The sequence below is a fragment of the Mytilus edulis genome, chromosome 12 (assembly GCF_963676685.1).
Source record: "Mytilus edulis chromosome 12, xbMytEdul2.2, whole genome shotgun sequence".
In the NCBI taxonomy this organism is placed as follows: Eukaryota; Metazoa; Mollusca; class Bivalvia; order Mytilida; family Mytilidae; genus Mytilus; species Mytilus edulis.
In genome coordinates, this window is record NC_092355.1 from 43216709 (window position 1) to 43288797 (window position 72089).

General features: G+C 31.7%; 2 protein-coding genes and 1 long non-coding RNA gene across 3 annotated transcripts; 1 reads left to right on the top strand and 2 right to left on the bottom strand.

The window, feature by feature from the left end:
- Positions 1-4032: 4032 nt before the first annotated feature.
- Positions 4033-15491, top strand: LOC139497092 (uncharacterized). The gene is made up of 8 exons (XM_071285146.1): positions 4033-4088; positions 5164-5312; positions 7504-7621; positions 8920-9033; positions 9874-9987; positions 10565-10848; positions 11194-11491; positions 14775-15491. The coding sequence occupies exons 1-8, from the start codon at positions 4046-4048 to the stop codon at positions 15371-15373; spliced, it is 1719 nt and encodes a 572-aa protein (XP_071141247.1). The 5' UTR covers positions 4033-4045; the 3' UTR covers positions 15374-15491.
- Positions 15492-21654: 6163 nt separating this feature from the next.
- On the bottom strand, positions 21655-25241 carry LOC139498526 (uncharacterized). The gene is made up of 3 exons (XR_011657956.1): positions 25217-25241; positions 22775-22906; positions 21655-22256 (listed from the first exon to the last, which is right to left on the bottom strand). It is a non-coding gene; the product is annotated as an uncharacterized lncRNA (long non-coding RNA).
- Positions 25242-43932: 18691 nt separating this feature from the next.
- On the bottom strand, positions 43933-46889 carry LOC139498527 (low-density lipoprotein receptor-related protein 5-like). The gene is made up of 5 exons (XM_071286948.1): positions 46803-46889; positions 46005-46073; positions 45053-45163; positions 44653-44781; positions 43933-44127 (listed from the first exon to the last, which is right to left on the bottom strand). Exons 2-5 carry the CDS (start codon positions 46048-46050, stop codon positions 43943-43945), a joined length of 471 nt encoding a protein of 156 aa, XP_071143049.1. The 5' UTR covers positions 46051-46073; positions 46803-46889; the 3' UTR covers positions 43933-43942.
- Positions 46890-72089: the final 25200 nt, after the last annotated feature.

Sequence of the window (72089 nt, forward strand, 5' to 3'; positions counted from 1 at the left end):
CCCACAAAAGAGAATATTATTTCAGCTCCCACACTCCACACAGTACACGATGCTTGTTCCACTTACTATATATTCATGATATTGGCAGGACATATATTTTTTTTTAAAAATACATGACTCAATGGAAATTTATGAACGTTTTTTTGGGATTTTTCCTAAGCAAATGACAAATGAAAGAGCTCAAACACATCGAACGAATGAATAACAACTGTCATATTCCTACTTTGCAGCAGACATTTTCTTTTGTAGTAAATGGTGAATTATATCTGGTTTATAGCTAGCTGAACCTCTTTCTGACAGGAAACAGATCGTCTAACCCAAGTGCTATTTCCCTTCACAAAACATGTGCATTAGCATTAACTTAAATCTAACATCTTTTTTCAGACTTTTCCCCCATTTTAATTGAATATTTCTGATTTTGTTTATTTGTTGAAGTTCTTAAAATTGAGAATGGAAATGGGGAATGTGTCAAAGAGACAACCCGACCATGCATGGAACAGAAAACAGCAGAAGGTCACCAACAGGTCTTCAATGCAGCGAGAAACTCCCGCGCCCGGAACCGTTCTTCAGCTGGCCCCTAAACAAATATATATATACTAATTCAGTGATAATGAACGCCATACTAAACTCCAAATTGTACACAAGAAACTAAAATTAAAAATAGTACAAGACTAACAAAGGCCAGAGGCTCCTGACTTGGGACAGGCGTAAAACTGCGGCGGGGTTAAACATGTTTATGAGATCTCAACCCTCCCCCTATACCTCAGCCAATGTAGAAAAGTAAACGCATACATTTTTAACAATACGCACATTAAAATTCAGTTCAAGAGACGTCCAAGTCTGATGTCAAAAGATGTAACCAACGAAAATAAAGAAAATGACAATAATACATAAATAACAACAGACTACTGGCAGTTAACTGACATGCCAGCTCCAGACTTCAATTAAACTGATAGAAAGATCATGCATCATATGAATATCAGGCACAATCCTTCCCGTTAGGGGTTTAGTATCATACCATCATAACATATATGAGAAGAACATAACCCGTGTCATGCCAACAACTGGTTTTTAAATAAATGTGTTTATTTCCGATGCAAAGACCCTATAAGTGAATCAATATTAACGCCAAAATATGCAACCTTACGGACGACATCACGAGTTGGTTGACCGTTATGGAATAACTGTTTCACAAATGATATCGGATATGTTCCTTACGTCGTAACTACAATCCCCTTCCCTTTCATGAATGTGACCTACCGAATTAGATTATTTACCGGATTTGTTATCACATAAGCAACACGACGGGTGCCGCATGTGGAGCAGGATCTGCTCACCCTTCCGGAGCACCTGAGATCACCCCTAGTTTTTTGGTGGGGTTCGTGTTGTTTATTCTTTAGTTTCTATGCTGTGTCGTATGTTCTGTTGTTTGTTTGTCTTTTTCAATTTTAGCTATGGCGTTGTCAGTTTATTTTAGATTTATGAGTTTGACTGTCCCTTTGGTATCTTTCGTCCCTCTTTTAATGACCTGACAACAGTATCGTAACTATATCCCTTCTTAATAAGTCTATTTAAAAGTTTTGTTAGCTTCTGAGGTGAAAACTGACATTTTTTTTGCTTTAAAAAGAATATTTCCATAAAAAATTGGATGTGAAATACCTGAAGGTATAAGAAGTCTGCATGTTGAGCTATAATTACGAATGATGTCCTTATACCGATGATAAAATTTAGAAAAATCGAAAACCCTGTTGTAATAATTTTTCATTAATACATCAATTTCTCTTTTGATTTTATTAGAACATTGTATATATGTAAAATTTAAATTATAAAATAAAAATTGATACAATCAAAAACCTGATAATAAATTGTATAAATAAGGCCTTCGAAAATAGTGGAATTAATTACTTTTGAAGTATCAAGAACTCATGTGAATTACTTGATAAATTGCATCCTTATTAGCTAAAAAATAAAATCTCACCTCACTTCTAATTGACAACCAAATAGCTAGCAGTGAGCCGACGCAATAGAAATAAAAACAAAACGTTGGCCTAAGGTGATATACTATAACACAATTTCATTCCTTTGTAGTCAGGTAAAATGGACATACCTACGGAAATAACTAAAGAAAAATTATCAATTTTTATTTTATAATTTAAATTTTACATATATGCAATGTTCTGATAAAATCAAAAGATTTAAAAACAAACATTAATGGGAACTGTGTACATGGGACACAAATGATGCCCCCACTTGCACACAACCTTATAAAAGGACATTACCGAAGAACTGTAATAGTGATGCGACAAAAATTCAAAGTTGATCATTAACTTGTTTTGTCGTAATAAGCAATGTATATAAGTAGTATAACATTTGGTTGAGACTGACTAAAGTTAGAGACCGATAAAGGTACGGAAGGACATTAGTAACATCAATGCCCCTTCCGCTACGACGGTTCATAAAAATTCTGCCCTGTCCTATAATGATATCAAGTTAAAAAAAATATCAACTGTAAGAACAATCATCGTCGTGATCATGATAACATACTTTGCACAAACAAAGTTCTGTACATTCTAGTTGCAGATATGATAAAATTAATCTAACATAAATAAATTCTTTTTTTTATATCTGTATATGAAAAAAGTAATCCGAAAATGCCACTGATATGAGGGAATACATGATTGACAAATTTATTTGCTATCTTAGTGTACACCTTTATTATTAAAGAATTCGTTATGTTTAGCTACAAAAGTAAATAAAAACGAAATATACAAGTAATCCAAAGCTTTAGATAGGCAAACAAAAGAAATTCCTTTTATATATATAAATCCATCTACATTTGTTATCTTGAACTTGAATGATTTTAGCTTCCAGAGTGTTTTTACGGTAATGTATTGTTAAATATAATTTGATAGTGTTTTTTAAATATTTTATTTCATTATTCATATTTTCTACAGATTTTTTTTATCTTGGCGCCTCGTTCGAAAAGTATATAGTTTACAGGTTTATTATGTATCCCTTAAGGGAATTTCCACCGACTAAGACTTTCAATACATATTGTCTTACATGTACAGCTAACTGGCTTTGTGCTGAGGCAATGTTCAGCATTCTATTCAAGAACATAGTACACAAATATAAGCAATTAAGGAATCGTACGGACTTCAGCAATGCACCAACTCTATGAAAGGCATGGCGATGAGGAGAATTTAATGATCAACATTTAAAACAAGAAACCATACGATCCGATCTAAAATACAAAATTAAAACGGTATCCAATGCCAACTGATCGAATACATGTACATGGCTTAGGACACATACATGAAAAACATGTAAAATACTGTAACTCATCCACTTAATGGAACTCTATCAACAACCCACAGATTAAAACAATAGAATGGTAGATCCTGTTTTTACTTTGAAACATTCTGAAGAAACAAGTCCAAATTTCCTTCACAATTTTTTTAATGTTTCATTGAGATTTGTGACCTCCAAATCATAAATGTCTACTTTAAGACTTGCTTTAGGTTGCACTTTGTAAATACAGCTGTATCTCAAACCACGCCTCTTTTGGGGAGATCTAGAATATTCATAGAAAATTAATTTTGTTTACATACTGGTTCCCAGTTATGCTCTCTGTGTTCCATCTCATAGAGACATAACTTGGGAATGTTACCAGTAAATATACATGTGCATATTGAGTACATTGAAATCTGTGGTAACCCTTCATTCGAGGTAGGGGTAGTTAAGTAAACTTGTGTTAGTTTAAACTCTGAAATGTACAGGACATATACACATTGAAAATATGCCGCATAGTCTTATATTTTGACCTTTGAAAAAAAACTGTAGAACATATGAACTTTCAATTCTAGAATAAAAATTTTCTAAAAACGTCTTAGTAAAAGTGATACAGTTTTAACCGTAAAAGGAGTTTCTATGGGAAATTGCATTGTCAATATTTACAGAAATGCAACCTTTAGATATTTTCTCCGTCTGTTTTTTAACAGTGCATTAATTTTCAGTTACTGTTTTTTTTTCAGATACAGCAAAAATGATATTTTATGAAGTTTTGACATACGTTATACTGCTTTTAGGTAATAACTCAAAATAAGTCGTATTCAAAAATATTTTTTATTGAAATTTTAACGTTTATTTGAATCGATAAAGAGCATTCCGTATTCACAAACATTAACAGCAACAAAACTTCAAACCACACCTTAAACAAATTCATAACAAAATAGTCTTAATAAGTGAAACATGTTCATTAGAAATGACTGTTTCATAGGCTTTACCAACCATTCAATTTGTATCCACTGAAACAAGATATATACACAAACCTATTATGTAATTGTCACATAGTCAATCATACCACACTCCTCATTTTTCGTAAGGTGAATTAAATTTTGTGGTCGAATAAGTTAACAAAAATATGAACAACTGGAGTTTACTTTCCGAAAAAAAGTCATCAAGATATATCGTATTTGAAGTATATGTACATTTATCGGACCACAGATGAATTGTCACGTTGTGATTGGTTAAATGCCGTCACGTGGTGACCCCCTATGAGACCGTATGGGGTTAGTAAGTTTCATATGGGGTTCATGACGCGTTAATGGCGACGTCATCTATTAATGTTGTTGTGTTTCATTGTTTATTTTTCAACAAAACGCCGCAGAAAAAGTCCAGCGTCCGATAAATTCGTTATACGGTTAACTACTGACCCCCTACGGATCCATAGAGGGTGAATAAAATTTATAGGGGACTCGGCCTCCGGCCTCACCCCCTATGGATTTTACTAACCCTCTATGGATCCGTATGGGGTCAGTAGCGAACCATATAACTTATAGTATACATGTATATGTATTTGTTGATAACACAAAAATATACAAACACAACAATACAAAAAAAGTACGAAAATGAAATAATATTCAGAAAAAAAGCGTACGCGCTTTTAATATTCGTATAAAAGTTATCTTCACAATTTTGAAACATATCTTATTTTAGGTCATTAATAATTTATTTACCATTATAAGTTTTCCTTTAAAAAAAAAGCAACAAAAAATTGATTTCATTCAATATACCCGAGCTTAACAATACATTATTTTTCAAATAGAAAATGTATCTGGTAGCTATTAAAATGAATTTTATTTTTATATTTTGAATTAACAGTGAAGGAAGATGTTGTCTCGTCTAAAGTTTCATGGAATTTACCTGCCAACGTCGCCAAATCATTCCTGACAAGCCGGCATAAAAGAAGTGATTTTAGATGTGGTAACAACAATAACGAGTTTTGTGTTGAAAATATACCAATCTGCATGGTATGAATAGTATAGTAATATATATTAATTTTCTTGGGCTAAATTTGAATAAAAATTTACCAAAGCCTTGCACATGTTTGTACGCTATTTCCTATGTTTTATGAATCATTCTATACATTTCTATGAATATGATTGGTTCAAACAAACGCGTGGAGACCATATTTATTTCACACTGAGTTAGTTTGCTGGGTTTATTTCGATATATGGTTAGTAGTGGTTTTACGTTCCTTTGTAACAACAACGCGATATTGAGTCAAAATCTGAAAGGTTTCAATAGACAAACAAGTTGATGATGAACGATTGAAATAAATTCATAATAACATTTAAAGCCAACAAGTTGTTAATGTTGACATTTGTTTTTGTATAAACCAATGGACGTAGGTTCTAAGTATTAAAGACTTCATCATTTTTATAGGCCACTAGTGCAAATCCAACATATTTCGATAGTCGGAAAGATAAATTCGTTATACAGTGTACTAATGACCTAATACTATATATATATGTATACCTTCCAAATACCGTTTCGATCCCTAACATCACTGAAGAGACATTTATTGTCGAAATCCGGATCTGGTGTACAAAAAAATATTAACACCTTATGTTTTTGGCATAACATCGTGGCCACAAGTTACTTGTTTTCTGTTTAGTATTAAATTTATATTAAGATCCATTTTGTTACATCTTGTGATCAATTTTATTTGGCAATCGTCAATGGCAGTCAGCAGGGTTAAAGAACATCAGTTGTTCGACCTGTTAGTCAAATGCGTTTTGTTTAAATATACTTCTTACTTTTTTGGTCTTTTTTGAAAATGTTGTTTGTGCTGTATTTAGACCCTTCTACAACGAAATTTGTTTTACATGCACACGTATAAAAATTGCGGTTTTTATCCAACGCAATCATAGGTTTGAAAGTAGTTTTCAATTTAGACTCGCATATATATATATATATATATATGGTCAAACAAGTCCATATGGGGATTCAAACTTTGTTCTCACGCCATATGGAATGTACTGACACCATATTTATCGTACTAGGTCATTAGCACACTGTGTAACTGATAATCCACACCATACGCATACCATTATATACAGTATCTAAAATACACTTCATGTTCATTAAGTACTGTCGTGTTCTCGTGCCGATTTCAATCAGCAACTAGTCAATGGCCAAATAAAAAACCCAAAATATACATTTTATGTATATTTTTGATAATATGTCTTTTTGATTGAGTTAAGCCATTTCAATTGATATATAGTGTGTCGATCTATCTTGTAATTAACGTAAGACTGGTCTTTCAGGTTTAGGTGATGGTAACGGTGTCTGTCAGGAACATTTTTTTCAGTGTTTGTTGTTTGTTGACGGTTTCAGTAGTGTTTCTCGTATCTCTTTTTATATAGATTTGACCGTTTGTTTTCCAATTTGAATTGTTGTTGCTTTACTCCAGCCTACTCGATGGCCTTTATCGCTTGCTGTGCGGTGGGAGCCAAGGCTCCGTGTTGAAAACCGTAATTGGATTTGTAATTGTTTACTTTTAACACATAATGACTTGGATCGAGAGTTGACCCATTGGCACTATACCACATCTTCATATTTCTACATATAGACGTCCCTATGAACACTGCCCGCTAACTTGTTAATAAATGATGTATGTTGTAGTAGCAAACATTCAATCGATGTATGTAGAGATTCAGTTTCTCTCTTGAAATTAGATAGGAAATGGATCTGCGAGAAAAAATCTTCAATCTAGCAAATGCTATTTATTCATGTTATTATTGTGTATATTCTAACCAATTCTATTCGATTTGAAAGTGTCACATGTTCAACTATATTTTCAAAGGAAGACTAAACCAGCAGATAATAAAGTGGTATTGTATCTTTAACGAATTGTTTTCATTTTGTGAATGTTCATTTTGAAAACAAAACAATAGAAGCAGAATATATTCAAATGTTCTTTGTTATATTAGCCTTAGCTTTCAAACAATATAACAAGTTTGTATGCTAGGATGAATCTGAAAAACAACAAACGAGCGGAAATCAGTTTTTAGATTGTATGGTCCATCCCATTATAATTCAAATAGAAAACCCATGATACCGTAGATCATAAAATAACCTCATCGTCATTTTAAGCCTTATGTTATTCATTTTGCTAAAAAGTATTGAACAATAAGCAAATTTTCTTTACTGCTACAGTATCCAAGCGAATATCTAAGAGAGACCCACTGTACGAGTACGTCCTGCATACCAACACAAACATGCTATCTGACTTCTCCACGGGCATGTCCTGATTATTGGAATACAGGTTGCTCAGGTATGAAGTATGTCTATGCTTTAATTAGTTTTGCCTTTTAGATTTTATCATTTTCTTTCATTCATCATTCTTAATTTACTTTAATCTTATATTATATATTTTTGGATGGGATCCGAAAAATACCAATTAAACTAAAAATAAACATTACATTGCCTTGCCTCGAAACGAAAAACAAAGTAAAGACAAGCACCACACGACAATATTGAAATAGGATATCGATGGGTAATAATGTATAATTCTGATTTGTTCATAACTTCTGGAGACACCGGACATTTGAAATTATGAAAATGTCTTCTGTTTATCTTTTTTGAAGATAAATCCAGAAAAGCGCTTCGAACGCAAGAAATTATTAAACGTGTTGTTTTCAATTTTTTACATCACTAGGTCGATACCTCTGCTGGTGGTCTATCAGTCCTCAAGGGTATCATCAACTTAGTAGTCAGCATTTCAATACTGGCATGATTTAACAAACTTTACTAAATTGTCCGTTTATAAATTTTGAAATTATTAAAAAAACTAAGGTTTCAACACCCTCAGGCAAAGTTGGCTTTAGATGAATGTGGCTGTTTATTTTAGGTATTTTTGACATATAGCTCTTCAACGGTTTCGGTACTTATACAAATTCGGATTTCAAATGTTTGGCTTTGAGCGTTCCTGATAAAGGTAAATCTAGAAAAGCGCTCCGGACGTAACAAATTATTAAACGTGTTGTTTTCGTTTTTGTGTTATCACCGTTGGCGATATTGTTCTTTTTTGGTTGCTGTCTGATAAAATATAATTGAAAATTTAGAAATAAGTCCTTTGAAAAATCATAGAAACAATTAAATGCACCTTGAAATGTTGAACAAAAAGTGCCATTTATTAGGAACAATTGTTCTTTTTACATGATAGATTATTAAAAGAACTTTACAGAGAAATGCTTACAGTGACCTTTGTATTTATGATTTGCTATATAGAATAGATGTCTTTAAATAGGGAGACACAGCTGAATCATATAAGAAACTATTTACGATATCATAGATATAGGAAGATGTGGTGTGAGTGCCAATGAGACAACTCTCCATACAAATAACAATTTAAAAAGTAAACCATTATAGGTTAAAGTACGGCCTTCAACACGGAGCCTTAGCTCACACCGAACAACAAGCTATAAAGGGCCCCAAAATTACTAGTGTAAAACCATTCAAACGGGAAAACCAACGGTCTAATCTATATAAACAAAACGAGAAACGAGAAACACGTATATATTAGCATATTATTATTTTATTATAAGAAAAACTAAATGAAAAGCATTGTAGATGACCAGTGTCTATCCCATCCATGTTACAACGGTGGATCGTGTCATGACTTGATCGGAAGTCACAGGTGTAATTGTACTCCCGGATGGGATGAAACAACAGACTGCAGAACAGGTTAGTTCAAATCAATTATTTAAGAGACAAAATCCGGAATACAGCTGCAAAAATTACAAGATTTGAAAAAAAGTACATTTTTTTGGATGACTGTTTAACATTCAATGACAAATCAAGTGCATATTCAGGACGATAACATGTTAGTGTAAAATGAATATGAAACCTGCTTGGTACTAGACCGACACAAGGAGACGGTTTTTAAAGAGTTCACAAAGTGACAGTCTGTGAGAAGAATTTGTATCTGACCTAAGCAAATTATTCTGACTCTGAGCCGACTGGCTCTTACTTCTACATTCCGAGTGCTTATCGGAGAAGCAGCAATACAGTCTTTCACATTAGCTCCGGCACTATAGGTTTTAACTTTCAAGTAAGATACACGAATGAAGACTCTCCTATCAATGTAGAATTTTGATATACTTAAAATGATATTTTTAACGGAGAATAATATTGTTATATTTTTTGATTTCTAATTATTAATGTTTTCTTGCAGGTTTGCTCCAGGCCCTTATAAAATTTGCCCCAAAGTACACTTGGAACCTTGAATAAACCTGGTCAGAAAATGCGTTTCCTTACATTAAAAAATATATAAATATTTGTAAATTATACGTAAAAATATCAAATAATAAGCTTTTGAATACAGTTGCGAAAACTTTCAGTTTTCCAGCCAACAATCAGTGGTTCCCTCAGGCTATTCAGGATCCCTAAGCTACTAAGACTAACGGTTTAAGAAAAGATGATATTGTATATGGAACTACCATAAGGACCTATCCGTATTTTTGTAATGCTTCTGTTGTATCCATCTGTATGTTCTCTATAAAATACTTCCTTTTTTGCACTCAGATAAAAATGAATGTTTGGCTACACCATGTCAAAACGGAGGAAATTGTAACGATGAATGGGCTGACTTTTCTTGTGACTGTTCTAAACGGTTTAATGGAACAACATGCGAAAAGGGTAAGCATACACATTCAAGGAAATTTTAGTTTAGGTGTAGTTATAAAATTTTGTATGTATAAGATAAAATAAATAGGCATCAAATCATTTCGAGATGGGACTATCAATTAGCAAGAAGACCCTACACAGTTCATAATAAACATATGAACGGAGTGCTCCAATATACAATATACATTTTAGAAATGATACTAACACCTCAAATAGGCAAAATACAAAAGCCTGATAACACGGCTATGCTCATGATTAAATGCACATGCATATCAACGAAATTCTATCACATAAACTCTTACAAGATTTACAAAATTGGGAAAGAGAAGTACACAAGGGGACTACAAAAATTAAAGTGTGGATTAATTATGATTTGCTACGAGATTAATATGCGTTGGTAATACTATTTGGGACTTACTGTCCGCTATCAATGGTATAAAAGCATAGAACACGACGTAATTCAAGTAAAAAAATCACCTTGTACGTATAGTATAGTTGATGGAAGAAACGTTCATAAACGCATTGCTTATAAAGAAAAACTGTGTGTTAATGCAACAATAAACAAGATCATGGTTTAATACTTTTGCAGACTGTAGACCAGGGCATGCAGATATAACATTTATTGTGGACACCTCAAGTAGCCAGGAAAATGATATAAATCGTACAGTAGAATTTATATCTAAATTTGTAAATAAACTTCCGATGGGCAAAAACGAGTATCAGTTTTCTGTCATCACATATGGTTTCAAGGCACATCTTTTATTCGATTTTAACGACTTTTCATCGAAGACGGACATTAAATTGGCTCTAAAACAAATTCATGGAAATCATTCGCCAACGTACACTAAACTGGCTTTGTCAAAAGCTGTTGAGGTATTTGTATATTTTTAAGATCATGTATACTATCTAGTATTGCGTACCCAGTTTTTTAAGCTGTCTAGTACTCTTTATGAGTTTCAAAATATTACAACAATTTTTAATTAAACAGCGGCAATATTTTCATGCTAACATGGAAGTACAGCCTACTAGGCTAGTGATACACTCGGAGCAAAAATAAAGTCTACCGACAAATTTATTGACCCATTAGTAACAACAGAACAATCAATTCGACTTTTGCAGCAGCAGAAGTTCAGGACAAAGCTTTAACATTGTTAAAAGGACATAAGCGCTGATAGAAAATCGGTTCAATGCTAATAACTTTATACCTATAATTTACAGATAGCACAGAGCACGACAAGTGGATCTAGACTAAGCAAAGCATCACACCACATTATACTGCTTTACGATGGGCTGTCATCAGACCGATATGGTACTGAAGAGTATGTAAATTCTTTAAATCGACTTCCGGTATATAGACGAACAATCAGATCAATTATTACTGTTGCAGTTGGAAGCTCTATAGATTATTCAGAGATGATAAATATATCAAATAAACCAGAGTATACGTTTGGTTTGCTTCATTTTGATGACGTATACAACAAAATCCTAAGAGACACCTCACACAGAGATTGCACAGGTATTTTAGTTCAGTAGAACCCGTTTCGATTACGGGAACTTCGATTTTATGACATTTTAGCAAAAACACGAAATTCTCAGTGTCAATACATTCAATTTGTGGTTTTTAATCTAGCAGTAGTTTTATAAATGAATTCAAATTAGTTTGTATCATGACAACACTGTTAGTTTTTTCTTTCACTTACATAAATACTTTTACACACATTCTTTTTGCCTGATCAAATAAGTCAATAGAATCCTAGACGAATGAAAAATGTTCAATCGAATATTTAGATTTATGAATAAAACCGTTCAATCTTCCCTTCAATAATAATAAAAAAAGAAAGAAATATCTCATACACGGAATATCCTCGTCTCCGTTCCGTTTTGATAGTTATTTTACATATAAAAGTCATAATAAAGGCACATGTTCGTGCATGGTAAGCTGTAACTGTGTGATGTCATGTTGAGTCAACCAAGTCATAACAAAGTAACTGCATGTATAAACAGCTACTGCATGTATATAAGCTACTGCATGCACATGGAATAAACAAATGTAAGTTTTTATCATTTTCTTCTTATTCAACTTATTGTTCTATGTATAATTCTTGTTCTTCTTGTTCTTCTTTTCTTTAACCCTGATACATATACAACTAAACGATATATTTCTGTAGTCGGAAATCATAAAATTTATTTGTACGAGGTTAAAAAAACTGGACAAAAGGCGATGCTCTTATACCTTTTTCCTGTTTCGTTGCGAGTACAAATATATTTACAATTTATGACAAAAATAAGCACTCATCGAAACAACATCTGATAAACAAATTTAATAATACTTTTAGATATTTGGATGATATTTTGGCTCTCAATAATGACGACTTCAGTATGTATATTAAAGAAATTTATCCTGTTGAACTTACTTTAAATAAAGCTAATACTAACAATGACCACTGCCCTTTCCTCGATCTTGATATCTATATCACTAACGGAAAGCTGAATACTAAAATTTATGATAAAAGAGATGATTTTTCATTTCCTATCGTTAATTATCCATTTTTAGATGGTGACGTTCCCTTGTCACCATCTTACGGTGTTTATATATCTCAACTTGTACGATTCGCTCGTGTATGTAACAATGTTTTAGATTTTAACGAGAGAAATTTATGTATTACTGAAAAATTATTACACCAGGGTTTTCGATATCACAAACTAGTCAAAACATTTACTAAATTTTATCATCGGTAGAAGGACATCATTCGTAAATATAGCTCAACATGCAGACTTCTTATACGTTCATGTATTTCACATCCAATTTTTTATGGAAATATTCTTTATAAAGCACAAAGGTGTCAGTATTCACCTCAAAAACTAACAAAACCTTTGAATAGACTTATTAAGAAGGGATATAGCTACGATACTGTTGTCAGGTCAATAAAGATTGAATATTTTAGCGTTAATATTGATTCACTTATAGGGTCTTTGCATCGGAACTAAACACATTTATTCAAAAACCAGTTGTTGGCATGACACGGGTTATGTTCTTCTCATATATGTTATTGACTTATTAAGAAGGGATATAATTACGATACTGTTGTCAAGTCATTCAAGATTGCATATTTTGGCGTTAATATTGAGTCACTGATAAGGTCTTTGCATCGGAACTAAACACATTTATTCTAAAAACAGTTGTTGGCATGGCACGGGTTATGTTCTTCTCATATATGTTATGATGGTATGATACTAAACCCCTAACGGGAAGGATTGTGCCTGATGTTCATATGATGAAATCATAATCTTTCAGTCAGTTTAATTGAAGTCTGGGTCTGGCATGTCAGTTAACTGCTAGTAGTCTGTTGTTATTTATGTATTATTGTCATTTTGTTTATTTTCTTTGGTTACATCTTCTGACATCAGACTCGGACTTCTCTTGAACTGAATTTTAATGTGCGGATTGCTATGTGTTTACTTTTCTACATTGGCTAGAGGTATAGGGGGAGGGTTGAGATCTCACAAACATGTTTAACCCCGCCGCATTTTTGCGCCTGTCCCAAGTCAGGATCCTCTGGCCTTTGTCAGTCTTGTATTATTTTAATTTTAGTTTCTTGTGTACAATTTGGAAATTAGTATGGCGTTCATTATCACTGGACTAGTATTTATTTGTTTAGGGGCCAGCTGAAGGACGCCTCCGGGTGCGGGAATTTCTCGCTACATTGAAGACCTGTTGGTGACCCTCTGCTGTTGTTTTTTATTTGGTCGGGTTGTTGTCTCTTTGACACATTCCCCATTTCCATTCTCAATTTTATTTTTTATGATGGTATGATACTAAACCCCTAACGGGAAGGATTGTGCCTGATGTTCATATGATGAAATCATAATCTTTCAGTCAGTTTAATTGAAGTCTGGAGCTGGCATGTCAGTTAACTGCTAGTAGTCTATTGTTATTTATGTAGTATTGTCATTTTGTTTATTTTCTTTGGTTACATCTTCTGACATCAGACTCGGACTTCTCTTGAATTGAATGTTAATGTGCGTATTGTTATGCGTTTACTTTTCTACATTGGCTAGAGGTATAGGGGGAGGGTTGAGATCTCACAAACATGTTTAACCCCGCCGCAATTTTGCGCCTGTCCCAAGTCAGGAGCCTCTGGCCTTTGTTAGTCTTGTATTATTTTAATTTTAGTTTCTTGTGTACAATTTGGAAATTAGTATGGCGTTCATTATCACTGAACTAGTATATATTTGTTTAGGGGCCAGTTGAAGGACGCCTCCTTTTGCGCTACATTGAACACCTGTTGGTGACCTTCTGCTGTTGTTTTTTTCTATGGTCGGGTTGTTGTCTCTTTGACACATTCCCAATTTCCATTCTCAATTTTATATTTCACATTTTCCGATCATATACACAATTATTGCTATATCCTGCACTTTACACCTGGCATTTTTCGGTTTAGTTCTTAAGATCCAAATAGCGAACCACGAAGAGGACCCCAAAATGAACTGTCACCTAAAAAGGAAAATTCACTTTTTCGGTTGCACAATATGGAAGCAGAGTAACTGGGACTTTATTTGCACAAGAACAAATGAATCAACACGATATATGTGCATACAGAAATTTTATAAATATTATTTATGTCTCACACATTTGTGTAGAAATAACATGAAAAGGTAGTTGTTTTATATATGAAATTAGAGTATACAAAGATAACTTCCATAGAACTATTCATAGTTATCTCTTTTCTTTCTATTTCATCTTATCTTGTTGTGTCATTCCTTGATAGTTTATAGTAAAGTAAGGTATTATCTTTTAGATTGTACTCTACACACCGACACAGATATAATTATCCTGCAAGACATAAATACTAACCAAAATTCTGCTGGATACAGATCAAGGCAAGAAGCAATAAGACGTGTTATAGAAAAAGTAGTTCGTTATAATGCTGATGCACATATCGGTTTGTATTCATACACAAATAACGTATCCCAGGTGTTTTCTTTGTTTTGGTCGAACAATACGGATAAAATGGTGGCCGCAGCTCTTCAAGTAGACAGAAAAAGGAATTTGACTTCCAATTTAAGCTTTGCCTTGAACCAACTCCGACAGAAAGGATTTATATCTATAAATGGAGGTAGAGGTTCAAATAGGAAGATTATAGTTATCGTTTCCGATGGAAAGTGGTTGGATTTTGCTAATATAAAAAGAGAAGTTACTCTGCTGCAACAATCCCATATCGAGGTCGTCGGTGTTGTGGCCGGTCAGGATTGCTCGTATGATAATTTTGTAAGCGTTTTGTTTGATCCTAGTCATGTGTACTATGTGGCTGAAAATGATTTTACCAGCTTGGAATCGTTTGCTGGAATGACGTCCTATTATAAATGTGATAACGACATTTTTATCAAACGTCAGTGATAATTTCCAATTTATATCTATGTCATGTGAATAAATGTAATTTGCGAAATGCTTAAATATTTTTGCGTTGTCCATTGCCTGAAATAAACATAAAATCTGATGTACAGTAGATGTCGTTTGTTTATGTAATTCATACGTGTTTCTCGTTTCTCTTTTTTTATATAGATTAGACCGATGGTTTTCCCGTTTGAATGGTTTTACGAACCATCACGAATTAGTTGATCCATACGATGTGCCTTTGACCAAACTAGCTAAGGACATTTTTACCACATGGTAGATTGTGATTTGTCATCACGTCGTCTTATCTTTTAATTACTGAACGTGACTTATTCCCGATTGTGACTGTTTTGCTGAGTGTGAATTCACATTACTATAAGACGTGTTACGGTACTTGTCTATCTTAAATTCATATGTTTAGTTTGATGTTGTATTTGTGGTTCTCGTCGGATTTTGTCAAATCTGTTGACGTCTTTTCTATTATATTCATGTGTAATGGTAAAGAAAATTAATCACCGCCTTCATTTATTAGGTTTGATTTTGGTCAACGTAATCTACGATAATTTACGTTTGAAGTTGGATTCAAAACAAACTGGACATATATATATATATATATATTGTAGTTAATTGCTATTAATAAGTATTGCAATGTGCATTGTGTTTAAATGTAAAATCACTATTTAGTTCTATTATAATCTTAAATCAATCCTGATTCTATCTTACTTTTGAGATATAGTTTTTCCATTGTGACGTCAAATTTGTGATGTTTCAGAAATTCATGTGACGTCATTTTTGTACCTTTTCACCATTCGTATGTGACGTCATTTTTATGATTTTTTGCGTTGAGGCCTGGACTCAGTCGGGTGTGTCTATTTTTCTGTGTTGGTCTTTGCATTATGTATTCGGGTTTTGTTTTCTGTAATTAGTTAATACTTCAGTTTCATTATGTATACCTTTTATATTCATTTGATAAAATTTACTGTTTGCAAAGCATAAATTGTTCTAAATAATAAGGATGTTCTTATCCCAAGCATAAAAACATAGCCGTATTTGACACAACCTTTTTCAACTTTTGATCTTCAGTGCTGTACAACTTTGTACTTTTTTTCACTTTCGATCTTTTATATCTGGGCGTCACTGGTGCGTCTTGTGTGGACGAGGCGCGTTTTTGGCGTATTGAGTTTTAAACCTGATGCCTTTTGTTATCTATTAATCATGTGTTTCTTTGTATAATACGTTCTCCTATTTGTTTGTATTGTAGTCCTGTAATATTATGTTGTCATTTCAATGTTATATTTAATATTGCCATTAAAGTGCGAGGTTTGGCATGCCACAAAACCAGGTTCAACCCACCATTTTTATCTTTCAAAATGTCCTGTACCAAGTCGGGAAAATGGACATTGTTATATTATAGTTCGTTTACGTGTGTGTAACATTTTAACGTTGTGTTTCCGTTGTGTCGTTTGTTTTCATTGACTAAACAAAACGATCAATAATAACTGATTATTAATCCCTGACTTAGTTTCCATGATATGTTTTTTTTTAAAGAGACTGTGTTTATAACTACTTCAAAAGACAGCACTATGCAAAAAAGAGATGAAAAATACCAAAGGGATATTCATCATTTGAAAACAAACTGGCAGTGTTATTGTTAAAAATGAAAAACGATGAAAGGAAAATCAACAGTACAGAAAAAATCAGCATAGAAAACTAAAGACTGAGCATCACTAACTTAACATCACTAAACCTAAGGATGATTTCGGGTGCTCCAGAAGAGTAAACTAACCTTTAAATATTTCATCGTACCGATTATTCTGATTTCTTTGTTACAACGACGTTTGCTTGGTTAAGCGTCATTCAAATGAGGGCTAAAATCATAGATAAGCTCCGAGGTAATTGTACCTAAATGTCAAAGCTTGTAACCGGTGGCGGGGAGGCTTTTTACTTGTTTCCCAAAAAGGAATATTTGCCAATCTAAAACAGAAATAAACGGAAATATCAGTTACGTCGAATTAAGAAATCTGTCAGAGAGGACTGTCTGGAATAGTTGCTACATAAAGATGATGATGGAAATGTGTGTTTTTGTTTTACTTCATTAAGAAGAGCAATGTATGTTTAAATTTTGTTACCCTAGATTTATGAAATGTACGCAATATTTCTGTATGACTATGCATACTAATGGTTTAAGTCAACAAAACCTTTAAACTACGAAATATACTCCAAGGCCATATTATAATGTAGGGTTATGCGTAATGTGCATTTACTATTGGCAAATTGAACAAATATAAAATGTTGCAACGAGAAAACTAGACAAAGCACAATCATGTCTTAATTTCTTTCTTTAAATTTTCCTAAAAAAGATATTTAGGCCCAGGATAAATCATAATAAGTTCTTCTAGTGTTCTGAATTCTTCATTTGTTTAAATAAAACTTTAATGTTTAAAAATGTACAATAAAAGAAATACACACACAATGTGAAATTCTATTTGCTTAACTAACGCAATCGAAACTTGTTCGCAAACTTTATTTTGCATTCTTTTTGTTATTAAAGAACGAATTTATATACATGAGTAACTTTTCAAGTATTGTATCTTTAAAATTTATATTGTATGGGCAATCTTTTAAACAAAGGAAGTCTTCAAAAGGTGCCATTCTAAGACCACAAGTCGCAAAGACAGACAATAGTTTTGTCAACCAAAGGACAAGACGAGGCAATATATACCGTCTCTTAATAATCTGTTAGAAAAAAGTTGCAAATGGTTATATAGACATTTTCATGTATTATTTTGTCTGCTTATTTTCGACTTGAGATGTTTAATTGTCTCAATGGTAATTCTTGTCTATTACTTTTATATGCGATTTAAAAATTGTTTTCCATTACTGTATAGAATGCACATTCGTGCTGTATAACTATTATGTGCGATTTAAAACATTTAAAGATAGCCAGGTGTACTTTGATTATATTATTGTTAATAAGCTATTAAAAATGTTTTTCTAGTTGTAAAGAAATGAATATCCATGGGAAATATGTGTAACGGAGAAAGACCTGAGTTTTATTGACACGTTTGCTTTATCAGTGACAAGATAAAGAAATCGATACAAATTGGTCGATAATGCAAATGATAAACATAATATGCATTATATTTGGTTTATCTATTTATTTGTCAAAAATTCCGCACCATATATTAACTTCAAAGTTTAGAAATGTCATCATTGATATGTTACGGCGTATAGTACACAAACATTTAAATGTATACATCTGCACCATAATTACTCTAAACATCAGCACATTTGTTGTTTTCCCTAATACAGCATTCATGCTATTGTTATATATTTAATCATTGCAATCATAGTGTCCAGCGTTCTAGACAACTCGGTCACCTAGACAGAACTTATGATACCGATTTTGGTGTCCTAGCAATACCTTTTTTCGTCAGTAGAGTGTAGAGCACAGTACATCATACTTTAGGCATAAAAATGGAATTAATTGTAGAATAGCTTAGTTATCTGTCTTAAAGGACTCTTCAAGGATCGAAAGATACATTATATAGGGATCTGTTGTTCAGTGGTTGTTGTTTGTTGGTGTGGTTCATTGGAGTTTGTCGTTTTTTCATGTTTTGTGTTGATTTTCCTGTTTGAATTGAGTAACGCTTGTCATTTTGTTACCCTCTATAGCCTGCTGTTCGGTGTTGGCCAATGCTCTGCGTTGAAGGCCGCACTATAATTGTTTTTTTAAACATTTGATTTGACTTTGATTGACTGAGGATTATTGGCACTTCTACCATATCTTCTTATTGAATTTAATTTAAACGTATTTCCTTATAGTGGATTGGAAAACAAGTTCAACGTTCAACGTTCATCGTTCTGAATACTCGGATCGTGTGCGAATGGTCGGTCCATATGAGTATATACGCAAACGGTCGTGACCATACGCGTATGTTCCAAATATGCATATGGTCAGGAACAACTATACCTTAGTCTTTTTCAAAAACGTGTAGGTAATAAAAGTGCTTTTAATAAATTTCTTAGTTGAAAAAATAAAAAAAAAAAAAAACCCATACAGATTAATGTGGATATATTTTATGAACAAGTTTGAACTTTCACTGTCTTTACAAAATGATTGAAGCCAATACTGCATAGTCAGCTATGCAAGACCCCGAAATGAAAAGCTGCAACTGTTTTCACCTGTCCTAAGTCAGGAATCTGATGTTCAGTAGTTGTCATTTCTTGATATGGTTCATAAGTGTTTTTTCGTTTCTCGTTTTTATATAGACAAGACCGTTGGTTTTCCGGTCTGAATGGTTTAACACTAGTATTTTATGAACCCTTTATAGCTTACTAGTCGGTGTGAGCCAAGGCTCCGTGTTCAAAACCATACCTTAACCTATAATGGGCTAATTTTTTAAATTGTTATTTTGATGGAGAGTTGTCTCATGAGCACTCATACCACATCTTCCTATATCTTATTACAACCATTAAATCGATGCCACAGCTGGTGGAAGTTTCTTGCTCGAATGTAATACCTTCTTGGTAGTCCTTAATATTGTCACATTTTTAAATTAATTGTTTACAAAACTTTTAACTGTTCGAAACACAAAAGAATTTTCTACCGAGGAAAAGAAAAATTAAGCTGTATTTTACACATTCATTCGGAATCTCGGGTCTTTAATGCTCTTCAACTTTACACTTGATGTTACCTTTTAATTGTTAATATGATAGGTTTTTAAAAAGACAAATCGAGCGTCTAGCATACATAATTAAAAGCTTGGTATCTTTGTTAAGATTTGAAAAAAAATCCAACTTCAATAGGGATTTTCCTGGTCTATACCGAGAACCTAAAAAAAATCCACAAACTACCACAAAAAGGCTCTATATATTTTGATACGATAAGCAAAATGTCTACCATCATATTTCATTGAATCCATTGATGCTGTCACGTAATCATGGTAATAACACAAAATACCAAGCGACAGTAAAGGACAACTTTAAGATCGGTTTTGATTCATGACTGTTTACATTCTTCAAACCCAAGTAGTTACACTGACGCATTGTTCATATGGTGTTTTTTCCTAATAGTCAGCACTTCGGGATTGACTTGAATATCAATTATATGGTCATTTTTTTATAAATCAACTGTTTGCAAAAGTATGAATTATTCGAAATACTAAAGATTGTTTTATCTCAGTCATTGATGACATTAGCCGTACTTGGTACAACTTTTTGGAATTTTGGGTCAACAATGCTCTTCACTTTATTTGGCTTTCTTACTATTTTGATCTGAGTGTCAATGATGCGTCTTATGTAGACGAAACCCGCCTCTGGCGTATAAAATGTTAAGCCTGGAACCTTTGATAACGATTTTATTGTTTAGTTTAGTGTCTGTCAATGACATAACTGTAAATCACAGCCAGAAGAACATGTAGTTTTTTTTCTGATGCGTAAGAATCAATCATTTCACACCAAACAGATTATGCAACAGACATAAAAAGGCCACAAAGTATTTATGACTAAAGGGTCAATTTTGTCCCCTATCGTTAACGTTTTCTTTTTTTAAGGTGAAGTCTTGCGGCCAAATCTTACAACGGTCTCCTCATTAGGTTGATACCTATATTTTGACAATGAACGAGATTATGTTTTTCTCTATTTGATAATTATTGTTTTCCAATAACAACTTAGGATTTTCGATGTTTAATGATAAATATGTCAATCTAGATACATGGTGTTGTATTAGTTGATATTGGCTTTGAATAATCTTTCAGTTACTGATAGTATCGTGAGGTCTGCACTTTGTGTATTTTGTTTTTATTGTTGGCTAAAAAAAGTTTTGCTTTCCATTGATCAGATACATCACTCTATTTTCAACCGATCTTTTTGTAGTTTGGTCATATGATGTGCTGTTATACCACTACCCACGATTAAGGAAGGGCCAGAGAACCATGTTTTATCCTTCTTTCTTTTGTATGTTCCTGTCCCACGTCATAAGCCTGTAAAGCAGTGGATGTTGCCAATATCATTTTTTTTTTATTGTTTTGTACATGATTCAGGCCTTCGTTTTTTCGTTCAAATTATTTTATCTTTTTGATCTTTGATCAATTTACAGCTTGATATGCGATATTGGTTTGTGTTGAGCTATCGTTGCTAACTTCAACGACATTTGGTATCTATCTCATTTGCAATCATATCATGTATTTCTAATTTTACATATATGCACTTAATATGAGTCGCTTAGTGTTCAGTTCGATTTAATGAGGTTTTGATCAATCATATTTGAAGAAAAAAACCAATTCATTTGCAAGAAAGATTTTATTCAGAAAAGACAGAAGTTAGAATGAATAATGATTTTTTTTAATTACAATAATATCAAAATACTTATGTACCGCTCTAAATAGTATATATGAATCTACATTCAATAAATGTTTGTTTCTAAATCAAAGATACAATTTGGAAAATATCTTACATTAAGCGTGGAAAATGCGAGCATATATTATCAATAATTTTTTTCTGCAGCTTTTGAAAGATATCATTAGAGAAATTTTAGCTTAAACTTTAACATTAATACAACATGTAGTGATCAAACAACATTATGAGAAGGTTAATACAGCATTAAAGAATATTAAAAATGATTATTTCAAAATATTATAATTATCAAAGTCCGTTGACAAGTCCAATTTGTAAGCAAAGTTTTCCGTTCTTTATCATGTTTATTTGCCATCTTTTCCTCTGCTAAGAAGTCTGAGCTTTTCCATTTTATTAGCTATTTTCTGTGCCTCGTTTTCCTTTTTGTGCACGTTTGTTCCTGCAGCTTCTACTTTCCCTCTTTTATTGATATCCCTGGATACTACTTTTTCAGCACTAGAACGGGTTAAACCGCGTTTACTGTATGGCACTGTGTGTAAAATAGATACAATATAAGGTCAACGTCAGACAATAGTAATTTTATTTGATGATGATAACAAAGTCAGGAGAGGGCGAGTATTGCCCAATGCTACATTCGCTAACTGACAAATTGTTATGGTTATAATATGTCTGATATTCATTCGATATTTGTTTTATTTTGAATTAAAAATGGCTTCAATGATAAGCATAAAAAAGATGAATTCATGTTCAATCAATAAATCACCAAATGATCACGATGATCATGTGACATTAATTTGGCAGTTTAAAAAGTATTACTTTTTTTTACTATATTTAGAAAATAACAACAACAGGAAGTGAACTCATCTCTAGCTTAGCAGGATATGAATTAAACAAATATATTTGTTTTGTCTCAGAGTTGAAATAGAAACGATAAATTATTCAGTATGATGAATTCAGTCTTAATGTGTAGTTTCCGAATCGTAGATGGTTATTGCAAGTAAAAATAACAGACAAAATTCTTGCCCTTGGATAAATAAGTTTACTTACAATCAGACCAGCAAATGTTACTGCAGCCACGTTCATCCGTGTTATCGCCACAGTCATCTTCTCCATCGCACACTGCCCACCATGCAACACACTACTCACCATTTCCGCATGAGAAGCGATCACTGTCACAACCTACATATCAAAATTGACAGTTTTCGATTTTATTGAAATTCCATACATTTTTAATGGATACATGAATGCCAGATATGAACAGGTAATGATCTAGATTACGTTTCGTTTGTTTTCAGCAGCAATTTAAACGAATGATGTTGAAACATGTGTTGTAACATATACTACAATGTAGATAACATTAACATTTTTTACGGTGGACTTTAATTAATATATTTTTTATGGTTACAGGTATTTATTCTATCATATTCGAAGTTTTAATAAAACAATGCCATTACATCATTTAAACAAATTTATTTATAGTGGATTGGGAAACAAGTTATTGCAACTTATATTAATCCCTTTCCACTTTGCGGGTGCGAGTGCTGCCTTGTAGCGGCATTAATCTATTTTTTTTTGAATTCTACAAGGTGTCTTTTACGTGCAAGAGATGTGGCCCTCTCTTACAACGGGTCAGCCATTTATCGTTCCCTTCCAACGGACTACCATCGTTACTCAAGACCATACCAGCAAATTGTGTGAAAGAAGAGACGAAAATCCATTCCATTAAATTTTCTCACCGGAGCGGGGATTATACAAGGAACCTTTGTGTAAGCAGTCCGATAAGCTAACCCTTACACCTGCTCACACGGCACCTTAAATTTATAAATTAAGATAGTTATTACCTGGACAACCCATATCGTCTTCCCCTCTATCAGAATAGTTGTCGTTTGTTGATGTTGTTCATAAGTGTTTCTCGTTTCTCGTTTTTTATATAGATTAGACCGTTGGTTTTCCCGTTCGAATAGTTTTACACAAGTATTTTTTGGGCCCTTTATAGCTTGCTCTTCGGTGTGAACCAAGGCTCTGTGTTGAAGACCGTACTTTGACCTATAATGTTTTACTTTTATAAATTGTGACTTAGATGGAGAGTTGTCTCATTGGCATTCATACGACCTCTTCTTATATCTGTTTATCCAGAAGTTCAATAAATAAAGGCAACAACAGTATACCGATGTTCAATAGTCAGAAATGGATTAAGCGAAAAAACATTCGGTCACCAACTAAAACCAAGCGAACAAACCAAACAACACATATACACAATCTGCAAACAATGAATTATCCAATCAAACGCTTCAAAACAACAAGACATAAACAAGAGCAAAATTTGTATTCCATTACATATCATTGGCGAAAGGAAAGAACATTAGTTTGTGATCGTCTCTAAAGACAGGCAATGTATATCTTTACAACATATAGATGTTACAGAACAAATTGGGAATCATTAGAACTCAACATTCTTTTAATCTGAATTCCAATATCTAATAGTTTTGAACAATGATTTAAACCAATGCAAGATAAGATAAAACATATTATATTTCTTAAAATTATTTTTTGTATGATAAAAAATGCATCTACAGTTCCATTTTAATATTTTCTTATATGTTTTTTTATGTTTTTGATAAGCCAATCGGTTGAGGTCATATACAAGAATGAAACAAACATTATTAACATAAACACATTTTAAAATTAGTATTCTTCTAAATCCTTATACATGTTATAGTTACTCAAAATGTTCAAAAATTGAAGCGTTTCTCAAATAAAAGTATTATCATTTAATCAAATGTGCTGAGAAACGTATTTTAAGCTTTTCTTACTCAGAAATAGATTACCTAAGCTGTATTTGGCAATACTTTTAGGAATTTTTGGTCCTCAATGCTCTACAACTTCAAACGTTATTTGTCGTATTCAACATGTTTGATTCAAGCGTCACTGATGAGTCTTTTGTAGACGAAACGCATGTCTGGCATACATATGAAATTTCAATCATGGTATCTATGATGATTTTACTCACTAAAGTGTTGTTAGAACCTTTATGCACTTTTTATGAAACTATGAGATTAAGATCAAAATTAGAAGGCTCTGATGTGAAATCAAATTAAAAAGCGTAACCCTTTCCACGGATTTTAGCAAGTTAGGAAAAAAACCGACACAAGTAAAACGTTGCCAACCATGGTTTGACTAGAAATATTAATAAACCAAACTTCTTATATATGTGGGGGTAGTTTTTTTCAGTTCGTATTATACACTCATCTTTCAAAATAAAAGCATATACTTCGGAACTATTAAAAGGCTAAAAAAGACAGCTAATTATACAACTCTTAGACGTTCAGTAAGCACGCAATACTAACATACAAACATTCATATATTGTTTAACTTTATAACAAAATTTAAAAATAATGTTGAACTAGATTTAAACAAATAAATACTGATCTGATTACTACATTGACAATAACATGTAAATTTGAACAAATATCTATATTTATTACTCACATGTGTTATCTGTGGTTTAATACAGGGTAGACTGTTGCTTCATCAACGAAACCGTTTCTTATAAAGGTACCAAAGTCATGTAAAGCTTGATTTTGATTGGACAAATTAATACGTCGCAGTAAATAACAAAACAATGCTGAATCTACATTTTGTCTTTGTTATCAAACTGATCTTTAGAAAACTGTTTACAAACTAGTATTAATTAGTTTTCATGTTCAGACTTCATAAATACTAATTTTGATATGTAAGAAGCACACGTATGGTCAATTGTTTTGAAGAAATTATTCAGGGCTAAAACATGCAACTTTAAGATTATAAGATGAATTTTAGATGGGAAACAATATGATAAAAAAATATGACTAGAATAACATTAACGGTATCAATATCAACTGCGCATTTCGACAAGAAATGTCTACTTAGTGATGTTCGAAGCTAAGATATTTGGAATTTCTAAACGTAAGTGAAAAATGTAAGATTTGTTAAAACCAAGAAAAATGAAAATTCGTATATCTAAATTTGTATAATGTTTTACGCTTGCCATCTCATTTGCATATATTATCAATCTGCTTTTATAAGTTACTTTTTGATATGATAATTTCTGATGAATTGAACCAAAGCTAACGTTGCATTCTTATAAATATACAAGATGAGTAGTCTTCATTTGATACATCTCTCTTTCCCGTTACACGCTATTATGTTTGAATATAAATAAATGCAACAGTAGTATACCGCTGTTTGAAAGCTATAAATCGATTGAGATAAAACAGATCCGGGTTACAAACTAAAATCAACCATAAGAGGAAAACAACGAAACAACAGAAACACTGAGGTGCAAAAAATGAAAAAAAAAATAAAAATAAAAATAAAACAACAATGCAACAAACAGAGACACGTTCTACAGGATAACAACTGTCATTTTTTCCTGACATGGTACAGGGTAATTTAAAAACCAAAATGGTGGTTTTTTGTGGCTAAATATTTGTTAATAGGTTTTCTTTGTCAGTTTTCTTTGAAACAACATGTAATATTAAATACACACGTATTCGATCTGAAGACAACTTCGCGAGGATAAATGTAAAAACGAGTCATGTACTCCGAAATCATTATCACAAGTCTATATTACTATTTGAAGGTTCGTACGTTTTGGATACATCTGTGCTCACATTTGTGTATCATCTTTCTATGGTACTACTATCTAAAATGGTTTTAGCAAGGTCTGCTTATAATGACTCACACAATTCAATAACAATCTTGTCTTCGTTCCGCTAATATGACTTAACTCAACTATGTTAATTATTGAATAGTTACGTATAAGAGTAACATCTAGGATCACACTCTGGTTTTGGTTTTTTTTTAATTTTTCTTGTTCAGTATTTATTTTTCTATGCTGTGTTTTGTACATTGGTGTTTTTCTTTCGATCGTTATTCTATGCTTTTTTCATAGAGGTGTAAATAGTTATCGAAGGTACCAGGCTTATAATGTATTACGCCAGACGCACGTTTCGTCTACATAAGACTCATCAGTGACGCTCAGATCCAAAATGTTAGAAAGCCAAACAAGTACAAAGTTAAAGAGCATTGAGGACCCAAAATTCCAAAAAGTCTAAGGTGATCTATGTCTAGGATAAATAAATCCTTAGTATTTCGAAGAATTTATACTTTTGCAAAAAGATAATTTATAAAAATGAACATATAATTGATATTCATGTCAATACCAAAGTGCTACTACTGTGCCTGTGATACCCTCGGGGACGAAACGTTCACTAGCATCGGCTTCAACCTAGTTGTGTAAATAGTTATAAACGGTACCAGGCTTATAATTTAATACGCCAGATGAGCGTTTCGTCTTCATTAGACTCATCAGTGACGCTCAGTTTCAAAAAGTTAGAAAGCCAAACAAGTACAAAATTGAAGAGCATTGATGACCCAAAAATCGAAAAATTTTGCCAGATACGGCTAAGGTGATATATAAAGGCAACAGTAGTATACCGCTGTTTGAAATTCATAAATCGATAGAGAAAAAACAAATCCGAGTTACAAACTAAAACTGAGGGAAACGCATCAAATATAAGAGAACTACGACACAACAGAAATACAAGATTAAAATGTAACACAGGGATCTCCATGGTCTGTTTAACGATGTCGCCCCGCCATCGTTCAAATCTCTTGCGCCATCGTCAAATGACTTGCGCCATCGTTCAAATGTCTTGCGCCATCGTTAAATGACTTGCGCCATCGTTCAAAACTGTGACCGTTTTTTATAGCCTGACGCCATCTTTTTAGCAATTATAATCAAATGCATGTAATTGCATAACCTTCAGGCTTTCTTTATACATAGTATAATCCAGTTCTAACGCCTGAGGGATATCCGGATTAAGATCGCTAAACACTTGTACCCGAGCTTGTACAGGTAGATCAACAAAGCAGACAGGAGAATACTATCTGAAGATAGACGATTCATTTGTCGAATTATTTAATTAAGTTTCCGCAAATGCTTACGATAATTCAGATTAAATAAATAAATTAATAGTCCAGTTACAAAGTTTAGGAACAAGTAGAACACGTGCTTTTATTTTGACTTACGCAATCAGCATCCCCCTTTTTTAAGAAGTACAAAATAAGACGTAAAACAGTAATTATTATTTCATCGCAAATAACTCGAGTACTGCTGTATTGTAACGATAATATAGAATTACTTTAAAAGTTAAAAAGTAAAAACTTTTAATATTTCCTGTAAATAAATATCGTATCATAATTCCGAATTCATTTCGTAGTTTACAATCAAATTGATACATCCGCGTTTCCGGTTTCTATTCAGACTCGAAAGATGCATGTTGCATAGCGTCGATTTGCTAGATAAAGTCATGAAAAACCTTTTTATTTGACAACGTTCGCTTTACAAGTCTTTTTAACCTTTTGCATAACCCGTACGACTCGTTTTGTCGTTGCTGCCAACCAGACATACCGGTAATGGGTTCATGAATTCTGAATTTGTCCGTGAAAAATAACCCCCATAACAATTACCAAAAATAACAAGAAAACTACATTGGGACCTTCGTGATAGCTATTGGTCATTCTTGACTAAGGGAAAGGGAGGGGGCATGAGGGCTTGGCCTTTGAAGGGTTACAAACGGCAATTATTGAAAATATATATACTTTTATATAGTATTTATAATGAAAATTCAAATAAATATAATTTGAATAAGCAATGAATTAGCATGTTCACCTATCCTTATGTGGAGGGATGAAATATTTTCGATCGCGCTACACTGTACGGCGTAGATACGGTTTATGATGGTGAAAGTTCTTCCATCGTTCAATTTTCATCCATGGAGATCCCTGGTAACACATACAGAAACGAACAATAATATAACAATGGCCATATCCCTGACTTGGTACAGGGCATTTTAAGATAAAAAAAAAAAAGGTGGGTTGAACCTGGTTTTGTGGCAGGGCAAACCTCCCGCTTTAATGGCAATGTTAATTATAACATTAAAATGACAACATTACATGACAAGACTTCAATACAAATAAATGGGAGAAAATATAGTACAGAGAAACAAACGATTAATAGCCAACAACAGGTACTTGGTTCAAAAATTTACTACGCCAGACGCGCGCCACGTCCACAAAAGACTAACCAGCGACGCCCAGATGAACACAATAGAAAGCCAAAACAAGTACAAAACTGAAAAGCACTGTGGACCAAAAGTTCCAAAAAGTTGTGACCAAGATGGCCAGGGTTATCCACCTGGGACAAGAACATCATTATTATTTATAATAATACATACTTTTGCAAACAGTTAATTTTATAAAATGACTTTATAATAGATATACATGATTGTACTGAAATGGTGACTAGCTACAGAACAAAAACAGATAAATTAAAAAAAAATCACAGCCTTGTTAGCCATAACCAGTGTTACGCTAAAAGTGACGTCACATTTGAATTTCTAAAACGAGTTCCCAAAATTAAGAAAGTATTTAGATGAAGTTAAAGATTAGATTTGTATGACTTGTCTAACGTTTATTAATAACAGCGAAAATTGCAATACCGATTAATATAAAGTTGTAGTAGTAAATAGATAATTAATTGTATTATTTAGCTATGGCGGTGTTCTTCTGAATCAAACTGTAAATCAAATATATAGTGTAAATTTCGTTGATCCAATCTAAAATGTAATAAATGAACTGGATGATCAATTGTCTTAACACACGAATACAACAGAAAAAAATAAAATGTATATATGCCTGGGATAAGAAAATCCTTAGTACTTAGAATAATTTATACTTTTGCAAACACTAAACTAAAAATTACCATATAATTGATATGTATGTCAACACCGAAGTGCTGACTAATAGACTGGTGATACCATCGAGGACGAAACATCCACCAATAGTGGCATCAACCCATTGGTGTAAATATTTATCAAATGTTCCAGGCTTATAATTTAATATTTCCGTCGATTTTTTTTTTTACCTGTCTACAAGGTCTAGATAATTTACAATGAAGGTTATTCATGTTATTATAGAATAATGAATCAAAGAATTCAAAGAAAGAAAACTATTCAGCGAGTGACCAAGCAACATATTAATTCACGAATGAGCGTATTGACCATGGGTAGGAAAGTATAAGATAGAAGAAATTATATCCTTTTTCTACGCATCCCCTTTTTATTTTGATGCAACATTGTCGAAAATGTCTTGACGAAACACATTGTTATATGATGACATAGGAGTAAATTATCGGATGTATTTTTACGTGTGAATTTAAGCAGTCTAATTATGTCTGGGAAATCTGTCAACAAGCTGCTATACAGAGAATACAAATTAAACCAAAAAATAACGGCAGTGATCTTAGATTCTTCTATATTATAAGCAGTGCTTGCTTCTAATATACACGCCGTAGTAATACTCATGGCATTTACATATGATCATTTCCTTAATCGATCTCTTTTTACGATAAACGTAGATTTTAACTAACAACTGCGTTGCGACTACTTTAATGAGCGTTTCATAAAGCTAACGTGTATATATCATTTGAAATTTCGATCGCACAACAATCGATATTTATTTATAACAGTTCTGAAAATCTAATTAAAAAAACAAAAACGTCATGAATATCCTTTAGAATACCAAGAGACAAGGGAGGAAGTGGGATGAGTGCCAATGAAACAACTGAATCCAATACACAATTTGTAGAAGTAAACCCCTATAGCTCAAAGTAGGGTATTCGACAAGGAGCCTTTGCTCACACCGAACAGCAAGTTATAAAGGGCCACAAAAACGACTAGTGTAATATAAAAAAAAGAAGATTTGGTATGATTGCCAATGAGACAACTCTCTACAAGAGACCAAAATAACAAAGAAAGTTAGTGTAAGTTTATTTGAGATTCAAAATGAGACTAACCGTAATTTGTGATAACAGTCGCACGTTATGGCGTTGGGCAGTTATCTTCGACTTATGAGTTTGATTGTCTCTCTCGTATCTTTCGCCTATCATTAATAGTGGATATACTTCTTAAACGTTCAGTAATCATACGACCATTATATTGTACTTGTTTTTTATATTCAATGATACAAATAAATTCGGACGATTTTTCTTCATTACTTTTAATACTTGTTATATAAACAACGTACATATGAACTTAAATACGTGAATTACCAAAGTAGCTATGTGTTATCATTTGATTTCACTTACAAAGAAGTTTATGATAATTTATTACAATATGCAAAACATGGCGTGTGCAATTTGTCTATGTTGTTCAATTTATTTTTAGAAATAAATCTGTTTATTCGTTCGACTATTGATATGCATGATACAAATTATATGTATCTTCTTAAGAGGACTATTGCCATCTATATCATCGAGAAATGTCTTAGAACAAAGATGAATTTGTTTTATGCTTTGGTCATATAATCACTTTGTACTAAAAAGCATGTTTACTTTAATTTATTAAAAAGTATTGACGATAATGTCGGTATGATGTCCGTGCTTCCTTTCTGTAGCGGAATAAATATCCACGAGAAGAGTAAACACTATACTTGTAACTAGTGTATATTATATTTTAAGACAGTACATCATAATTGATAACATTTTATCAAGTGTTCAAAAGTTTCAATCATCTTTTTAAAGGGTCAATTGTTCTTTAAGTTTAAGTTAATACATTTCACGGTAGGTATAGTGTCCGGCTAGGATCGTGGTTTTTTGAATGATTTGGTCCTTTTTTCGAATGTAGTTCGGGCTTTTTCGAGTGATAAAACATGCGATAAGTTCATTTAACGGTTATTTCGTAATCATAACAGTTTTTAACATTACTAACCATCTTATATTGAATACTATATACGTTTTGATCAACAAAGAAGCTCAATTTCCTTGTGTTTAATAAAAAAAAGTCAGTGTTTGTTATTGTCCGTTTTTTTTCGAGAGCAACTGTGAAATCGTCCGGGTTTTTAGACAAATGGTGTTTTTTTTACAGAAAATTTGAAGGTATTCTAGACTTTAAAAGATTACCTTTTTTGTAGTTTATAACTGTTGTTAAGTGAAGGACATTATCGTATATTCCCAATAAGTCATCAAAAACATATCAAAATGAATCTTTTTTCAATCTTATGCAAATATTCTGTTTGGAGACATTATAAAACTTCTTTCTAGTGTTCATAACTTGATCCTTAACAAAACGGTGGCTAGAACATTATGCAGGGAACTCATTTTCATTTTAACTTCATTTCATGCTACTTTTGATTATACAGTTAATAATATTCTTGTGGTGAACTCCGGACATTTATAAGAAACCTTTTAATAAAAAAAACATCAAAAATACACACACTCAATCCACCCCATTTTTATTGCCATTGAGCACAAAATTTGAATAGAATTTCAAATAAAATCAACAATGAAATGGATAGTTCATTAGCCTGAATGTGATTCTTTAGCAATGATAGACAAATACAAAATGTGTATAGTATATGCTATCACAAGCTAGATTGTCCAGTGCTTCGAACGACACCAGGAACAACATTATTATGTCTTGATTAATATTCATAGTTTTCACTCTTTAGACCCTTTTTTTATTGAAAGGAAATTATCATGGTGTTTAGTTGCTGTATTGTCAATTATTATACATATTTGCATATTAAGACTCCTCCTCACAGTTGTAGAATTAAGTCATTTTCGGTTTCCATTTTTTAAACAATAAAATATATAATACAAGATACAAGACAAAGAGATAATGAAATATCTAAGATGTATACTATTTTAAGAACAAACATGCATCTCATCTCTTACAATATATGTATGTACGTCTCAATTCGAATTGTCTATGCTTATGTTACTGACCATATGAGTATTAGGACCATACGCGTATGGTCACGACCATATGCATATAATCATATGGTCAAACTGTACGCGTATGGTCGGAGTATATGATGGATATAGGAAGATGTGGTATGAGTGCCAATGAGACAACTCTCCACCCAAATAACAATTTATAAAAGTAAACCATTATAGGTCAAAGTACGGCCTTCAACACCGGGCATTGGCTCACACCGAACAACAAGCTATAAAGGGCCCGCAAAATAATTAGTTCAAAACCATTGAAAAAGGAAAAAAGGGAAAATGTTAAACGAAAGATATATTTATGTTACTTGGCGAAAAAAGTAATAAAATGGCGAAAATGTTTTTTTTTTTTGGCTAAAGAGGTGGCAAAAAAAAAATTGCCAAAGGGAAAACACAATTTGGGACCATATAGGTATACATTAGAAACGGTTCAATAATACAATAAACTTATCTATAACAATGACGGTTACATGAAATGTATTAATTTTATAGTTCAAAGGCTACACAAAACAGCACAAGTTACAAGTTGAAACCCATTGTCTTTCAATTAATTGTCTTAAGTTGGGTGTACTGTTTTCTGTCAATCTCTAGTATCAATTATTAGACTCTTTATCATAATGACTTTTTTTTTCATTTAGTAAAACAGTTGAACTCTTGTTTAACAGTTCATTAAGACATTTTTGGAAGTTATCTTCCAAGTCGACATTTTGCTGTTCAGTAATAGTTATCCCATGAGGTACAAATACTTATATGGTCTTAAACACTCACATTAGATTATTGACATCACGGATATACTGTACATGCAATTTATAAGATGTGAGAAAAAGAATATATACAAATGAACGATACTTGTTTCATGATAAAATGCAAGTGTTGATACACCATGTGCCTTGAAAGTACTTAATTTGAGCCTTTGTTTTATAGTTTTTAAACGTGAATCCATAACTTTTTTATCTATAAGAAATGTGTATAATCACTCGATAAAAAAGGACACACTCTGAATTTAGTCTCAAAATGTCGTTTTCAATGCAATAACAATAGTTTTTTGTAAAGTGTTTGTATATCTAAGGATATATACATTCCATGTATGCATTTCCGTCCACATTTGCATTGGTATGTGTAAGAAAATGGCTTTATTCGGTATTTTTGAATAAAAGCATTTTAAGGCTAAATTTAACTTTTCGAAAAGCAATTTCAAAATGATACTATCTCAAATACTAATATATCATGTATAGCCTTGTATATCAAACACAAGCTTCTTTATCACGTCTTGTTAGAAGAGAAGTCTGTTTGTTTACATTTTTGATCATATTCACTAGAAAAAAGTGGTCACACAGCCCGATCAAATCACTCGAAAAAACACGATCCTAGCAGGACACTATACCTACCGTGCATTTGTTTGTTTAAATTGATAAATATTCAAATACTGCAATTAAACATATCAAAACAAGTACGTCCATTTGTTTGTGTGTGCAAACTATATTGCGATATGTGTTACCCTTTGTGTAAATGTACAAAGGTTTCTAAATATTTTTGATATCTAACACATTTAATCGGATCTAATAGCGTACTTTGTTAAAAGATTTTGTACAAGTAATTTTGAAGCGATGCGGGTATTTACGTATTCTTTCTTCTGTTATTGTGATATCATGTTCGTCAATCTTTTTGTTTTGACCAATTCTTTTATGTTGACTATACAATTCAAACCATCATACACATATGACATTGAACCATGTTTCTTATGTCTCCTATCATTGTTTTATTGATAAATCAAATGGATAGAAACAGAAAATTGTTAAATCTATTATTTGATTCGAGTATTAAAGCGTTCAAATAAAAAAACCCATTCACGTACAAGTTTTCAACGTGTTTTCACATTTCCATATGTTGAGCTATACTTAGAGGTATTAAAGACTATAACTCAAGATTAAAAGTTGAAAATAAACTAATAACGACCTTGCAAAAATTTAAAATATTTTTCTTTACAATTAATTTTAATATTTTAAAAGATGGCGACAGTTATGGAGACTTTTGTTTATGTTAAGTGTGTAATTTACAAGTATATTGAACAACACCTTCGGGCAAACCCTGTTCTTGCTATGTTATGCAAGATGTCGCTTAAATATATTGAATTTTATACCGAAAGTTTCTGAACTTTAAAACTTATCTCGTTTAGCCGACGATTTGTTTTGTAAGATTGATCTCCCCAAACTCTGTTTTTCTTATAAGTATGTTTCCTCTGTTACCCCAAAAGATAACGACAAAATTATTTTTCCTAATTATTGGTTACACCTTCGCTTTTTGGCTGATTTGAATCAAAGCAATCGGGTGAAATGTTTCAAGAGTTATAGTCCTTTTGTAGATATGTTTTTGTGACTCATTAACCGTAAGCCGTATAAACCTATTGTCTATTTATTTGAGTTCCCTAGAAGATAAGGTCAAGGTAAAATGTTGTTGTTAATCGAGCCCGGCAATTTTGATAAGATCAGAGTAAACATTGAGATGCCTAAAATAAACAGATTCTTGTAAAATGATACAAATTTAACACTGTAATTATATCTTTGTATATTGTTTTATCGGTAACAATTTTGAATTTGTAAATGAAATTATCAGAAATATTATTGCTATACACACATGAATATTAATGGTTGTAGATACAGAAGAAACTTAAACCTTTGTGTCGAGCCTTTGACACTAGTCGAAAAGCGAGACATATCGATCAAACATTCTGTCGGCGTTGTCAGCGGCGGTGCTGTCAACAAATAGTCACTCTGTTGTTAAAGTTTTTGAAATTTTAATAACTTTCTTCAACTATCTTTGATTTTTATAAAACTTATTTATGATGATAAAATAGTATCCAGAAGTAAATTTTGTAAAAATAGAATTCCATTTTTCCGTATTTTACTTATAAATGGATATAGTTGGTCTGCCAGAAAACATTACATTCACTCTGTACCAAACCTGGACAGAAGCTGGTTTCTGATCATAAGAAAGTATCCACAAATAGTCAATCTGTTGTTAAAGTTTTTGAAATTTAAATAACTTTCTTAAACTATCCTGGATTTTTACGAAACTTGTTTATGATGATAAAATAGTATCCAGAAGTAAATTTTGTAAAAATAGAATTCCATTTTTCCGTATTTTACTTATAAATGGATATAGTTGGTCTGCCAGAAAACATTACATTCACTCTGTACCAAACCTGGACAGAAGCTGGTTTCTGATCATAAGAAAGTATCCACAAATAGTCAATCTGTTGTTAAAGTTTTTGAAATTTTAATAACTTTCTTAAACTATCTTTGATTTTTATAAAACTTATTTATGATTATAAAATAGTATCCAGAAGTAAATTTTGTAAAAATAGAATTCCATTTTTCCGTATTTTACTTATAAATGGATATAGTTGGTCTGCCAGAAAACATTACATTCACTCTGTACCAAACCTGGACAGAAGCTGGTTTCTGATCATAAGAAAGTATCCACAAATAGTCAATCTGTTGTTAAAGTTTTTGAAATTTTAATAACTTTCTTAAACTATCCTGCATTTTTACGAAACTTGTTTATGATGATAAAATAGTATCCAGAAGTAAATTTTGTAAAAATAGAATTCCATTTTTCCGTATTTTACTTATAAATGGATATAGTTGGTCTGCCAGAAAACATTACATTCACTCTGTACCAAACCTGGACAGAAGCTGGTTTCTGATCATAAGAAAGTATCCACAAATAGTCAATCTGTTGTTAAAGTTTTTGAAATTTTAATAACTTTCTTAAACTATCTTTGATTTTTATAAAACTTATTTATGATGATAAAATAGTATCCAGAAGTAAATTTTGTAAAAATAGAATTCCATTTTTCCGTATTTTTTTTATAAATGGATATAGTTGGTCTGCCAGAAAACATTACATTCACTTTGTACCAAACCTGGACAGAAGCTGGTTTCTGATCATAAGAAAGTATCCACAAATAGTCAATCTGTTGTTAAAGTTTTTGAAATTTTGATAACTTTCTTAAACTATCCTGCATTTTTACGAAACTTGTTTATGATGATAAAATAGTATCCAGAAGTAAATTTTGTAAAAATAGAATTCCATTTTTCCGTATTTTACTTATAAATGGATATAGTTGGTCTGCCAGAAAACATTACATTCACTCTGTACCAAACCTGGACAGAAGCTGGTTTCTGATCATAAGAAAGTATCCACAAATAGTCAATCTGTTGTTAAAGTTTTTGAAATTTAAATAACTTTCTTAAACTATCCTGGATTTTTACGAAACTTGTTTATGATGATAAAATAGTATCCAGAAGTAAATTTTGTAAAAATAGAATTCCATTTTTCCGTATTTTACTTATAAATGGATATAGTTGGTCTGCCAGAAAACATTACATTCACTCTGTACCAAACCTGGACAGAAGCTGGTTTCTGATCATAAGAAAGTATCCACAAATAGTCAATCTGTTGTTAAAGTTTTTGAAATTTTAATAACTTTCTTAAACTATCTTTGATTTTTATAAAACTTATTTATGATTATAAAATAGTATCCAGAAGTAAATTTTGTAAAAATAGAATTCCATTTTTCCGTATTTTACTTATAAATGGATATAGTTGGTCTGCCAGAAAACATTACATTCACTCTGTACCAAACCTGGACAGAAGCTGGTTTCTGATCATAAGAAAGTATCCACAAATAGTCAATCTGTTGTTAAAGTTTTTGAAATTTTAATAACTTTCTTAAACTATCCTGCATTTTTACGAAACTTGTTTATGATGATAAAATAGTATCCAGAAGTAAATTTTGTAAAAATAGAATTCCATTTTTCCGTATTTTACTTATAAATGGATATAGTTGGTCTGCCAGAAAACATTACATTCACTCTGTACCAAACCTGGACAGAAGCTGGTTTCTGATCATAAGAAAGTATCCACAAATAGTCAATCTGTTGTTAAAGTTTTTGAAATTTTAATAACTTTCTTAAACTATCTTTGATTTTTATAAAACTTATTTATGATGATAAAATAGTATCCAGAAGTAAATTTTGTAAAAATAGAATTCCATTTTTCCGTATTTTTTTAATAAATGGATATAGTTGGTCTGCCAGAAAACATTACATTCACTTTGTACCAAACCTGGACAGAAGCTGGTTTCTGATCATAAGAAAGTATCCACAAATAGTCAATCTGTTGTTAAAGTTTTTGAAATTTTAATAACTTTCTTAAACTATCCTGCATTTTTACGAAACTTGTTTATGATGATAAAATAGTATCCAGAAGTAAATTTTGTAAAAATAGAATTCCATTTTTCCGTATTTTACTTATAAATGGATATAGTTGGTCTGCCAGAAAACATTACATTCACTCTGTACCAAACCTGGACAGAAGCTGGTTTCTGATCATAAGAAAGTATCCACAAATAGTCAATCTGTTGTTAAAGTTTTTAGAAATTTTAATAACTTTCTTAAACTATCTTTGATTTTTATAAAACTTATTTATGATGATAAAATAGTATCCAGAAGTAAATTTTGTAAAAATAGAATTCCATTTTTCCGTATTTTACTTATAAATGGATATAGTTGGACTGCCAGAAAACATTACATTCACTCTGTACCAAACCTGGACAGAAGCTGGTTTCTGATCATAAGAAAGTATCCACAAATAGTCAATCTGTTGTTAAAGTTTTTGAAATTTTAATAACTTTCTTAAACTATCTTTGATTTTTATAAAACTTATTTATGATGATAGAATAGTATCCAGAAGTAAATTTTGTAAAAATAGAATTCCATTTTTCCGTATTTTACTTATAAATGGATATAGTTGGTCTGCCAGAAAACATTACATTCACTCTGTACCAAACCTGGACAGAAGCTGGTTTCTGATCATAAGAAAGTATCCACAAATAGTCAATCTGTTGTTAAAGTTTTTGAAATTTTAATAACTTTCTTCAACTATCTTTGATTTTTATAAAACTTGTTTATGATGATAAAATAGTATCCAGAAGTAAATTTTGTAAAAATAGAATTCCATTTTTCTGTATTTTACTTATAAATGGATATAGTTGGTCTGCCAGAAAACATTACATTCACTCTGTACCAAACCTGGACAGAAGCTGGTTTCTGATCATAAGAAAGTATCCACAAATAGTCAATCTGTTGTTAAAGTTTTTGAAATTTTAATAACTTTCTTAAACTATCCTGCATTTTTACGAAACTTGTTTATGATGATAAAATAGTATCCAGAAGTCAATTTTGTAAAAATAGAATTCCATTTTTCCGTATTTTACTTATAAATGGATATAGTTGGTCTGCCAGAAAACATTACATTCACTCTGTACCAAACCTGGACAGAAGCTGGTTTCTGATCATAAGAAAGTATCCACAAATAGTCAATCTGTTGTTAAAGTTTTTGAAATTTTAATAACTTTCTTAAACTATCCTGGATTTTTACGAAACTTGTTTATGATGATAAAATAATATCTAAGGGTAAATTTTGTCCAAAAAAATCCATTTTTTCCGTATTTTACTTATAAATGGTCTTAGATTTTCTTCAAGTTAACATTACATACAGTCTGCAGTTAATGTTTTCATAACATTTATAATTTTCATAAGCTATCCTGGATTTTTTTAACAAACTAGGACAGAAGCTTCTTACAATCAAAAGGTAGTATCAAGAGGAATATTTTTATGATTTTTTTCCTCATTTTTTTTGAGTCTGCGATTAACAGCTAAAAAATCCGAGACACTAGGTTCCGCGAAACCCTTACGATTTTGTTAATCTTTACTCTTCGATTGAGAGTTATGTGTGTACTTGCTGTAACACCACTGTCACATGTAAGAGAATGTTTGGCGCTCGTAACCATGTGAACCTCAACAACTTTTGTATTTTCCTGTCCTAAGTCCGCAGCATGTAATTCAGTCGTTGTTTGTATGATATATATTTTGTGTTTCGTTTTTTTGTTTTATTCCTAAATCTGGCCATTGTTTTTTTCGTTTGGATTGTTTTACTCTTGTTACCTTTGGGTCCCTGATATGTTGCTATGTGATATTTGATGAAATCATTGTTGAAGGTTGTACAGTGATCTATGCTAATTCTAAAGTCATTTGGTAAAGAGGTCTTTGGAGGAGACCAATCTAATTGGCAGTCATTGAACGTATGATTATTTTTGATATTGTAAACATATTACATAAGCTGCTGAGCTGGGCGTCGTGCATGAGAACCGTATATGAACAAATTAGATAACGAAAAGTAATTTGAAACATTTAAGACATTTAATCTGCAAAAAAAAGTTGAAACATGAAAATAAAGAAAAATAAAGGCGACAGAACTAAACCACTGTTTGAAATTCATAAATCGATTGAGAAAAAAACAAGTCTGAGATACAAACTAAAACTGAGGGAAATACATCAATTATAAGAGGTATCAATGCTCAAATTGCTAATGAGTAAATTAGTTAACTTCTTGCGTTACAATTCATTTCGGTTTTTTTTTTGTGTTTCGGAAAAACAAAGTGACAATGACAGTGCTTTAAGTGTGTGTGTGTGTGTGTGTGTGTGTGTGTGTGTGTGTGTGTGTGTGTGTGTGAAACCTTGAAAGGTTGTGTCGAACTTTATTATTGTTCAACGTTCAACGTTCATCGTTCTGAATACCCGGATCGTGTGCGAATGGTCGGTCCATATAAGTATATACGCAAATGGTCGTGACCATACACGTATGGTCCAAATAATGCCTATGGTCAGGATGAACTATACCTTAGTCTTTTTTTCAAAAACGTGTAGGTATTAAAGGTGCTTTTAATAAATTTCTTAAGTCTCGGTCACACCTTACCGGATAGCACGAACGGACGCCTAACGGATAAAAATAAAAGTTGTCCTTTGATAAAATTGTTATCCGTTGGGAGTCCGTTGATGTAAAACGGACGCGTAACGAATGCATAACGTACACACATGCACCGGATATGCAACGTACGAGTAACGGAAACGTACCGGACATAAAACGGACATCTAACGGAAGCGTACCGGATAAAACGGATAAGTAAGATATACGAAAATATTAAAGTCGACAATAATAATACATGTAAATCGCATACATATTAAAATTGTTTCTGTGTAACTTGTTTTGGTTTGTTCTTCAAAATGCCGCCAAAGGGCAGTGTCTGTCCTGAGCAAGAGCTGCTTGATTGTAAAGACGTGCCCTTATCTTTAAGATCGATTATGAATAATAAGAATTCATAAACCTTAAGAAATCTGACATACAAATAATTGGCAACGCGAAATATTCGATTAGCATTTATCCTTTTCAGATCCGTTTATCATCCGTTTTATCCGTTATACGTCCGGTAGAAGTTCGTTTCACATTCGTTCACCATCCGTTTTATCCGTTAAACGTCCGTTAGGAGTCTGTTGTTGAATGTATTTGCCAGACCTCCAACGGATGTATAACGGACACGTAACGGATACAAAACGGAAACGAAACGGACGAGTACCGTACAAAATGGACACCTACCGGACGTTCAACGGACAATTCATCCGTTTGGCGTCCGTTCAAAGTTTTTAACATGCAAAAATTTTCCGTCAGACAAAACGGACGTCGATGTAAAAACGTACGCTAAACGGACATGCTACAGATATAAACGGACGTCTAACGGATAAGAACGGACGTCTAACGGATAAGAACGGACATGAACGGATTGAAAAAAAACACGTTATTCGTTAGACATCCGTTCGTGCTATCCGGTAATGTGTGACCGAGGCTTTAGTTTAACAAATTTAGAAAAAGCTATTCAGCTATACAAGACCCTGAAATGAAAAGCTGCAAATGTTTGCACCTGTCCTAAGTCAGGAATCTGAAGTTGAGTAGTGGTCATTTCTTGATATGGTTCATAGGTGTTTTTCGTTTCCCGTTTTTATATAGATTAGACCATTGGTTTTCCCGTCTGAATGGTTTAACACTAGTATTTTATGAATCTTTTATAGCTTACTGGTCGGTGTGAGCCAAGGCTCCGTGTTAAAAACCACACCTTTACCTGTAATGGTTTACTTTTATAAATTGTTATTTTGATGGAGAGTTGTCTCATTAGCACTCATACCACATCTGTCTATATCTTATTAGAACCATTTGGTCGATGCAACAGCTGGTGGAAGTTACTTGCTCGAATGTAATACTTTCTTGTTATTCCTTAATATTGTCACATTTTTAAATTAATTGTTTACAAAACTTTTAATTGTTCGAAACACAAAAGACTTGTCTATCGGAGGAAAAGAAAAATTAAGCTGTATTTTACACAATCAATCGGAATAGCGGGTCTTTAATGCTCTTCAACTTTGCACTTGATTTTACATTTTAATTGTTAGTATGATCCGTTTTTAAAAGACAAATCGAGCGTCTAGCGTACATAATTAAAAGCTTGGTATCTTTGTCAAGATTTGAAAAATTTGTAAGTACGTCTGTTTCAAAGTTATACACTTTTCAAATGGAAAAAAAATTGCTGACTTTTTTGTTTCCGTTCGCTTACTTAAGTTTGCCACAACCAAATCAAAGTTCAATAGGGATTTTCCCGGTCTATACCGAAAACCTAAAACAGTTCCACACACCACCACAAAAAGGCTCTATATATTTTAATACGATAAACAAAATGTCTACCATCATATTTCATTGAATCCATTGATGCTGTCACGTAAATATGGTAATAGAACAAATTAAAATACCAAGCGACAACTTTAAGATCGGTTTTGATTCATGACTGTTTACCTTCCAGTTTCAAACCCAAGTGGGTCAAAAATGCTCTTCACTTTATTTGGCTTTCTTACTATTTTGATCTGAGTGTCAATGATGCGTCTTATGTAGACGAAACCCGCCTCTGACGTATCAAATGTTAAGCCTGGAACCTATGATAACGATTTTATTGTTTAGTTTAGTGTCTGTCAATGACATAACTGTAAATCGACAGCCAGAAGAACATGTATTTTTTTTTTCTGATGCATAAGAATCAATCAGTTCACATCAAACAGATTATGCAACAAACGTAAAAAGGCTATAAAGTATTTATGACTAAAGGGTCAATTTTGTCCCCTATCGTTAACGTGTTCTTTTTTTAAGGTGAAGTATTAAGGCCAAATCTTACAGCGGTCTCCTCATTAGGTTAATGCCTATATTTTGAAAATGAACGAGATTATGTTTTTTTCTATTTGATAATTATTGTTTTTCAATAAAACATAGGATTTTCGATGTTTAATGACAAATATGTCAATCTAGATACATGGTGTTGTATTAGTTGATATAGGCCTTGAATAATCTTTCAGTTACTGATAGCATTTTAAGGTCTGCACTTTGTGTATTTAGTTTTTATTGTTGGCTAAAAAAAGTTTTGCTTTCCATTGATCAGATAAGTCACTCTATTTTCAACCGATTTTTTTGTAGTTTGGTCAATGCTGTGCTGTTATACCCCTACCCACGATTAAGGAAGGGCCTGATAACCATGTTTAATCCTTCCATGATTTGTGTTCCTGTCCCACGTTATGATAAAATTGAGAATGGAAATAGGGAATGTGTCAAAGAGACAACAACCCGACCATAGAAAAACCAACAATAGAAGGTCACCAACAGGTCTTCAATGTAGCGAGAAATTCCCACACCGGAGGCGTCCTTCAGAGCCTGTAAAGCAGTGGTTGTTGCCTATATCATTTGTTTCTTTTATTGTTCTGTATATGAATCAGGCCGTTCGTTTTTTCGTTCAAATTATTTTATCTTTGTGATTTTTGATCAATTTATAGCTTGATATGCGATATTGGTTTGTGCTGATCTATCTTTTCTTACTTCAACGACATTTGGTCTCTGCCTCATTAGCAATCCTATCATGTATTTCTAATTTTACATATATGCATTTAACATTATTCGCTTAGTGTTAAGTTCGATTTAATGAGGTTTTGATCAATCATATTTGAAAAAAAACAATTCATTTGCAAGAGAGATTTTATTCAGAAAAGACAGAAGTTAGAATGAATAATGATTTGTTTAATTGCAATAATATCAAAATACTAATGTAACGCTTTAATCAGTTTATATGAATCTTCATTCAATAAATTGTTTGTTTCTAAATCAAAGATACAAATGGGAAAGGATATATCTTACATTTTTTATTTCCTATTGGTGAAGAGTGTAAAAGACGAGCATATATTATCAATAAATTTCGTTTGCAGTTTTTGGTAGATAACATCAAAGAAATGTTAGCTTATACTTTAACATTAATACAACATGAAGTGGTCAAACAACGTAATGATAAGGTTAATACAGCATTAAAGAATATTAGAAATGATTGTTTCAAAATGACATTGATATCATAGTCCGTTGACAAGTCCGATTTGTGAGTAAAGTCGTCCGTTCATTTATCATGTTCATTTGCCATCTTTTCCTCTGCTAAGCAGTCTGAGCTTTTCCATTTTATTAGCTATTTTCTGTGCCTCGTTTTCCTTTTTGTGCATGTTTGTTCCTGCAGCTTCTACTTTCCCTCTTTTAATGGTTCCCCTGGATACTACTTTTTCAGCACTGGAACGGGTTAAACCGCGTTTACTGTATGGCACTGTGTGTAAAATAAATACAATATTAGTCGTCAGACAATTGTAATCTTTTTTGATGATGGTAACAAAGTTAGAAGAGGGTGAGTATTGCCGAATGCTGCATTCGTTTACTGACAAATTATTATGGTTACGTTATTCATTCGATTTTTTAAAATTTTTAATAGAAAATGACTACAATAATAATCATAGAAAAGATGAAGTCAATAAATACTTGCCCTTATCAATAAATGACCAATTGATTATTTGACATTTTTTTTAGCAAATTTGAAAAGTATAGTTATATTTTTTACTACATTTTGGAAATAACAACAACAGGAAATGAACTCGTCTGTAGCTTAGAAGGGTCTTTCTTCTTCAGTAGGAGAATAATTATATAAATATTTTTGTTTTGTCTCAGAGTTATTATAGATACTATAAATTATTCAGTATGAGGAATTCGATCTTAATAATTATGTAGATCCCGAATCATAGATGAATATTGCAAGAACAAATAAAATACATGTCCTCGAAGAAATAAGTTTACTTACAATCATACCAGCAAAGGTTAACACAGCCACGTTCATCCGTGTTATCACCACAGTCATCTATACCGTTACATACTTTCCACCATTCAACACACTGATCATTTCCGCATGCGAAAAGATCACTGGCACAACCTGTATCATTTCAAAATAAACAGTTTTCGATTTAATACTATTTAACACGTTTTTACATGATACACGAACTAATGCTAATTCCTAAAAGTATTGTCAAATACAGCTAAGGAAATCTAATCCTTTTTTTCAAAAAATCTAACTTTTATAAACAGTTAATTTATAGTTATTAACATATCAATGATAGCTCAAGTCAGCACAAAAGTGCTGATTACTGGGCTGGTGATACCCTCGGGGAAATAAATCTTCACCAGCAGCGATAGATTGTTATTACCTGAACATCCCATGTCATCCTCTCCTTTACTGCAATCAACCCAGGAATCACACTGATAACCTCCATAAATACATGTCCCGTCGTCACACGTATACTCATCATATGAACAGCCTAAAATAGATTATTAACTTTATTAAACAATTTAAGATCATTGTACATATTGTACGGTTTTATTTTTAAATGAGTTTAAATAACAGACCGAATGATATACATGCTGCAAACTATAGATGTATCCTGAGGAGATTAGTAAACACTGTCAATTCAATCATTCATGCAATGTTATGTGATACAGTATTAATGCGTAGTTCGACACACATATTAAAAGCATAGACTAAAATTCTCCTTCTTTTTTATTTGATATCTAATGCAACAGAAAAAACGAAGTTTTTCAATTAGACTCGAATTATTGTCAAACATTTTTGAACTACTAAAAACGGACGGAAGTTTTCAATTGGCAGTACAAAACATAAGTTGACGAAAAACAGAAACCATTTGTTATATGAAAAATAACAACAAGCTAAACATTGTATATAAGATTGACAGGACCTATAAAGTTTATTGATAACATAAAGATCTAGCGAAAAAACCTTACACAAACCATGACTAAACTCCAAAACTGTCAGCAGTTTAAATCCGAAAGGGACACGCATTTAAATTCAATTCAAATCAAGAAAGCTCTTTAACGAAACCATGAATTATTAAATGTCTAATTCAACTGATACATATATCTGATAAACATTCAAAGATTGACGAAACTTTTATGAGTTTTTTGCTTTAAATATTATATATTGCAAAATCTTTTAATTTAAACCGTTTGCACTTAACGTAACTTGGACCTGTCTAATTCAGATTTCATCCCGTCATAAAACAGTGCTTTTAGGTTTTTGTTCGTGATATAGACAACTTTGTCACTACAAATAATTAAAGATACCTTGTTAATTAAGATACTTACAAAAAGCTGTTCCCACAAACAGTCCAAACAATAGTATTACTTTCATGGTGGTTATTATGATGCAGGGTTCTAAAATCAAAACTAATATGATTGAAATAAGGAATAAAAGATTAACAAACCTTCAATACTAATACAGAAAAAATTATCGTCATTCAGTCATTATTGGCATAATTTGTGATTGTGGAATTTCTGATTTTGTACATGCCCAATTGTTTGCAAATGTATGTGGTGCATTATACTTGAATGACAAACACATAAGTTTGAACGGTATTGTTAAAACCATTGCGAGATAAGAAATCCTGGGTGTAACTTGTTTTTTTTTTATAATACAACTTTGAAAACTTATTTATAAAAACAAAATCTGATTAAATGCATTTGCTTTGAATTCGTGATATTATTTTATGCAAGATTAAAACTACAACAACTTGTCTGTTTTGTTAATGGTATTTCAAAAGTTTTAACTTGTCAACTTAACGCGATTCAAATATAAATATATTGCGCATAATAACAAAATTATCTTCAGATTGATCATTTCGAGAAAGAAATGAAATAATCATGCTTAGTTCATTTTTTTTTATGGAAAAAACATCATTAACATTTTTGAATACATTTTAATCTGATAGACACTATTTAAAATACTAATTAGACAATTAAACCATCAGTCACCACTGAATACGAAATTACACGAGTACATATATATTTCTCAACTTTATAAAACTTAAAATAAAACAAACGATGTCAGACTAGGTTCAAGCAAATAAATAAAAATTTAACAAAATATCCTACTTCAATACTTACATGTGTTGCATATGGTTTTATCCAGGCCAGACTGTTGCTTCATCAACGCAAATGTTTCTTATAAAGATATCAAAGTCAGGTAAGGCTTGAATTTGATTGGACAAATTAATAAGTCGCAGTTTTCCAATTAATATTTTAACAAAACAAATGCTGAATGCACATTTTTTTACATTTATTTTCAGAAACCTGTTTACATATTAAATATTTGCTATGTTTAGACTTATATATCAAATACTTAATTCGATATGTTTTAAGCATGGGAATTATTAATCTTCAAAGAAATTTTTCAGAGCTAAGACATGCAATTGAAGTATACATTACTGAGTAGGAATTCGAAGTAACGTGTGTTTAACATGACTAGAATATCATTACGAGTGCCAATACTTACTACTCATCTGACAATAATTATCTACTCAGTGACGCCCGCGGCCAAATCATTTGAAATTTCAGTACTCATTTAAAAGAGATCTGATAAGAAGAACAAACGAAGCAATCAGAGCTTCGCATGAGACAGATATTTATTACTAAATTCAAATTAATTAAAAAAATAATAGTGGTGTCACAACAAATTTCAATAGGACAACATTCGTATACATAAATTACAATGATGTTTTAACTTTGCTGTGTCATTGGTGTATACCCTTAATCTGCTTTTATAAACTACGTTTCAGTTTATATATGATACATTAATCAGAACAAGACCAATTTTAAATCCTGACAAAAGGAGTAGTCATCCATTGATACAACTTCCTTTTTCAATTTATTATGTTAGTTGTTGTTGTTGTTGTGTGTGTGTGGGGGGGGGGGGGGGTGTAAACATGTTTATCAGTATTGAGTATTCTTCGTTTCGTTTGTGCGTGTGTTTTTGAACATGTTGTTTGGTATAGAATATTCTTTTTTTCATTTGGTTAATAAACCTTTATTGGTAAACAGTCAAATTTTGGAGGAGTTGAATCTACCATATGCTTTTCGTTCGCAACCATGACAAAGCCTGTAGAGTCTATAATCCTTTACAATTGACCGTAAACCTAAATGCATACATGTAAATATTTGTCAGCTAACTATGTTGAAAGAAGGGTTAAACTATGCTCGCTTAAATGATAATTTTTTTTTTCGAAAATATTTGTGAAAATCCTGGAATTATTCAATGTTGTAAGAGCAAACAAAACAGTGTTTAACATTCAAAAGTGCTAGTACTTTATGACACATTATTATATTTGTTCTGTCTTTGGCACAGTGATTCATTTTTATTTCTCACTTGCTAGTATATTTTATCATATTTCCTTCTGACTTATTGCTAAAAATATGAATATAAAAAAACAAGTTATAAACATGATAAACACCTCTGTTTTATAAACTAGTTCTTACTTTCCCCAATCTTATATGTATCCTTTCAATAGGACTATTGCCATCTAAATCATCGAGAAATGTAAAAGAACAAACTTTAGTTGAATGTGTTTCTTGTTTTTGTCATGTATTTGTTTTTAATTACTCACTTTGAACTAAATATCATGTCTGCTTTATTAAATTCTATTGACGATAATGTCGGTATGATGTCCGCGCTTGATTTCTATAGCTGAATAAATATCCGCGAGAAGAGTAAACACTATACTAGTAACTAGTGTATGTTATATTTTAAGACAATACATCATCATTAATACCAATTTATCAAGTGTTCAAAAGTTTAAATCATCTTTTAAAGGGTCAATTGTTATTAAAGTTTTAGTTCATTCATTTGTTTGTTTAAATTGATAAAATTCATATACTGCAATTTTACATATCAAAACAAGTATGTCCATTTGTTTATGTGTGCAAACTATATTGCGATCTATGTTACCCTTTGTGTAAATTTACAAAGTTTTCTAAATATTTTTGATATCAACACACATTCAATCGGATCTAATAACGTACTTTGTTTAAAGATTTTGTACAAGTAATTTTGAAGCGATGCGGGTATTTATGTATTCCTTCTTCTGTTATTGCGATGTTATTTTCGTCAATCTTTTTGTTTTGACCAATTCTTTTATATTGACTATACAATTCAAACCATCATACACATATGACCTTGTACCATGTTTCTTATGTCTCCTATCATTGTTTTATTGATAAATCAAAGGGATAGAATAAGAAAATTGTTAAATCTATTATTTGATTTGAGTATTAAAGCGTTCAATTAAAAAAAAAAAACATTTACGTACAAGTTTTCAACGTGTTTTCACATTTCTGAGCTATTTTGAGCTATACTTAGAGGTATAAAAGACTATAACTCAAGATTAGAAGTTGAAAATAAACTGATAACGACCTTGCAAAATAAAAAAAAGACCAAAAAGAAAACAGGAGTATATTTAAAATATTTTTCTTTACAATTAATTTTAATATTTTAAAAGATGGCGACAGTTATGAAAACTTTTGTTTATGTTAATTGTGTAATTTACAAGTATACTGAACAACACCTTCTGACAATTTCTCCTTCGGACAAACCCTTTTCTTGCGATGTTATTCAAGATGTCGCTTAAATATATTGAATTTTATACCGAAAGTTTCTGAACTTTAAAACTTATCTCGTTTAGCCGACGATTTGTTTTGTAAGATTGATCTCCTCAAAATCTGTTTTTCTTATAAGTATGTCTCCTCTGTTACCCCAAAAGATAACGACACAATTATTTTTCCTAAAAATAGATATGTTGATTACACCCTCAGTTTTTGGCTAATTTGAAACAAAGCAATCCGGTGGAATGTTTTAAGAGTTATATTCCTTTTGTAGATATGTTTTTGTGACTCATTAACCGTAAGCCGTATAAACCTATTGTCTATTTATTTGAGTTCCCTGGAAGATAAGGTCAAGGTCAAATGTTGTTGTTAATCGATCCCGGCAATTTTGATAAGATCAGAGTAAACATTTAGATGCCTAAAATAAACAGATTCTTGTAAAATGATACAAATTTAACACTGTAATTATATCTTTGTATATTGTTTTATCGGTAACAATTTTGAATTTGTAAATGAAATAATCAGAAATATTATTGCTATACACACATAAATATTAATGGTTGTAGATACATAAGAAACTTAAACCTTTGTGTCGGGCCTACGACATTAGTCGAAAAGCGAGACATAGCGATCAAACATTCTGTCTGCGTCGTCAGCGGCGGTGACGTCCACAAATATTCACTCTGTTGTTAAAGTTTTTGAAATTTTAATAACTTTCTTAAACTATCCTGGATTTTTACGAAACTTGTTTATGATGATAAAATAGTATCTAGGAATAAATTTTGTAAAAATAGAATTCCATTTTTTGTATTTTACTTATAAATGGACGTAGTTTTTCTGCCAGAAAACATTACATTCACTCTGTACCAAACTTGGACAAAAGCTGGTTTCTGATCATAAGAAAGTATCCAAAAGTAAATTTTGTAAAAAAAAATCAATTTTTTCCGTATTTTACTTATAAATGGACTTAGATTTTCTTCAATTTAACATTACATACAGTCTGCAGGTAATGTTTTTATAACATTTATAATTTTCATAAACTATCCTGGATTTTTATCAAACTTAAACAGAAGCTTCTCACAATCAAAAAATAGTATAGAGAGGAATATTTTTATGATTTTTTTCCTCATTTTTGTTGAGTCTGCGATTAACAGATAAAATAGGCGAGACAGTAGATTCCCCGGAACCCTTACGATTTTATTAATCTTTACTCTAATCGATTGAGAGTTATGTGTGTATTTGCTGTAACACCACTGTCACATGTAAGAGAATGTTTGGCGTTCGTAACAATGTGAACCTCAACAACTTTTGTATTTTCCGCAGCATGTAATTCAGTCGTTGTTTGTATGATATATATTTTGTGTTTCGTTTTTTTTTGTTTTATTCCTAAATCTGGTCATTGTTTTTTTCGTTTGGATTGTTTTACCCTTGTTACTTTTGGGTCCCTGATATGTTGCTATGTGATATTGGATGAAATCATTGTTGAATGTTGTACAGTGACCTATGCTAATTCTAAAGTCATTTGGTTAAGAGGTCTTTGTAGGAGACCAATCTCATTGGCAGTCATTGCACGTATGATTATTTTTTATATTGTAAACATATTACATAAGCTGCTGAGTTTTCAGTTCTAGTTCACGACGTCTTAATTAATAATATCTAAAAAAATACAATTCAATTGCAAGAACGATTTTATTTAGAAAAGACAGAAGTTAGAATGAATAATGATTTTGTTAATAGCAATAACTTCAAAATACGTATATAACGCTCTTAACAATATATAGATAAATCTACATTCAATAAAATGTTTGTTTCTAAATCAAAGTTACAAATTGGAAAGGGTATATCTTACATTTTATATTTCATATTTTATTAAAGAGTGTAAAATACGAAAATATATTATCAATAAATGTTGTCTGCAGTTTTTGGTAGATATTATCAAATAATGGTTAGATTAAACTTTAACATTAATACAACATGAAATGATCAAACAACGCTATGAGAAGGTTTATACAGCACTAAAGAATGATAAAAATGATTTTTTCAAAATAACGCAAATATCATAGTCCGTTTACAAGTCCAATTTTTTAGCACAGTCGTCCGTTCTTTTTCATGTTTATTTGCCATCTTTTCCTCTGCTAAGCACCCTTAGCTTTTCCATTTTATTAGCTACTTTCTGTGCTTCACTTTCCTTTTTGTGCATGTTTGTTCCTGCAGCTTCTACTTTGCCTCTTTTGTTCATACCCATGGATACTACTTTTTCAGCACTAGAACTGGTTAAACCGCGCTTGCTGGAAAAATCTAGGTTTTAAAAACAATACAATATTAAGTCAACGAAAAAACAAAATAAACATTTGTTTGAATGATGGCATCATGATTGGGGAAAGGCGTGGGTGTGGATTACTTCATCAATTTACTGATCAAGCATTAAGGTCTATTTTGTATCGCAATTGTGCTGTTCTTTTCGTCAATCATTTAGGTTATATTTTGTATCGCCAGGGTTCGTTTCTTTCGCCAATCATTCAGAATATATTTTGGGTGGAGAGGTTGAAGATCGCTTCAATAATTAACTTACCAATTAGCAAATTTCTATTCTGTTTGACATTTATTTCATGTTGCCTTTAATTGATTAATTACTTATGTTCATAAGCAATGTGTTTTGAATATTATCCGTGTCATTCATGTGTTGATTCCAGTGAAGAAGAAGAAAAATAGTTAACATCAAAATATAATACATATATTAAATTTAGTTTCCATCTATTAATGAACGAATATTTGTGTGGCATTGCTCTTCAGATTAACAAAAACACATATTTTTAATCATATCTAGAAAATAAAGACAACAGTTGTAAGTTTAAGCTTCGATTGTCTTTAACTATAATTTTATCAAATGATTTAAACGATATGTTCCTGATTGAAGATTTCTTGATACAAATATGTATTTTAGTACATGCCGTTACCAATTTAACATGTAATATACGAAATAAACATTTTTTTACTGTGACCTTTTATCTACAACATTTTCTATTGTGAAAGTTATGTTATAAAACATATAAGATATTTTCTATCTACGATTGTCTAACAAAACAATTGCATTGACCTGAATACCTGGACCTTAATAGGGAAACTTAATTTCCTAAAAGCTGACCATTCCTTTGCGTGCTTTATTCCTGACTTGACACAATATATAAATGGTTTTGATACATCCTTAGCTTTACAGTTGTTTTTTTTTGGGGGGGGGGGGGGGGGGGGGAGAGGAGGGATTGTTTTTGTTTAGGAGCGTTGCTGGCACACAAAGGGCATACACAATGTGTTGATTTGTCGATAAAGATATCGCACAGCAGTTTCCTCATGATATACCTACCCTTCAACAATATTCGGTATTTCCGTTTTTACTACATGTACTTTGTCTGACTACGGCTACAATCAGAAATTTACGGACTAATACAGCTTGCCCCGAACGATGACGGATCGATTCCGTAGCTAGTCCGGCGTCAAATCCGTGAATTTGTGACCTAGGCATTCAGGTAGCATGTGTGTCTTTCGTTATTTTGACTGTAATATATCAGTTCACAATAGGTCCAGTTTTCAATCATGTCAGCGAAATTGGATGGAGATATGATATTAACTAACGGAAATTTTTATTTAAATGAACAAAACTATAAAATGTAAAGTGCAATGTATTAAGTAATTAAGTCTTTTGGCCCTCTTCTCATATTTTATTTCACAATTATATCATTTAGTTTACATTATATTCACATAATGAATTAAATAGAAAAGAGTATATTGTTTTTACCGGGGCATCCCAAGTCCTCTTCTCCAAAACTGCAATCAGCCCAGGAATCACATCGGTAACTCCCTGGTTTACAAGTTCCGTCCAATCACGTATACTCATCACTAGAACAGCCTAAAACATTTTAGAAAAAGAAAATTGCTCACTTTTATATTTAGATAAAGGCAACAGTAGTATACCGATGTTCAAAACTCATAAATCGATAGAAAAAAACATCCGCGTCACAAACTAAAACCGAGGAAAACGCCTTAAATATAAGAGAATGACGACACAACATTAAAATGTAACACACACAGAACCGAGCTAAGCATTAGACAAAATCCGATGAGAATAACAAATATAACATTAAAACTAAATACATGAATTTGGGATAGAAAAGTACCGTAATATGTCTTATAATAATGTGAATTCACACTCAAATATAAGAGGAAACAAACGACACAAAAGAAATACAACATTAAAATGTAACACACACTGAAACGAACTATAATATAAAATGACCATATTCCTGACTTGATACAGGACATTTTTTAAAGAAAAAAATGGTGGATTGAACCTGGTTTTGTGGCATGTTAAACCTTCCAACGAATAAACCGATTTAATGATTTGACATCTACACGCGTGCTTTAATAATATCGTAAGGAGAATGATAAATTCTGAAAGTTTAATTGATACGCAATGATTCTTGATGAATTGTTCGACAAGCTCTATAACCGAACGATATAGGAACAAAATCTCAGTGTTCTTGCTCTGGGTTAATCTAGATAATGAACGTCAGTTATATATAAATTGAAAACAACGCTCAAACCTAGGATTAAGTTGGATAATAAACAGCTGCGCCGTGAGCGCATGATACGCCCGACGTCTTGTGTGGAAGTTTTATGCAATAGTCATAAATAGTTTCTGAGAAAGTTTTAAGCAATAACCATTTATTTATTTTTAAGACACAGCGGGACATGTGAAACAGCCCCCCCCCCCACCCTGTTTTTTTTATACAAAAAACTGAATATCAATAAAATAAAATTTTTAATCAAACCAAAAAGTATACAGATCTTAAGATTAATATAACAAAGAAGTGTGTACAGTTTCAAGCAATAATCATAATTTTTTTTTGGGATACCGCAATTTTTATATGTGTGCATGCAAAACCAATTTCTTTCTTAATAGGGGTCTTCATACATACTTTTCCAAAAGACCAAAAAAAAGTGAGAAAGTATGTTTTATCAAAACTCAATTGACTAGCTGGTCAAACAACAAATGTTCTTAAACTCTACTGCTTGCCATTGGCGATTGCCAAATAAACGGATCACCAGATGTAACAAAATGGATCTTAATTATAAATTTGATACCAAATTTAACCAGGAAACAATAAATTTTCGGAAAAGATTTATACCGCAAACAAATAAGTACACCATATCTTAATTTCGACAAATATTGTCTCTTCAGTGATATTTAACGATAAACAAAATTTTGGTTTCTTGCTTCAAATCTCAAACAATGTTATATCTACCTTAATCGAACTTATCACTAATTGCTACTTGTACGCTTCAAATTAACATAACCTCACGTCATGATAAAGTACAACTTGTTTTACTAAATAGACAATTTTGTTACAAGAAATATCTCAAAAGGCTTTGTCAACTAAGATACTTACAAAAAGCTGTTCCAACAAACAGTCCAAGTAATAATATTATTTGCATGGTTGTTTATGTGATAAGGGCACTAAAATATATTATTTGAATTAGTTATAACAAATACATACCTTTAATGTAACAATCAATTTAGAAAAAAAACCCTTCCTCACAGACCATGACACACACATACACATACACTTTAAAGATGATTTGCATATCTTATACAAATATTCACCGCATAAAATGTCATTTTCTGTGTTGAATTTTAGGTTTAAGATATACAAATTATCTTTAAAGTGTATGTGTGTGTGTGTGTGTCATGTTCTGTAAAGAAGTGTTTTTTTTTTCTAAATTCTTTGTTAATTAATAAAGTTTATACAGTTTATTAATTCAACTTAATTTACTACACTGAAATACACTACCTACAAACTATGGATCGATCTAATCAAAAGTTGTGAAATGACAAGGATTAAAACAAGCGATAACAGTGTGTTATACAACAGATCATTGGGGAAGGGAAGAATAATTCTAATTGATGATCCTCCCAAAAGGCTGTCAATGTCTTTTTATACAAAATGTTGTTCTAATCTGACACCTTTTCTAAATCTTTGTTCCTTTTTGGTAAGGAATGTCATTATAGTTGCTATAGTTTTTGTTTTCAAAATTGAACCATATAACTTCATCTATAACTTTATCAAATGTTCGGAAAAAATCTTTACTTAAGTGATGTTAAAACCTCAAACCGTGGTGTCGTGGTAAGTGCATCAGACTACTAACACAAAGGTTCCTGGTTCGATTCCCGGTCTGGGATGAAAATTGCAGAAACTGAAGTGTCGGCTCGCCCTTGACACCATTTGCGAGTATGGTCCTGAGGAAACGATGATAGTCCGTTGGAAGGGGTCGATAAATGGCTGACCCGTCTAAAGAAAGAGACATATATCTTGCACGTTAAAGACACCCTTGTAACATTTCGAAAAAAGAACAGGCTAATGCCGCTACAAGACCTCACTCGCACCCGCAAAGTGAAAAGGGATTAAAAATTGCAAAACTTGTTTCTCATTCCACTATAAATAAATATGTTTAAATTTACATCCAAGTACCTTTTATAATATTGTGAATTTTTGAAAAGAAAATCAGACGTTTGTAAAAAGGTTTTGTTGTGAAATTCAATTGTCTAGTGCAACCAATGTCTAGGGATATTGTCTAGCCTGTGAAAACCCTGCACCGATAAAACGTTGTCAACCATGGTTGCACTAAAATTACTGTTGCGCTAAACCGCTGATGTAACAGTATTTATTTTGGCAGTTTGTATTTTACACATATACATGATATAGCAGAGTTAATGTTAAAAAAACATATCCTTGAAAACTACTAAAAGGAGTAAAAGGAAAACAGATGATATGACTCTTAGATTTTCATTAAGCACGGAATACTAACATACATATATATTATTTTACTTTATTGAATTAAGAGAGACACAAAATATGTCAGAGTAGATTGATACAATTAAATACTGATTACTAAATTGAAAATAAAATGACAATCTTAACAAATATCTTAATATAATGTGCTGTCTTTGGTTTTATCAAGGCCAACCTGTTGCTTCAGCAACCCAACCGTTTCTTATAAAGGTATAGAATGCGTGTCAGGTACATGTAAGGCTTGAATCTTATTGGACAAATTAATAAGTCGCAGTTAATAACAAAAATAATGCTGAATCCACATTTTGTCTTTGTCTTTAAATTTATCCTTTGAAAACTGTTTATAATTTAAATATTTTCTATGTTCAGACTAATCCTAAATACTAAACTTGATATGTGTGACGCGTTTGCATGGTTAATTGTTATGCTATTTTTAGATGAAAGACTTGGTGGGAAGCAAATAAATAAAAAAAAAAATGACTTGAATGAAATCAACTGTACCAATATCTTCTGCGCATTTTGACATGAAATAGCTATTCAGAGATGTTTGAAGCCAAAATAAATGAAAATTCAAAACTAATTTCACAAATGCAATAATCTGATAAAACCAGGCCATACAAAAAATGAAACTAAAATCAAAAACGAAAAGAGGCAATATGATCGTTGAATGAGCGAGATGTATATTGTTTACTTCAATTTTGTAACTGCATATTTTTATAGCACAATACTCGTATTTCTAAATCTTTCAGCTGTTTTACGCTTGCTATTATATTGCTGTATTCTCCTAATCTATGTTTTTTAAATAACATTTCAGTTTAATGATTTTAAATGAATTGTAAGACGACAAACGTTGCATGTTTACAAGGAAAGTAGACATCTATCTGTCCCTTTATAAACCATATTGTTTGTATATGGTTTTTAATAGTTCTTTTTTGTTAATTAATTCTAAAACAAATTGTAATATTCACTACTCAAATTCTGAAAGATCTGAAGTCTACTTATCGAGGATAAATGTAAAATCGCGTCGGGTACTTCGACAATCATGATCACACGTTTATATAACCTTTATAGAGTCCATATAAGTAAGATACATTCATGCCCACATTGGAGTATCATCTTTTGTATGCAACTATTACACAAAAATTGTTTTGATTTCAATATATACAATTAGATAGAAGTTTAATTTGGAAATAGTAGGATCGAATTGTGTTCTCTAAAATGATAAATTTATTTGAAATCTTCAATGTTCGTAAAAAGCCGGGCATTATTTAATCTCGTTAGGTCTAGACCGACGGAAGATAGTGTTTTAACTTCGAAAGTGATATAAGGGTTGGCTGAATGACTATGTTCGTCCTCTCATGGCACAATTGCTCATTTCCAATTCCCGCTGACTACCTTATTTAATGTTATTTTTTTACTGAGCCAAAAGGATATCTCATTGCACATCTTACTTGTACCTCTTTTGCATGTTTTTATAAACTAAAATGTTTTCCCGGGATTATATTTATCCCATGAAAAGGACTATCGACATCTTAATCGGGAATCGTTTACAGAAAAGGTCGAAATCGCTTTGAATTTGTTCAATATTTTAGCGTATGCAAGTACATTTATATATGATGAAGATGAGGTATGAGTGCTAATAAGACTCTCCATCCAATCTTTTATTTATAAAAATAAACCATTATCGGTCAAAGTAAGGTCTTCAACACGGATCCTTGCCCCCCCCCCCCCCCCCCGAATAGCAAGCTATAAAGGGTCCAAAAATTACTAGTGTAAAACCATTCAAACGGGTAAAGAAACGCTTATAAACACATAAAAAACTACAACTACTGAACGTTAGATTTCTGACATAGGACAGGTGCATGGGTTTGAAACGTTTTAATAATACCAAGCTTTCACCCTTATATGTACATATATAGCTAGTGATTTTTCATAGAAGTTTTGTGCATCCCGAAATAATTTGACAGATGTATTAGTATTTATTTGCATAAGGTTGATTTTTATCAGATGCAGCTCATTGTCTTTTATAAAACTCCATTTTGTACTAATATTCTATACACTTTATATTGATAAATATTGACGATAATATTGGTACACGTTTGATGTCATTGCTTGATTTCTGTATCTGAATAAATACCCATGAGAAGAGACAAGACTATAAATAGTTCATGTTTCATGTTATTAAAGGGTCAACAGTTCTTTTGATTTTCGTTCATCAATTTGTTTGTTAAACTTCATAAATAATCACATACTGCGATATATATTACAGAACTAAGTCGTCCGTTTGTTCGTTTGCTACACTATATTGTTATGTATGTTACATTTATTTTGAATTTCGTAAACTGCTGATTAATGTTCGTCTATAATAAAAGATGGCTCATATATACCATTATAGTATTGTCCTTTATAAATATGTATTAATTGTTAAGAACTCTCAGGAAGATTTCATTAATTTAAACAATATGCCCCCTAATTAAAAAAAAAACTGACAACGCCATGCCTAAAAAGAAAAGGCAAACAAACAAACAATAGTACCCAAAACACAACATTGAAAACAGAAGACTGAACAACAGGAACCCCACCAATAACCAGGGAGGATTCTATCTGTTATGGGTATTTTTGGTTTACAAATAAAACAATGAAAGAAAAAGGGTTATATTAACACTTAGTTCGTAATCTATAATTATTTAAAAATATTTTTTGCCAACATTCTTGTTAATTACAGGTCTGGAGTAATTTGTTATTTAATTAAATGATATTTTTCTATAGTATCATGAACTAAATGGACTGATATTGGCCTGTGATATTTATCTATGAGTTGCTGTTTTTATCATGTTAAGTGACCAACAAAGTTGTTGTTTACATTTTATTTAATTCTTACATTTCGTGTTTTAGATCTTAATTACCCAATTAATGAAAATATATCCATGAGAACAGACAACACAATGAATGCAATTGTTAAAAAAAAATCTTTAGTAATTCTTTATTTGAATTAATAATCAAATATAATGTTTCTGATGTTTGTTTTATTTATTATAGTTCAATATATATAAGTCAAATATGAGACTCACACACATGGTTTTAATATTGGTAAATGTTTATCATATCAAAATTCAATTTATATGAATAAGGTGTCACCTCGCTATTGTGTTCAAGGACAAATAATTACACTAATACTGAAATAATATCCGCGAGAACAGATAACTCAATGCTATTACTTATAAAAATCTTAAATAAATTGTTTTTTAAAATTATTCATCAAATATAATATTTCTGATGTTTGTTCAATTAATGTGAGTTCATTTAATATTGGTCAAATAAGAGACCTACAACATGGATTTAAAATTGTAAATGTGTATTAAATCGCAATTAAAAACATTACAAATAAGTATTGTCATGCTGTAGTGTTCAAGGACAAATAATTACACCATTAATGAAAGACTATAAACGGAAACAGACAGCACATTACAGTTGTTAATAGAAAAAAAAAATTGTTTAAATTATTCATCAAATATTACATTTCTGATGTTTTTCCAATTCGTGCGAGTTCAATTATTGTTGTGTTCAAGAACACGAAATGTAACCTGCGAATATATTTTTTTTACAACCGTTACACTTATTGATATTTTTTGTTAATCTTATACTCGAGGATCGTAGTTGTCATAACAGCCGGAAAACATTGATTAAAAGAAGTTATCATTCATAATGTTATGCGTTGTGTTTTCAAGCCTTAATAAATTTGTAATAGGTTGCACTTTGTGTTATTTGTTGTATTTCATCTTGATTTGAACGTCTCTCTTTTTGAATCATTATTAATTGTGTTGTTGTTTGTTGTATTGTCCAATGTCTTATTACTTTTTGGTAAATGGAGTCCTGTGATACGTTTTGTGAATCATTTATGCCAACTCACACATAAATGACGAAACAGGTAGAATGCTAATAAGAACGAAACCAAACAATCATCAAATTTTACACAGAAAAGTCTACATTACTATCAAGTAGATAGATATAGGAACATGTGGTACGGCCTTCAACACACATCATTGGCTCGCACCGAACAGCAAGCTATAAAAACCCCAAAAATTAGTAATGTACAACCAAGGTATGTTTTGTAAATATCTACACCAGCCCAGTAGTCAGCACTTCGGTGTTGACATGAATATCAATAATGTGATCACTTTTATAAATTTCCTGATACAAAACTTTGAATTTTTCGAAAAACTAAGGATTTTCTTGTCCCAGGAATATATTATCTTAGCCATATTTGGCACAACTTTTTGGAATTTTGGATCCTCTATGCTCTTCAACTTTGTATTGTTTGGCTTTATAACTATTTTGATATGAGCGTCACTGATGAGTCTTATGTAGATGAAACGCGCGTCTGACGTACTAAATTATAATCCTGGTACTTTTGATAACTATTTACTATTACCAATGATTACTGTCAGTACAAAAATGTACTCGTTAATCACTACGGTTAATTGTTTTCACTTTCTGTCAACTTTTACATAGTGGTATAAATAAAGGCAACAGTAGTATACCGCTGTTCAAACTCATAAATCCATGGACAAAAAACAAAATCGGGGTAACAAACTAAAACTGACGGAAACGCATAAATATAAGAGGAGAACAACGACACAACACTACAATGTAACTAACACACACAGAAACGGACCAAGCATCAGACAAAATCCCACGAGAATAACAAATATAACATCAAAACCAAATACATAAATTTGGGATAGACAAGTACCGTGACACGTCTTATCGCAATGTCAATTTACACTCAAAAATAAGAGAAAACAAAAGGAGTAATTTTATAATGCGACAGGTACTCCAAGCATGTAGACCAATTTATGTTAGTATTTAATTAACTTAAAAAAGCGTGAGTATAAAGCCCAGTTTGGTCACTTCAAGCTGAAACTTGTTAAAAATAGAATCAATCCGTTATAAATGTCACGTGTCCGGAGCGCTTTTCTAGATTGCTATCATCAGGAAAGCTTAGGGCGGATATCTTAAGGTGGATGATGTAAAATGTAATATGTTTAAATCTCTTATCCGCAACGCAATTATGCCCACATTTCATGTTAAAGTAAACATTTTCTGCTTATACTTACCAAATTGCTTTCTTCATTATATTGAAAAGGTTCGAAAGTTTTGATCGGGATCAAGTTATGTCAAATACAAATTTTTAACACAAATGTTTGGTTGTAAAAAAAACTTTAAAAACTTTTGATACAAATATCACATATTTAGGATATGTTTTTACATTTCGATCATATTTTCTTGTTTACTTGTTTGTTTATGTTGAAGTTAATGTTTGTCGATGTACATTGCAATAAGTTAGCAATTATTATAAGCCATTTTTTTTGGGTCTATTTCATGTGTTTTGCCAGAGAAAAAAACCTATAAAAATTAAAACCAAAAACATTTGTCTTAAAAATATGTTCTAATTGGTAACTAAAGCTAAATTACATGTCCTGTTATCTAAACATGGCGTTGTCAGTTTGTTTTAGATTTATGAGTTTGACTGTCCCTTTGGTATCTTTCGTCCCTCTTTTATCGAAATGTGATTATGGACTTTCCAAATTGATCTTCCTCTAAGTTCAGTATTTTTGTGATTTTACTTTTTATCTAGTCTTTTTTCAATGTTGATTTTTTTAATTCGCTCCACACTCTAAACGTTTAGTGTTTTATGAGTTGTTTTTTTTTAAATTTTTATGTTTGTAGTTGTCTTTTGTTATTGGAAGGTATTGGCAATATTAATTGACGATGAATAAATTAAAAGCATAAGCGGTCTTGTTAAATACTATAAAAAGGTAGATATAAGAAAATCAGGGGCTCCAGTAGACAAATTAAGCGAGACAATAGATAACAAAGGGATAGTCAAACTAATATGTCTAAACAAAGGGACAATTAGTTGCTTATCATTCGTTACATCAACTACATTTAACTTTGGTGAATATTAATCTCAGTAGCAATTATACCGTATCTCCTTCCCTTTTTAATGTCACAGCAAAAAAAAAAAAAAAAACAGTGAAAAACACATCAGTACACATAACCCAACATAAGACACCAAAGAATAAACAATAAACGGGGTGATATCATGCACTCCGGAAGGGTCAATAGATCATCATGCATATTTAACACCGGCTTGTTGCTCATGTAAGTACACACCAGTCGATAAGTCAAATTCGGTATGTCATATTCGAGGAAAAAAATGCCGGAATTAAGATAAGATAATTGGAACATATCCGTGGTCACCTATAAATCGGATTTAGATAACGGTTAACCAACTCGTGATTACATCCCTTCTTTTTCTCGTGTACATTTATGTCCATTTCGTTTTTACACGGCACCAATGGCATTCACAGCAATTTATTTTTTCATGTTATATATATTAACTTTCAGACTTATACAACTAGATGAAAGAAATAACTATAAGATATCCATATATTTGTGAAATATTGATGATCTAAACAGTGTTTCAGCATTTCACATATTGGACGTTAGATCAACTCGAGAAGTCTTTATGTGATACTAAGCTTGTCAAGTTGATATGGAAAATGCCGTTTAGTGATCAATTAATTACATGTTTCGAAAATAAAATAGGATCGGGAAAATTAAAAAAACAATATTGTTTGTAGCAATATGACTTGCTAGGAAAATCAGCGTTTATTGCATATGCAAATCTAATGTATTCTTTAAAAAATGTGTTGCTAACATGTTAAATGTAGGATAAAGTGACACAACTCAAACATGGTAGTTTTTCGTAAAGATATAATATTGTAAACGTTTAAAAAATTACTCCATCCATTAAAAAAAATCTCTCTTATAATTGAAAACAAAATACTAAGCTTTATGGAATTTTATAAATTTTGTAATGAAGTGAAATGCAATCAAATAACAATATGTAAAATATTGAACTATCAGCAGGGTTAGTTTGAATTGGCTCTTAGTACAAAGCTTTCACGCCACTAATTAACAATACGTTGAAGCTGCTATAAAGAATCAAATTTATCAATATAACCGACAGTCGTTTATCATTTTTTATGGTGATTTAAAACGTATGCTAAATTAAGGAAACAGTACCATATCTCTGTTCAAAATTCGTAAAATCGATATGGAGGAAACAAATCTGGGTAACAAACTAAAACATATATTTATGAAAGGAAATAAAAGGAACAAAATGAAAACTGAAGTGCCACAACAACAAACGCCAACATACACAGCAACGAACTATTTCATAACAACTGCAATATTTCTGACTCGATACAGGACAATTTAATAAAACTGGTGGGTCAAAACTTGTTTAATGGATAGCCAAACCTCCCGCTTATATGAAAATGTTAAAAACTACTAAGAAAATGCATGAACTACAAGATATTTATAGTTCCTTATTAAAGTGTTTTTAATTTAAGATTTAATCAAAGCCTGATCATTTTGACTGTTCATTTTTTCTATTTTTACTGCCTTTGTAATCCACACAACTTCCAATTAAGATTGGACTAATTTTTTCGTTGGTAACTATTAGAATAAACTATGAAACAGTAAAGGATTGAAATGTAGATATTATGTGTTCATTATGTTTAACTATTATGTTTTTTACTTCTAATAAGCTTATGGAAATACATATAAATTTCAAGCCAAAAAACAGTGATAAATATTTGACAGTTTTGCATTTAAATGATCAATATATTTATTTATAATTTTCAAGGTCACCTAGAGGTAACTTTTTAGTTTAGTCTAGGTAACCGAGTGGGCCAGAGCACTGGAGACAGTGCACGCGGTGTTGACATCACAATAGCATGCGTTCGAATACAGGTAAGGGAAAAACAACAGTTTGCTCCCACAAGTTTGCAGATTAAACATTGTTGTGCTGTAATGAGAGTGAATATAAAAAATGTGTTTTCCGCAGTGTACCACCTTCAATAGTGATAAAATAGATGGTCCATCATGTTCGTGTTCGTCACTTGTTAAGACGTACTTAAAGTTATTTCTGTGACTGCATCTCATGATCCGTTTCCATGAAATTTCATTCTACTGATGAGGAAAAGTAATAGCACTAGACCCCGAAAACTAAGTCTTTAGTTCAGTCTAGATGGCCGAGTGGACAAGAGGCGGTGTTTTTGCGATATACTTATAGCTAAAGTTTGAAACCCAGCGAGAAATGTTGGGACAATTTGCAGATTTAACATTGTCGTGCTGAGTAGTTATGATAACCAAGTTATATATATTTATAAAAAAATCACAATAAAAAAGTTTTTACAGCAAAATGTTCAACATGTTTATCTTTAGAATCAAGAAAAAAAATCAATAGTAAAATAAATGTTATAAAAATAGGTTATATAAATTTTCATCAAGAGTTTGAGAAGTGAATTAAATTCATGGATTTAAATTTGGCTATTTTCATTAAAATTCGACTGATGATTTGTCGCTATTTGATATCAAAGATTAAAAATTCATCATCCTTTTTTAACTGAACGCAATGAAGTTTAATTACAATTTCATCATTACATTTCTCAATTTAAACAGCACTGAACGAGTTGTCAATATCTACATTGTAAATATTATTTGTAGTCATTTCAGGTCATATTTAACACGGGAATGTTGAAGTGTGTTAGCGAACGAATCCAGTGTGTTGAGATCTAGCACAGGCGGAAATCCAGTTGAAATAGAACAAAGGAATCGAAGCTCTTTGTTAGAGAAGGCGATAAATGCTCACTGTAATGTTTACTATAGTAACAAAAGAATTAAAAGTTAATAGAAACACATAAAATGACAATTTTCTTCTCAATTACGAAGCGTTCTATTTTAAAAACACCATTTGCATAAGGTTTCAATTTATCTATTACATAGTTAAGCAGAACAATTAGATATCAAGTCCACGACATGGGTATCTATCAAGTTGGATGTAGAAAAAGGATAACCTTCGATTTTTGTGAAAAATTTACCACGGACGGAGAACGTATCGATCTATAAGTTCAGTAATTTTCGTGTCTGCCCTTCATTACGTGACTCAAGAAAAAAATCTAAAAATGGGTAACAATTGTATCGAGAAGAGAAAATCGAGTGCACCTGTTTATGTTAAGGCGTGTTTGAGTTGAATATTTTGTCTTGAAAACGTACAAAGCAAGAATATTTGAGACATCATCTCGCTTCAGATTCTATCATTTTTATATATCAAAGCTACAGAATGACTTTATAACATAACAAAATCACAGTACTAAAAGATGAAATATATGTGTCAAGTGAAATACCTATCTAATGAATCATAAAAACAGAGTAGGTGTGTTCGAATAGCTATTTTTTACTAAAGTACTTGACGACAGTCTTTCAAGTTGGATGATGAAAATGCATATCTTCGGGAAAAAAAAAACAAATTTGTGTGTGATAACTAAGGTTTATAGTCTTCAACGACTAAAAAAATCTAGTCTGCCCTAGCACGAAATATCTAATAAGATTTTTTTTAAATGTTTATGAATTTTCAAAAATTCCCACTGACAACCGATAAGACAATAGTTTTAAGTTGAATCAATGCAGACAAGATCATTAACTGATACTCATTAGCTAGTAAATACATTTGTCTTTTAAAATACAACTGACATATAGGGATCGTAATGGTGCTATGCGGATAAATTTGTCGGTTTTCAAGAGAAAAATTGGCAGCGCATCATCCCTACAATGACTTCCATTTCTACGATTGTGAAAATTAACTGGCGTAATGGGGAGATAATTTTGACGAAGTAGAATCCGACTGGCATATTCAACTTAGATTTAATGGAACAAATATTTAAGTTTATTGCATAGCAATATAATATTTCCAACAGAAAGTAACGAAAAGATAGCGTGCAATAAATTCCAATATTGCACTAGTGGAATAAATCTTCAAAATTCATGACGTCATCAACGACAAAATCATAGTTTAAACCAATTTTTACTTTCAAATATTATATGGTTATACAATAAAAGACTTATTACATGAACATTAGGGAATATTGTCCCTCGTATGACATATATTGCACTCGCAAGCTCGTGCAATATGAAATTCTACTCGGGACAATATTCATGCAATAATCCTATCTAAATAATAAAATTGAAAAAGGAAATAGAGAATGTGTCAAAGCGACAACAACCTGACCATAGAGCAGACAACAGCCGAAGGCCACAAATGGGTCTTCAATGTAGCGAGAAACTCGCGCTCCCGTAGTCGTCCTTCAGCTGACCCCTTAAAAATATGTATACTAGTACAGTGATAATGGACGTCATACATAACTCCGAATTATACACAAAAAACTTAAATTAAAAATCATACAAGACTAACAAAGGCCGGAGGCTCCTGACTTGGGACAGGCGCAAAATTGCGGCGGGGTTAAACATGTTCATGAGATCTCAACCCTCCCCCTATACTTCTAGCCAATGTAGAAAAGTAAACGCATAACAATACGCACATTAAAATTCAGATCAAGAGAAGTCCGAGTCTGATGTCAGAAGATGTAAAAAAAAAAGAAAATAAATAAAATGACAATAATACATAAATAACAACAGACTGCTAGCAGTTAACTGACATGCCAGCTCCAGACCTCAATTATACCGATTGAAAGATTGTGTCTTCATCATATGAATATCAGACACAATTCTTCCCGTTCGGAGTTTAGTATCATACTATCATAATATATATGAGAAGAACAAAACCCGTGTCATGCCAACAACTGTTTTTTTAAATAAATGTGTTTAGTTCCAATGCAAAGACCCTATAAGTGAATCAATATTACAGCCACAACATGCAATCTTTAATGACCTGACAACAGTATCGTAAGTATATTCCTTCTTAATAAGTCTGTTTAAAGGTTTTGTAAGCTTTTGAGGTGAATACTGACATTTTTGTGCTTTGTAAAGAATATTATCATAAAAGATTGGATGTAAAATACCTGAACGTATAAGATATCTGCATGTTGAGTTATATTTACGAATTATTTCCTTATACCGATGATAAAATTTAGTAAATGTTTTGACTAGTTTGTGATATCAAAAACCCTGGTGTAATAATTTTTCAGTAATACATAAATTTCTCTCGCTAAAATCTAATACGTTGTTACATACACGAGCGAATCGTACAAGTTGAGATATATAAACACCATAAGATAGTGACAAGGGAACGTCACCATCTAAAACTGGATAATTAACGATAGGAAATGAAAAATCATCTCTTTTATCATAAATTTTTGTATTAAGCTTCCCGTCAATGATATAGATATCAAGATCGAGGAAAGGGCAGTGGTCATTGTTAGTATTAGCTTTATTTAAAGTCAGTTCAACAGGATACATTTCTTTAGTATACATACTGAAGTCGTCATTATTGAGAGCCATAATATCATCCAAATATCTAAAAGTATTGTTAAATGTTTGTATCAAATGTTGTTTCGATGGGTCTTTGCTAATTTTAGTCATAAGTTAAACCTCATAACAATACAAAAACAGGTCCGCAATAAGTGGTGCACAGTTAGTCCCCATTGGAACTCCAATAACTTGACGATATACGGAATCTCCAAAGCGAACAAAGATGTTATCAAGTAAAGATTCAAGCGCATAAATAATATCAAAGCATGTCCAATTGACAAAGTTCTTTTGTTTATTGCTACTAAAAAATGACCTAAAAGAGTTTGAACATATGTACTCGCATTCTGACTTTTTCAATGCCCAGTTAATTAGGGATGTGAATTTTTTCTTAATAAGAATTTGAGGCAAAGTGGTATATAGGGTAGAAAATTCAAAACGTTGAACAGATTCAAAATCACCAATATATGCATGCAATTTATCAAGTACTTCCAACGAGTTTTTGACACTCCAAAAGTAATTAATTTCACTATTTTCCAAGGCCTTAGTTGAACAATTTATTATCAGGTTTTTTATTGTACCAAGTGTACTAGTATGTAGAATAGACAATATAGTAGTGGAACAATGGCTTGAAGATTAAATAAATAATAAATCTATATTTGTAAGGTGCTTTGTGTAGCTTCGGAAGCCGGTACATAGTTGTGACTTTCATTGTATTTGGTTCTGCTTGTAAAGAAGTAGCTAGTAGCTAAAAGTTTGTGTTTGTTACAGATGTCGTTTTGTGAAAATGAAGTCAGTTGGAATGTTTGTGAATTCGTGATTTCCTTTGCAGAACCGCAATATAAAATTTACGTCAAACAATAATGATATTATTAGCAGCTTTATCAGCCGGGACAAAAACAAATTCATTGGCTAGTTCTATAAGTTTATGTTTGATATGCGAAATAGGGTTGTTATGGTTGTTGTTAAGAGTAAATGCTCTTTAATATGTATTCGAATATCAACTATCTTCATTACTGAATAAAAAAAAGAGTTTAAAGATTTTTAATCAGCTTTTTTCCCATTTTACCAATTTCAAACAGTGGGTACGGAGTGCGCCGTGGACGATATTACGACACTCATTCCAATTATTTGTGTCCTTTACTGAGGAATAATTTTAATTCTCGGTCGCGAACGATGTTAAGGTCTCCTGTTATGACATGAGAAATGGGGCCATAAGTGTATTCGGAATTACTGCAATTACATGACATAGATGTATTTTCAATTATATTTACATCTTTTCACCATTGGCTATAATTAAACACATATTTCCGGGTAGATTTCTTGTAAATATAACAAATAAGAAGAAGTTTAGTATTATCAAAATATCCAGGAATTTGGGTTTTAACAGAATTGTCGTTAAAAATACCGGCAATATTTACAAAATCAAAACCTTTATTGACATACTTTATTTTAATAAAATGGTTTTTATGATCTTCACCTCTGGTCTGTGTATACAAAAGTTGTACTACGTTTTATACTTAAAAATTCCTCAAAGATATCATGCTTATAATTTTGTACGCCAGACGAGCGCTTCGTCTACAAAACAAATCCATCAGTGACGGACGAATCTTTGCAGACTTTATATCATTCATTTACTGGCTAAGACAAATACAACTTTCAAAGAACAACCTACTAAGCTGACATGACAAATATGCATCTGATCCATTTGCCCTGTTTAACAATAGAATATGTTTTAACTACACTAATTAAAACACTATATACCAAATGCGGCTATACAGAGGCTTTTATTAACTTCATTGGGCATGAAACACTGCAAATGCAAGAAAAGGCAGGACCGATGTTAAATATAAGAAACCCTGCAAATCTCAGAAATTGCAGGACCGATGTCAACATGAGGGGTTTTGTGACCAGGATTTAGATGATTTAAATGACCAGGTGTCAATGAATAATTAAAAAGTCTTCTTTCTCAGAATGATGAGCGAGGCACACCATGTAAATTGTAAAACTTCAAAAAAAAGGACCCCAACTAAATTTCAAAACGGTAAGGCCATTATAAAATGGAAAAAATAAAAAGCTTAAACACATCATACGAAATGACAGCTGTCATAAATTAACTTTGAACAGACGTGCAGTTTACATTCTTAGATGGAAGAAAAACAAACATTAATCCAATTTCATCGAAAAATTTCCAGGGCCAATTATTGCCGTTTATAGTTTCGATCTATGAACTGAGGATGTGAATCACTATACTTTCAACAGAAATTCATATGGTTTTATAAACTTTTTTATAAATCTTCCAAATCAGGAATAGTTCAATTAGTTATCAAAGGTACCAGAATTATAATTTAGTACGTCAGACGCGCGTTTCGTCTACATAAGACGCATCGGTGACTAGGAGAACAACATCACACAAATTGTTAACAAGAAAAGTCGTATACACATTTGTAAAACAGTGTCAATTTGTGTTCATGCAATAAGGATGTAACAAAAGAGAGGCAAAATATACCAGAGGGACATTCAAACCCATAAGTCGAAAATAAATGTCTATACAAGAAAAGACAAACAATTACACACAAAACAAAGCACAGAAAACTGAAGACTAAGCAACACGAACCCCCACCAAAAACTAAGGGTGATTTCAGTTGACCACGAAGAGGACCGCAAAATGAACTCAGAATGGTCAAAGGTACCCTGAAAGGGCACAATAATTGTACATTTATTCGATTTTTTTTATATAAAATCTGATCATTACTTTTTGATAAGTTTGAATTTAATTACAGTTATATATGGACTTCCGTTTGTCATATACAAAAAAAAAATTAAAAAATTAAAACGTATTTTTTATTAAATCAAATTGAATATTTTAACTTTCAGCTCGATTTAAAATACAGCTTTTGTCTAATACGATTATTTTCGTTTGGTGTTGTTATGTAGCTATATAAATTATACAGTTGAGTATGGATTTCTATTATTTGACAGTTTCATTTCGCTGGTATTCTTGTGAAAATGTGAAAAACAAGAATTATTAGATGACAAAAAAAGGACACAATTTTAGTATGGTACAAAATGCACTTCAATGAAACATACACATTTGGTAAGAACCAAAGCTCCATGTTGAAGACCAAACTTTGACCTATAATGTTTTACTTTTACACCTGGTAAATTGAGAGAGTTGTCTCATTGGCACTAATGCCACATCTTCTAATATCTATATAAAGACAAAAGCTCTATTTTAATATCAATGATTAATTTGATCACATCTTGAACCATTGAATTCTAAAACTATGTAAAGTTTACTATATCTGTCTTCTTTAGCAATCGAAAAGCGCTGCGCCCACGCTGTTCACTAGATCTAAGAATTGGCCAAAAATGTAGAAAAATTATGAATAAATCCGGCATATGTAAACATCAAGTTTTCAAAAGACCTCCCAAAAATTAAAAGAACAGAGTTCCAATGTCCCCTGGCGTGCACTTATTTATGATTTCCAAGGGGCATAACTCTTTAAAAAGTCGATCGTCAACCATTTTAGAACTTGTCCGATATAGTGCTGATATTAACCTATTGTATGAGGTAGGGTTTTTTTCAAATCTGGCGAGCATTGTACCTGTGAGAGCATCAACTAGGGTATTTTCCATATATTTAGTATTTTTAGGGACATAATGTTTTAAAAAAAGTCGATCGACCTCCATTTTTAGAAATTGATCGAGAAATTGCTGATATGAACCTATATTATATTTTTTGTGAAAATCTGACGGACTGACAGACGGACAGACGCCTGGTATGTCCATGACCCCGGCAAATCGTTACGCGGGGGGCTATTAAAATAGACAATAAAAATGACATTTACATTTGATATTTAGTACACTTTCATTGATTGCGAACAACGTAAGCACTTGTCGATTGTTAAGAACAAAATTGATGAATTGATTAAAACGGTTTCGTTGTAAAGTTATATATCCATTATTTATATTAAATACTGTTAAACATAGAATACATTTAGATTACATTGTAAAGAATGTTACCCAACACCAATAAAATACAACGGAAATTACCATAAAGTAACATTTAAGTGGAAACAAAGTTTTATAATTCAAATCTGAAAGGGATGATTAAAGTTCTACTTTTAATGCAAAGTTTTAACGATCAATGATATCAAACAGGACTTTTGTTTAAATGCTTTTTGTTCTTTACTGAAATTTAAACAAATGTTATGTTAAAACTCAACAAAGATGATATATTGACTATGTAAATATGTTATGCAAATTATCAGCTACACATGTACATACAAATTCTTTTATTTGATCAAAAGTTGAAAAAAACTTTATGAAATAATTCATTGAGGTTTTAATGTCAACTGATTTTACCACGGGTTAGCCGTTTATGCTGTATATTTTACCTCGAGCAAAAGCGCATAAAGGGCAAACAAGGTCAAACATTTAGAATTTAAGGTAAAATTACTACCGTCAAGCTCTATGAATTATTTCTATCCTAATTAACAAATACGGCGATTTAATTCAAAAACGAATTCAACGCTGTGGATGGAAAAACACGCGTTTAAGTCTGAAGTTTAATTGCAAGATAAGAACAATATTTGTATAGTGTAGTAAAATA

Coding starts and splice junctions, on each gene's coding strand:
- LOC139497092 (XM_071285146.1), top strand. CDS start 4,046: ATGATATTTTATGAAGTTTTGACATACGTTATACTGCTTTTAG. Junction 4,089..5,163: donor ATACGTTATACTGCTTTTAG/GTAATAACTCAA, acceptor TTGAATTAACAG/TGAAGGAAGATGTTGTCTCG. Junction 7,622..8,919: donor TTGGAATACAGGTTGCTCAG/GTATGAAGTATG, acceptor AAAGCATTGTAG/ATGACCAGTGTCTATCCCAT.
- LOC139498527 (XM_071286948.1), bottom strand. CDS start 46,050: ATGAAAGTAATACTATTGTTTGGACTGTTTGTGGGAACAGCTTTTT. Junction 45,164..46,004: donor GTTTGTGGGAACAGCTTTTT/GTAAGTATCTTA, acceptor AATCTATTTTAG/GCTGTTCATATGATGAGTAT. Junction 44,782..45,052: donor GGATGACATGGGATGTTCAG/GTAATAACAATC, acceptor GAAATGATACAG/GTTGTGCCAGTGATCTTTTC.